Here is a 72089-nt window from a genome sequence, read left to right as displayed (position 1 = left end):
AAAAACAAGCTTAAGCTGGCATCTACACAAAAATATGTACTCATTCAGTGAAATGGACGAAACACTTAGTTCCACAACATATAGATAAACTTAAATGTTTTAAAAGATACAGGACTTATATATGCCTATATATGGGTGTGATAAAAGAGAACAGTTTTCATAAAAAAATTTACTGGAAATAATGAATGTCTCAAGCAAACGTACTCAGCTTCAAAACTTTTATTTCCTAAGCAGCAATTGTTTCCCCAAACATTTTCTGTGATTATCTTTATTTCTAAATATGTAAACTATATATATATATATATATTTCAATTCCCTGTTTACTAAAAAAAAATTAAAAAATATAAAAACAACAACTATTTAACCATTCTGTAAAAAATTGTACCTTTGTCCTTTTCTCTCTTACTTGATATAAAATATCTTTCGGATGGGATAATCCAGCTTTTATCCCTCTACGCAATCGTTTTATATCCGCAACGTCCTTTAGACAACACGTCGGACCGAGCAAGACTTGTTAAAAATAACAAATATTTAAGAAAAAAAGAAAGGATATTGATTTGTTACATATATGGCACAATTAAGAATATGACACATATTTGAGTAAATACATCACGTATACATTAAGCAACGGTAAAGAGTGAATATTTTCTATTTGAAGAAGACATTTATGTCTTGCAGCATATTTACTAGTATTGAATAAAACAAATTTGCACATTTCAATCTCCTAATTCAGAGACTTATTTATTATAAGATAAAAACAATTTGCTCTATTATCTATTTTAGAAAGCACCAAGGAAAATACGTAATTTTTTAAGAGTTGTCTCCCATTGCAATACAAAAAAGTGTCAGTTAATAAGCGACCTAGGCCAATAATAAGCACAATACAGACAATCCTGAAATACTATTTACCTTCTGATGGTATTAAATGGATTTTCTCCCAAACTAGAGAATGCATATATATTTTTTTTTAATTACTTTCTTTTGATGGGCTGAATATTTTTTTCTACAGAAAACATTTTAAATCAATTCTTATACAGAGTAACTTAAAATTTTAAATCTTAGGACCTATAGAAAAGAAGATGTGGTATGATCGCCAATGAGACAACTATCCACAACAGACCAAAATGACACAAACATTATCAACTATAGGTCACCGTTCGGCCTTCAACAATGAGCAAAGCTCATACTACATAGTCAGCTAAAAATGGCATCGATAAGACAATGTAAAACAATTCAAACGAGAAAACTAACGGCCTAAGCTTTTAATTGAAAAATGTATGTGTTGTGTAAAAACTGAACATTTGTCTAGCATAGATAGGGATTTGTGCAGATGTGTATTGTGACAGTCGACCAATTTTTAAGATGATTGCATTCTCAAACTGAAAATATGAATTGCAATAAATGATTAATATTTAAAATCGAGGTAAATCAATTCATTCGTATTCACAAATGTGTTTTGTGTTGAATTAATGTTCATGCAAATTGACTGTAACTTATACAATTTCATTTAATTACAAATTAAATTTCCGTTCATTAAACAGTGCGGTTTATTAAAATTATGTGGAATCAATTTGTCATTCTTCCGAAACATTTTCAAATGAAAAGATGATACTTGTTTGTCAAGAAAATTAAATGAATAAGCAAAATATTTCTCGTATTATAAAGGTTATAAACGTTCTTGGCAACAATGCCTGGATACATTGTTATTAAGTTTGGGTTCCTATTGTAGGCGATATAATTATACACATGGCCATTATTCATGAGGTTATTTATCTGGTTTAGATGAAAAATATGTCTCTATATCTACAGCCAATTTCGAAGTTAATACATTTTCCAAAATGCCTGTGCAATTAAAGCATTTTATGAATTGTCTTTTTTTTGTCATGCCGTCTTAGAAATGACTGACAAAAATGTAAAATTTTTAATAAAACGCATAAAAGTATAAAACAGAATGAAATGTTCATAAAATTAGTACAATTTCAATGGATTTGATATACCATTTTAAGAAAGTAAATGCTACTTTAAGGATTTACTTAGATGAGGTTAGGTGAAAATTGATAAATTAAGAACTTAAAGTTGATACTTTAAGCTGGAAGGGCATCAATTAAGGATAGAAATAAGGTAAATATATTCATAGATCATGGAACTCCTTTTCGAGATATTTGAGATTTAAAATATGGCTAGAGAGCTGACTCGGACTTTTACCTTAATTTATCCTTGGTATTATTTGGGTATCAAAACAAAAGAAAGAAAAATAAGAATCTTCTAAAATTTTGGTAAATGACCTTTCATAAGCTAGTAAGACTCATATGAAAAAATAAATGGGTGTTACGGGGCAAAATATTTTACCTGGTATTGTATGGAAAACACCAAGGAGTTCGAACATTTGACACAAATTCCAAAACCTCACCTAAGTACATCCTTAAGGTTTTTGAGTGATTGACCTCTTTTTGCACTGTTACCATTGGAAGGACCATTTTAGAAATTATAATGTCAAATGCCACATCTACAAATGCAATCGTTTCTGTGAAGTTTCATTAAATTGGAATCATTTTCATATTTCTGAAAAATTTGGTGAAGTCTCGATGGCAACATAGTAGTTCCAACGGTTGTCTAAATCAGCCAACTCAAAAACTCAAAAACAAATTTTACACCTTTTTTTACAGATACCATTATGATGGCAGCCATTTTTTTTAGTTCCAAAGTAAAGCCAAAGAAATGTGTAAAACATGTTATTAATAAAGATGAGGAGAAATGTAGCTTAACGACGGAGCACATGGAAAATCTGTCATTATTATTCAACTAAATGAATGGCTGGTGTTATGCAACTTTGAAAAACAGAAATCATTATTTACCCAAATATTGAGTGTTCAAACTTTCATTTGTTTTTTTCTTTATTTAACGACAAAAATACCTCTTAAAGTACCATTAAGAATTGAATCAACACAGAATAATGTGATTGAAACGAAAACACAAGTGTAAAGAAACACCGTAATGTTCTGCATAAACATAAACACATATATATATATATATATAGGAAGATGTGGTATGAGTGCCTATGAAGGTACGGCCTTCAACACGAAACATTGGCTAACACCAAACAGGAAGCTATAAAGAGCCCCATAAATTACTTGTGTAAAACCATCTAAACGGGAAAACCAACGGTCTAATCTTTATAAAAACGAAAAGCGAGAAACACTTATGAACCACATAAACACACGACAACCACTAAACTGTTTCGAAATAATTTCGAAAAATTGTAGCTATTTTTGAATATACCACGGAAGTGTTGGATAATTGTAGAATTGCGGATAAAACATGTTGAGAAACTGGACGCTGAAATAATTTCCGATGTTTTACATGTATAACATGAATAAAGTACACTAAATAAAGAACCCAAGTAATCTAGTCCCTTTTCGTTTAAACAAATATCGTTCTAAAATGGTTAATATATCATATGTATCAAAGTTACATTTTGTAGACTTTCATTTACTATTTAATTTTTAATTTCTTCCACCATACGAGAATGCAATAAGTTTGATATAACAGTTTGCATTATCGATTCGAGAATTTTTAAGACCGAATTGCAAATAGCTACGATGTATTTACATGAGAAACACGACGAGTGCCATATTTGAAGTAGAATCGTTTTACGTGACGGCGGACCCGATACACACTCGAATATTTCGGGTGTTAATCAGTCTTTGTATTTCGTATATTTTTTGGGGTCTTTTATTTATTCAAAATAATGTTTTATTTATTATAACTTAATTGCGATGTTTCGCTTCATTTTTAAACAATGACATTTTCCAAGCATCTACTATACACTTTACTAGATTCTTCTTGTCAGTATAAACACAGAACTTCTTTTATGCAAGGAGGATAAGATAGCTATAAAAGAAGCTTTAACAAACTATTTTTCTTCTTTGGCTTCCACTTTTTTTAAATCAACCTTGAAGTTCGGTATTTTTTATCATACAAAATAAACAGATATTGAGGGATGTTATAATTTCTTTTCGTTTGTCGAACATAATACATGTGGAGTAACTACTTTTCTGTTAATTTACTATTTATGATATGTTTAATTCTTCTAAATACGAAAGCTGTTTCTTTCCTAAGTCATACAGATTGTTTATATTTGCTGACATCCATTTCATTTTAAACTCTAGTGGATAGATGTCTTGTTGGCAATCATACCATTTCATCTTATTTTCATATAAATAGCCGCAGCTGTAAGTGGCAAAGCTATTCGGATTTGAATGCTATTTACTTTCTTTTGTAATTGGAAGTTCAACTGGTTTGATTCTGACAAAAAATTCAAAACCAATGCACCTCGGGATTAACAAGTTATGTATTAAAGGACTCATATATACATTATTAAACTGTACAATAATTCCTCTCTCTCTCTCTCTCTCTCTCTCTCTCTCTCTCTCTCTCTCTCTCTCTCTCTCTCTCTCACACCCACCCACACACACACACAAACACACACACACTTTTAATCACTATCACTGGAGTCATCATCGTCATCAGTGTCAATATAATATGTAGATAATTGGTTATACTCCGAGCCCTCTTTTTCTGCCATTGCATCTTCTATACTGATCAAATTGAGAACTGCCGCATAAACTTCGTCAAAGACTTCACTATTGACTAGTCTGTGTATGTGATTCTGAAATATCAGTATTATAAAGCATGAATTAACAATTTTTTATATTGCATGAAATTCTTTTCCATTAAAAGTTACTTACACGATTTTCTAGTCACAAAATATCACAGTTTTTATTTTCAATATTGTTTCCTATTTTATTTTGTCAAACAACTGTTATTGTTCTTCAGTCAAATATCTGACAAATTGTAAACAGTTTAAAGCGAAGGAACATTTTGATTTTTTCTGCTATAGAAATGACTGCATATTATATTTTGTATCTTAAATTTAATTTTTTTTTTAAGTTCATTTTATATTTATGTCACCCGATCGACATTGTCGGTGACATATTGCTTTTCCTCTGTTTCTCTGTTATTTTTTTGAGCCAATGGAACCAATCTTAATGATAGTTCACTATAATGAGGAACTCAAAATTTTGAGTACCATGGAAACGGAACAAATGTAAAAAAATTTTGGTTTTGGTGAACTTTTTGGATATGCTTAACCTTAGAATATTTATATTTTGATACAGGTGCCCACTATATACTGGTGTTGGATGATTTTGGCAATCATTAGAAGTAATATGTTGCCATGGAACAACACCAAAACTATCAAAGATATCAAAATGCTCCAAACTTAATGAAACTTCACAGTAACCATGAGCAACATTGTAAGACGTGGCATTTGGAGAATTTCTAAAATGGATGATGTTACCATGGATACAATGCTAAAAGGTCAAAATGCTCCAAACACTTTAGGGTTTGGTGAATAATTTTGGCATGTTTTAACTTGTTTTTTATACAATATAGTTGTCCACCATAGTTTGGTTTTTATTGGTTTTAACAATCATTGGAACTAATATGTTACCATGGATACAGTAGTAAAAAATTCAAAAAATTTCAGAATTCTTCAAACTTTATGAAACTTCACAATAATGTTGACTGTCATGTGTGGAAGCGGCAATTAGTTTGGGAACTTCCAAAATGGCTGCCGTTACCATGGTAACAAGGATAAAAATGAAAATTATGCGCAAAATTGTTAATCCGCTTAATGTTCTAAAAATTACAAAAAGAATTGTGTGGCAATGGGTAAAAGGTGACATCAACTATTGCTTGCCATGGAAATCTAGTTTTTTTTTTATGATACGAAGTAGTTTTCACAACGGAGTAGCCACAAGTAATGGTCATGCTCTTTGTATCAGATACTTAAAAATCATTTGCATTAATATTTGATTTCATAATTAATATAAAGTGCTCAAGATGACAAATAAAACAAAAAAAAGTAATTCTTCAGATATTTTTCTTATGAATATAATTTGTGTATTTATCAGTGCATATCTCTTTGTCATGATAGATATACCTTCTTAAGCGAGCATCTAAAGAAAATCTCTCGAATTCAAATGAATATTTAAGGTAGTGGCACTACAAATGATCAACTTTTTATTTACAACAACATCTTTCTGAATTTCTATAGATATGCTTTGGTTTCATTTAGTGTGACCTAAGTTATGAATAAACAAAACAGAAACAATCTAAAAGAGTCCATTTAGAAAACAAGAATATAGACAGAAGCAAACGTACTTTGGACAATCATGTGAATACTTGTTGAGATTAAAAGTGTTTAAAAATTTCTCAATGATGTCAGGATAACGTTTTTGAATCGTAAACATTTGACGATCGTAAACACAAATGATAATAAACAGCTGCAATGTCACTGTTACCACCATATGTCATATAACATGTAAATACCTTTAATAAGTCGATGTCCTTTCTGTTTTTCTGTACAGTTCTCATAATGTCGGAAGTTATTTCACATGCTCTACTGGTTTGAAGTGCTTTTATAATTTGCCTAAAACCAATATTTAAAAAAAAAATATTTGTGTGATTCGAAAAATTTAATGTAGCATTTTTCATTTCTCTGTCATTCTTTCAATGAAAATTTTTATCGACACTTTCAATCTATTAACTCTGTTATCTTTTTTAAACTTAGGATGCTAACATTTGTTTTGTGGTCTATCAGAAATAGAAATAAGTTTCTTGTCAACTACAAGCGTTGTCCTTCGCATATGAGTATTTATGTTTTTACACTTTTATATAACATTTTAGTGATATTTTTTTCCAAATGAAGCTATTAGGACAAGACTGTACTTAAGAGATAAAGTTCAATTGCTTTTCCTCAAGTTATCAAATGACAATCAGTTAACTTCATTGATAAAAATATCTCACCATTGAAAGAAATTAGACTTTTTCTCTAACTCTGCTTTATTTGCCTGGGAAAGTGTTCTTCCTATCATATGAAAGCAAAGATAATATTAACATGTTTAACAACGTGCGTAGATCAGTTTAGTACACATACATACCACATACATACATATGGTACAACGATGTTCCTTGCATAATAAGAACATCCTCATTCCACATAACTTCAAAAACAAGGATAAGTAGTACAGCTTTTAACAAATTTTTACAGCCCATATCATAAATATTACACTATAAACCATATATAAGTGGTCTAATAAAAAAAACAATTTTTAACATAAATACAACCTATTTATGAAGAGTCATTTTTATCTAAGGTGGTACCTAACACTACAGGGAGAGAACTCTGTAAAAATCAGCTAAACGTTCTTTAAATCACATTGTTTTGTTTCGGAAATATTAAGCTTCTCAATGATTAAAATTGGTGTTTGTCAAAATGATAGGCAACCAATGATTTTAACTAACTAAATGGTTGGGTTTGAATTTTTTGAAATTTTTATACATTTTTGTCAAAGGGTCCAGCTTAACAGTTTGTAAAAAAAAATTATGAAAATCAAACGAGCCAAATTAATATAATTCAAGATGTTGGGTACCACAGTACAAAAACAAACAAAGGAAAAATACTCCATGGTTGAATGCTTTTTCTCGAGTGTATCATCAACTAAGAAGTAAGTGATTCGGTACGAAGATTCCAGAAATGTAGTCAAAATGTGGACATTTTTTATCTATCTCCTAGTCATTTAGCTCCTCAATTATTTATACATCTTAAAATTTCAAAAATCTTGTTTGAAGTTCGTGGTGAGGGTAATTTCAGAAAAGCGAGTCTGACGTACAATTTTCATGAAGAACTATCTTAATAATAATATGAGACAGGAATTACATTTAAAATGGGATGAGGTCTGTATGCATTTTTGTTCAATTCAAACAATATTTTAACTTCAAAATCTGTTAAGAAAGAAACGTAACATCCCTTCCTATATTTTACTGGACTGATAAATATATTTTACTGGACTGATAAATATATTTTACTGGACTGATAAATATATTTTACTCTAAGTCTCATGACAAAGGAGAAGGAAGTAGATATATGCGGAAATGCGAGGAAATTTGGAAAGTCTGATTTTGAGCTTATTATTAGAATGTTTTTTTGGAGATATGTTTTTTTTAAATTAGATTTTTTTTTTTATTATTATTATTTTTAATTTTTTTTTCAAATTTTCTACCGTATCGGTCCACTATTAACACTACTAGTACTGATATTACCAAGAAACGCACGACTTCAACTAAACTTAAAGATTATCATCAACTCTAAAAACTTACGTAATACAGTTATTCCACCACTTTTACGCGAGTAATTTTCATTTTCTGTTGAATAGAATTTAAAAACCACATCATTTGTTTTTAGTTGATATAATATTTGCATTGATAATTTTTTCGGATAATCAAACTCTGAAGGTCAAACACATGAAACAAATGGAAACCAACTGTCATATTCCTGACTTTGTACAGGCATGTCCTTATGTAGAAAATGGTGAACTTAACCTTAATTAAACTTGAAAAAAGTTTCAGAGTATTGTAAAAAGAAAGCGTGATATCTGTTTCAGAAGTAGTCATTGTATAGATTTCTGACTTATGAATTCATTTTTTTAAAACATGTATTATTGTTTTTTTACTATACAGATTTAATTTGCAGATGTGTCCTCCTCACATAATAACGGGTGCATTTTATGTAAATTGACTACAAAAGTTTCATAGACACCATTATGATTTGTTTATCCGATGTCTTTGTCTAAACTAACTACCATCATGTTTTAGCAGTCTTAGAATTTTTTATACTGGAGTTGTAGTCTAGTCTGTAGTCATAAAGTTTGTCTTCTATTACAGATTAAAACATTTTGATACAGTATAGATTAACATGGATGTAGATTCGTGCATAGCAAGATACGATTACGCTATCGTCTCGTTTTGTTTGAAATTTATGCGATTTCCTTACTTTTTGCTAATTACATTGGTTTGTTTTTAATCGTCTATGAGATTTGAATATAGATAAATTAAGACAACAGTAGTATACCGCTGTATACAAGTCATAAATCGAGTGAGAAAAAAACAGGGTTACACACTCAAACTTAGCGAAACACATCAACGATATATATAAAAAGAAAACAACAGAACAGAAACACTAAATGCATAGGTGCAACAAAACAAAGGCCAATTCAACATACTTAGAAATGAACTATTTGATAACAACTGCCATATTCCTTTCTTGGTACAGGACATTTTAAAAAAACGACTAATGAGTTAACACTAGTTTAATGGCTAGCCAAACCAGCTTATTTGTCAACGATAAAAATACGATTACCTGACAATATAACGTGACAGGCATACAGTACAAATATCAGCAATAACACACAGGACAGAAAAATACATTAAAAAAACTAACGCGTAAAATACTGGTGTGCTAACTCGGACTGTCTAAATTCATTTTCAGAATTTAACATAGTTGATGGGATGGTGGAATGTTAGAACAGTTTTTTAAATGTGTGGCACTCAGGATTAAGATGTCGTTTAATTCTTTTACACAGACAAATTTTGTTCACATGAATTTCCCGTGAAAATATCATTTTTAAATTAGAATAAGATTTTCATTGGAACATATGATACTTGTAATACAAAGTATGAGCGGTAAACAAAAGTTTTAAGTTAAGACTAATTTATTTCAACTTGAACCATTAATATTATGTCGCGTGAAATTCATGTGAAATGAGATTCACGGGTGTTTCACATGAGCAAAATTTAGCTGTGTAAGACAGAAAATGTCATTAGAGACTTAGGAACAGTTCAGCCTGAGGGTCACACAAACCAGCTGTTGACTACAAATCCATTCAACAACTGTTCCATTTCACGGCATACCAATAATTTATTACAAATTGTCTTTGAATGACAACTGTTTATGCATATTATGAAAATTACTTAGTTGTACTATTATTACCTTGATCATCGTCGGTTAATATCGCTTCCCGAGCCGTTTCAAGTTCATTTGTTAGTTGTAAACAATTCAGTTGATACTCATGAATCATACTTTTAAGTTTTCTTATATCTATTTGTAGTTCTTCTTCGCTTTTTTCTTTAGCATTTTCAAGTTCTCTTAAAGAATCTAAAAAAGATTGATTGATAAACATTAGTTCTTAAACATTTAATGTTATGATTTCCAGATGTAGCAATCGTTTGTCAGAAATCAAGGTTCGCTTAAAATATCATGCGCGTTTCTGTTTTTATCCTAATCAGTTACGCTTAAGGCCGAATATTTGACAGCTAAGGATATTTGAGAATCAAAATAGGTGTAGAGCTATATGGCATATGAATTGCTGAAAATTCCAATAAAAGTAAATTTTACCTTTTTCGAGTTGAAACCTGACTTAATATGAATTGTGAAGTTGGAATATTTTCAGCTTTTAGCTGTCAATAATACAAAAGTAAGTAAATTCCCTTTATTCAATTTTAAGGAAGAGTTTAAAAATGTGAAAAATTAAATAATTACCAGTATGATATGAAATATAATCTTCATATGCTATCTGATACCGTTCCAAATCTTTTTCAAGTTGTTTTTTAGTTTGCAGAAGTTTTGTAACAGCAACATCTTTATCTAAACTAGGCATATGTTCGGTCTCTTTGAAATCTGAAATGTAAGTTAAAATAACTTCAATTTATTTATTAAGTTTTATAATTGATGAATATATAACAGCTAATATAAAGAACAATCTTCGGAAAGATAAAACGGAAGACAGAGATATATTTTTCAATTGTTAGACACTTACCTTGTCGATCAATGTCGAGTTCATTCAATTCTTTCCAGGCTTTTTTTATTCTTATTTTTTATATCACATATAGATTTATACGTTTAAAATGATAGTTTACCTAAAGTTATATACTAGTATTATGGATATGTTAATTTCGATACTCTGATGTTGGTAAACAGTAAAATCACAAAAATACTGAACTCCGTGGAAAATTCAAAAAGGAAAAACTTAATCAAATGGCTAAATCAGTAACAGTAAAAAGAGTTGTTCTTTTTGCTATTTGCATAGGTCATACAATAAAGTTTTTTTTATTCCTGATGAACCAAAAAACATAAAAGCGCTTCGGACGCACTTAATTTAGAAAGTCATCATATATCTTGATGTTATCTCTATTGAATGAAAATGAAGAGATTATTAAATCTATCTATAAAACACAAGATACAAGTTCTTTTAAAAAAAAATACAGAAAATTTAAACATGTAGTTTTTCTAGCTTACCTATACAATCAATGAGCTGTGTATCAACTTTGAATCTATCTACACCACATGAATATAATCTTCCTTTGTCAGCTTCTGATATCGTTAGTAAGTATTCAATGCAAAACTCTGGAATCATGAACGTTATGTGAATACTACTGGTAGGTTCTATTCCATCAATGATAATGTGTCTAGGTGGACAACAAAGTAAATTTGACAAACTATTTCGGAGCTCTTCTAGATCTTGGAGACGAAAGTCTTTGGTACCCCGGATGTGAAAATCGACATGGATGTAACCATTTGCTGTTCGGAATATAAATTAAATCAATCAACTTTGGGAAGGAAATTAAATTATGTTATACATATCACACATTATTATAAAAATAAGTTTTTGAAATCTCTGATTGATTGTGTTGATGATAGTCAAACGTTATATCACTTTCCACATAATAACAAAGGATATTAATTGTTTGGCCCCCAATATTAAAGGTATGATTTTCATATGAAAAGTGTTATAAGATGATGAATACACATGTTACAGTAGGAAAAATTAACATTGAATTAATTTGACTTTTTTTATAAGGTCCCTTTTGGTAATTTTTCCCACATTTTTATACTTGCATTGTTTATTTGCTGTTTATTTCTTTAGTTAAATATTGAAACATATCTAGATGTTCCTTTTTTATATTGGAATGATATACAAATACGTTGTTGAACTTTATTAAAACATCACAGCTGCTGATTAGAGAGTGTAAACAGATGAGGCGCGGATAAATATTATACTCCTTACTTTGAAAGTTATTTGCGACTTTTTTTAATATTTTGATTGATTAGAAATGTAAAATAATTGTAGGTATGTGAATAATAGAATATTTTCGTTTTATTATACTTCCCGTTAAAATGCCATCTTTTGATTGGCTAAGACGAGGGTGTCAATTTACTCTATCACATGGCTGAGCGGGTGACAATTTTTTTGAATGTTACCCTCTCGTCTAGACCAATCAGAAATCGATAAATCAAAGAACAATGAATTGAATTTACACCAAAGAATTAAATACAAAAATGCTGTAAGTTCTACGTTTTGACTCAGATTTTATTATCGACTGTCAAAATAAATAAAATAAAACATGAAAACATCTTACTTGACTTTTGTTTTGTTTTTTCTAATGCCCGTAACGTTGTTATGAACGTGACGTCATAGAAAATACTTTTAAAATAAAAGTAATCTGTAAGAGCCAATAATGATAGGACATTCAGTATAATAAATTAAATAACACATAGCTGAGAGGGTGATAGAGCAGATTGGAACCCCTCGAAAAGGCATTGTCAACCTTGGCTTCGCCGCGGTTGACAATGTTTTCTCAGGGTACCAATCTGCTCTATCACCCTCTCAGCTATGTGTTATTTATATAATAATCCCTATTTGTTCAAGGGTCAAAATGACATTTCACCCATTTTCACCATTTTCCCGACAAAATTTGGGTTTTAACATAAAATATATTTTTTTCCTTATCAATGACCTATTTTATTTTTTTTTACTCATTCTTTGAAGCTATATTTTAGCTTTTTATATAACAGTTTTGGGCCATGGGTCATAGAACGTTTTTTTGATTTTCCGATAAAAATATGTCAACACCTCTATTTTCCCTATTATTTCATTGAAAAATGGTCCCTTTTACATACCTGTTTAAAAGTAAAATTTTGAGCTTAAATGGTCTGTGACCCCCTATTTTTTTCGACCAATTTGATTCAATTTCTGTAAGGAATAAAATAACAAAAATACGGCATTTCTGATAGAAACTTTTAATAGGCACCGAGCCACCTGAATTGTACACATCTTTCAATCTAGGATTTGTAAAGTAAGTCTTACTTTACCATGTAAGTCTTACTTTACCATTTTTGTGTGCCACGCGTTTGCATATTTTGTCAACATTTTGAGAAATAAACAATGAAAATGTATCCTTGTTACTTGTATTTTAAAATTAATTATCAGGATTCTTATCAATATTCTTGATTTTCTTTAACAAAATATGTTTTTTTCTAGTGTTGAAATATTTACCTGGTTTATCTGATGATGCAAAGAAATGCAATATATCTTCTCGATTTTTACAAAATTCTACAAACTGTCTATACAAATCTTTTCTACCTAGGTGCCATATCATAGCTTGGAATGTTGCAAGATTTTCATTTGTCAACATATTTAATTCCTTCATGTGTCTGAAGAGGCTAATACAATCCTCTATTTTTTCTAAGATTCCTTTTGCCATGCCATTTTTTCCTGGTGAAATATAATGAAGAAAAGTAATTATTTTTACAGTTAAGATATGCAAATAGTGGGAAGTATTCTTCTTTAAAGATCTCCCCCCCCCCCCCCTTGACCCTGGTTATCATGAAATTGGAGGAATTCTAAGAATAACATGTTGTCAATATAGCTCTTGATAACCTATAAACTTAACCAGACGGTAACATCCCTATCATTATATGATAGTTGAAGTACTGTAGAATGTTTACAAATATCGATAACTCCAAACCTTAGTTGGAGTATAGACATGTATATAGAAAAAAAAAATAAAAAAAAAAAAAATATCGAATTCCAAAAAGAAAGTCCATAAGCATATATCAAAATCAAAAGGTAAAACAGATCAAACGATTGGTAAACAACTGTCATATTCCTGACTTTGTACATTCATTTTCTTATGTATATAAGATATGTCTAACATCCTACATAATGCACCTTTAAAAATGAGAATTACCGTATAATGCATGATAGAGGGTAACACTTAATTGTGGAAGACGGGTAGATAATGAAACATGGGATTGACTTTGGGTGTCAGCCATTTTTCGTATCAACTATTTTGTCCAAGTTGATATGGAAGAGAAGCTAGGTATGCAAAATAACATCTATTATTTAAACATACGTACCTGAACAATAAAACTTTATTTCGTTAAACTCCTCATCTGTTATTTGCTTTGCAATTTGCATTAAAAATACATTAAGTTGATAATCATCTGATGGATTAAGTCTAATGCCATCTAATGTTTTACTTTTAGTTTTATCAGGCTCCATTTCTTTTCATAACTGAAAAATATCATCCGAAATAAGAAGATGTGATATGAGTGCCAAGGAGACAACTGTACATCCAAGTCACAATGTGTAAAAAATAAAACAATTAAAGTTCAAAGTACGGTCCTCAACTTGATGCCTTAACTCACTACAAAAAAGCACGCTTTAAAAGGCTCGAAAATATTTTAATAATGCAAATAGGAAAATCAATGGTCTAATCTATAAAAAGAAAATCCGTTCATTAAATATTCTTCAGTATTTTTCGACATAATAACCCAAACATAATAGAGATACAATGTATCAGAGAAAAACCTCGTGTTAAAATTATAATGTTGCAAGACAGAAAATGTAATTGAATAAATATGCATTGATATGTACAAAAACATAACATTACCTGATTTTCTGGCAAATGGAACTTCATTATCTACACTTCGTCCTCCATGTAAACAACCGACATTACCGTAATCAATATAAATTTAAATAGAACTTTACAGACAAATAGATTTTACAGGTTATTGATATTCTATACCGAAAACACATGTCATACAAATTTATTATTTTCACTGGCAGAATTCCAAATACAGGTCATTCTTGATATAAAATATTTTTAAAGTAAGAAACTGCCGATAACCCATGATGTTGTTTGTTTGTCAAAGTACTATAAAATAGATAAAACTCTGACATGGCTACCTATTTTGGCACACACAAAGAAGGGTTGATAGGAATATTGAATTTGCTCAAATTTTCTTAAAAGATGTATTTTGTACCAAAACTAAAACTTCTGTCCTACTGTTTTTGATACTTTGTATGCAGTACTGGTAGATTATTTGTATATCATGTATTCTGGCACTTCAACTTAATATATATTCATATAGAGTGAACTACAAAATATTTATCCTAGGGATTTTATTGTGGTATACATGTTGCATTACTCTAAGATGAAATGATTCAAAAACTTAAAGGTTGCATTTTGTAAACACATCTGTTTCTCAAACCTCGCCACTTTTGGATAGATATAAGATATTCATAGATAATAAACTTTGTTTACGTACTGGTTACCAGATATGATGTTTTTGTTTCATCACGTAGAAACGTAAAGTGGGAATTAGCCAGTAAAAATACATATGCATACCGGTCAAATTGAAATCTATACAAGTAAAAATGGAAAATATGCCGCACAGCCCTTTTTTTGAAAAAAATAGTAGTACATATGAACTTTCCATCCTAGGATATAATATTTTACATAACTGCATAGTAAAAGTGGTACAGTTTTGTCCGAAACAAGAAATTGCATTGTAGTTATTTACAGATTGCAACCTGTAAAATCAACAAATATTTGAATGCATTTGCACAATATATATTTCTATTATAATCTCACATTTAATTGCAAGTTCCAAGATGTACAAATGTCAAATTGTTTAATATCTTTCTATAAGAAGATTCGACGGAACCGCTCGAAATAGTAAAATTTTCAACAATAGATTTTAGTTAGTAAGTTTTTATATTTAGAGACCCTTTCTTTCAATTGTTATGGTTATCACTCTAATGTGACGTCATTTTTCATTTTTTGATGATCTGTTTTACAAATTCAAATGACGTAATTTTTTCGTCATTTTTTACAGTTTCAAATATGACGTCACTTGGCGTTGAGGTTTAAACTTATTCGGATGTGCCTACTTTTGTGTTTCAAATGTCTGGTTATGTAATATATTTCAGTTGTTTCCTGTAATTAGTTAATACTTCAGTTTTATCATGTACATCTTTTGTATAGTCATTTTATGAAATTTACTGTTTGCAAAAGTATAAATTATTCTAAATAAAAGGGATGTTCTGGTAACTAACAGAAAACCCTTGCCGTTTTTGGCACAACTTTTTTGATCTTTTGGTCATCGATGCTGTTCAATTTTGTACTTGTTTCGGCTTTCAAACTTTTGTATCTGGGCGTCATTAGTAGGTCTTGTGTGAACAAAATGCACATCTGGCGTATTAAAATTTTGTACTTGTTGCCTTTTGTTGGCTGTTGTTCGTGTGATTCCTTGTCAATTGTGTTCTCCAATTTATTTATATTGTAGTCCTGTGGTGTTGTGTTGTCATTTTGATGTTATATTTCACATGGCCATATCAGTGCGAGGTTTGACATGTACCATGTCAGAAATATGGCCATTGTTATATTATAGTTCGTTTCTGTGTGTATTACATTTTAACGTTATGTCGTTTGTTTTCTCTTATTTTTGAGTGTAAATTCACATTGCGATAAGACGTGTCACGGTACTTGTCTATCCCAAATTCATGTATTTGATTTTGATGTTATATTTGTTATTCTCGTGAGATTTTGTCTGATGCTCGGTCCGTTTCTGTGTGTGTTACATGTTAGTGTTATGTCGTTGTTCTCCTCTTATATTTAATTTGTTTCCATTGGTTTTAATTTGTTACCCCGATTTTGTTTTTTGTCCATGGGTTTCTGAGTTTTGAACAGCGGTATACTACTGTAGCCTTTATTTGGTATTGGTCTCATTTTATTAAATGTACGAAAAATGTCTAATTCAACTTTATATGTGTTAGGTAAAGTTAACGTATAGTCAATAATTTAATTTGATACGCCAGACGCGCGTTTCGTCTACATGAGACTCATCAGTGACGCTCAGATAAAAAAAAGTTATATAGCCAAACAAGTTCAAAGTTGAAGAGCATTGATGACCAAAAATTCAAAAACGTTGTGCCAAATACGACTAAGGTAGTCTATTGCCGGGATAAGAAGAATTGTGTAAACAGGAATTTTATAAAAACAACCATATAATTTTATATTTATGTCAGCACCAAAGTGCTGACTACGAGCCTGATGATACCATCAGGAACGTCCACCAGCAGTGGCATTGATCCAACGATGTAAATTGTTATCAAAGGTACCAGGTATAGTTAACTGACGTTGTGAGAGGTTTAGCTAGCTATAAACCCAGGTTCAATCCACCAATTTCTATATAAAACATTCTGTTTCGAACTTTCCTGAGAGTTTTGTTATTTTACTTTTTTACATCTGCTCCTTTTCCTCGGTCGATAAGGGAAAAGGGAAGGGGAAAACTCACACCAACTTTAACTGGTAATATTTTTCTTGTAAAATTGTATGCAGTCAGCGTTTTGCACATATAATATGTTAAATGCCTATTTTGTCTGTTAATATATCTTTATTTAACACTTTATAACACGTTAAAGTATCAGATATATTAGATGTAAACCTTGCTCATATTTTTAATGTGCCTACGACGAAGGTCTTAAAATATTCAAAGCAACATTTTGCTGACTTATCAGATCATTAAAAGTTGTGTAATGTATACTGCTGTTTGTCTCTATGCAATATGTTTTTTATTGATATATACCCCGCCTTCCTCTCATCCAACATGTTGGCCTTTGCATGGGATCCATCTGTGCCTTCTTTTTTTTTGTAATCATTTGTTTACAAATCCGAGCTCTCACGTCTGGCGATCATTTAGTAATTGGAGAATATCTTATCATTAAATCCAAAATTAATGGCCAATGTAAGTACACAGTACAGACAAGTGGAGGGAAAATATATTAATTTTTTATACAAAAAAAAATTTACGTAGATGCATTTTACAATGTGATTCAAGTCCTCAAAATATTATTGTTCAAGTAAAATTATTACAAAAACATGTGTTGGAATATCAAAATTATGACAAGTAGTTAACAAAAACTATTATTTTAAATAAGATCCAACATTGCTTACAGTGAAAATATGTTTTCGCCATTCCAAGATTACTTTGTTTGTAATAGCACGAGTAACACAACGGGTGTCACATGAGGAGCATGATCTGCTACCCTCCCAGAGTACTTGAGATCGTCCCCAGTTTTTAGTTTAACGGTTGCTTAATCTGTAGGGTTCAATGTTGTGTCTTGTGTGCTATTATTTGTTTGTTTGTCTTTTTCTTTTTTAGTCAAGGCGTTCTTAGTTTATTTTCGATCTTTGAGTTTGAATGTCCCTCTGGTATCTTTCGCCTCTCTCTTTTTGTATCTTTAAAAATAAAGAGAGATTTTGTTTTATCATTCTTTATTTTGTCATGCTTTCCCTCTTTCAATAGGCATATGAAATATTTCTATTAAGTGGGATATCATTCATGATGAATAATAACGACCTGTCAGTGTTAATGCAATATGATAAAAATTAAACTCGTATATGATCAACATGCATGGTATGAATAAAAATGATTATTATTGAAGCAACATAGATGTATTTTTTTTCTGTAGAAAACAGTACCAGAGAGATTTTTTTCCTATAGATCATTAGAAAAGAACGCTATAATTGGTTTTCAATATTTGTGTCAAGGAAGACCATTTGTTTGAATGAGAATTTGACGAGACTGTTATTAAAGAGAGATGGTAAGCGCTATAGAATCAGGTTTAATCCACCATTTTCTATCTTTGAAAATGCCTGTACCAAGTCAGGAATATGACAGTTCTTGTCTTTTCGTTTTTTATGCGTTTTGTTATTTGATTTTGCCATGTGATTATGGACTTTCCGTATTGATTTTCCTCTGAGTTCAGTATTTTTGTGATTTTACTTTTTTTTGTATGATTTAAACGACGCAATCATTATGTAACCTCGGCTTACACGCATTATGTTGGCCGCTTCCTCCCTGGACATGCATAAAAAACGTGATATTTAGTTGGTCATTTCACTGTTAATCGAATAATGTAATTAAATTAAACTAAGATTGCAATTGTCTAGGGCGTCGCCGACTTTAAAAACTAATAGAAGATTTGAACTTTTTATTTGGGCAATTTTCGTTAAAAATCTTTTTTGGTTTCATACATATCTTATTTTCTTCTGATGTCTAATGGCGCATTCCAGTTTAGGTTTTTCTAGTTCTGAATAATTGACTTATATCTTATACGTGTTATGAAGAGAATTTTAACTATCTGATAGTTCATGCCCTTAACATATTCCATCCATTATTTGACTGCAAATGTTCACAGAAAGTTTCGCCAACATAACATATCTTTATATTCAACAGTAAAACAATTATTTTGATTACTTTAAATAAAATTGTTAAGGTGGAGCAAGTCACAATTGCTCAGTTTGTTGTTATGGCATGTACATTTTATATTTCCAGGTCTGATGAACAAGTTGAAGATGTGTTTCGATGCCTTTTCTTTACTAAAATAACATCTTCGATTTTCTTTAACCGTTGAACAACTGCATAAACCTTGTCAAAAACATTAACATCCACTAGATTTTGGATATTTTCCTAAAAAAGAAAAACAAAATATTGATGTGAACCCTTTATAATATTAAGTCTAATAAAACTGATTTAAAAGTAACGTTAATCTCAATAAAAGTGTAAGTGGTTTTGAATTAGGCGTCAGTAACTGCGAGTACTCTCAGATCTGTACTTCGAGTGTTTTTTTGTTGGGGTATACAAGTATCCGGCCTATCCACTCTGTGCAGTATTTCTATTTTGTATCTATCTGATGAATTGAACCTTTTTCAACTGATTGTTGTAGTATTTACCTTTGTTGTACTTTTATGTAACTGTTCCAGGTTAGGGTGGTCACACTTACAGGTTTAACCCAGCCACATTATGGATGTTTTTGATTGTCTCAAGTCAGAATCCTGTAGTTCAGTGGTTGTCGTTTGTTTATGTTTAAAAACTTTGTTTTTCACTCATTATTTGTACATATACTAGACCGTTAGTGTTCTTGTTTGAATTCTTTTACATTTGTCATTTTGGGGTCCTATAGAGCTGACTATGCGGTATTGTCTTTGTTCATTGTCGAAGGCCGTACAGTGATATATTATTGTTAATTTGTGTGTCATTGGGCCTTCATAGAGATCGATTTATCTCATTGGAAGCAACTGTTTACAATTTTGATAAAATCGATAAAAACATACAAATCATGAAAGACCTGCAATTTCTCATTTTATAAATACATTTGTAAATACAGTCATCAAAACTGTCTCTAAAATTTACCTTTAGTTTTTCTAGATTTTTTCTCTCTGTTTGTACGCTTTGCACTATATCTGATGTTATTTCACAGGCGCGACTAGTTTGTAAGATTTCTATAATTTGCCTAAAAATAATGAAAATACAGATATTATTAAAAGGTACACTTTTGTATTTTTAAATAATAATTAACCAAATAATTTAATGAGTTCAAACAAGTTCAATCAGCAAATGAAGTATTTATCAATGTAGATTTTATAAAAGGCTATCCAAATAGACCTCAATCACACAAAATATATTAAATTCAAGAAATTTCGATTGCATCGGTGTACAGTTTGATATGAAAAAAATCCATAATGCATCATTGATGAGTTATTATTTATCCTTTAATTTAATTGATATGCTTTTTTCGCCAAAAGTTCCAGATTTCAAAATGCATGCCTCTTAAAGAAAATAAAAATTGTTTGTTTTTTTTGTATTTAAGATTTTTGTTATGCGCTGCATCATTTTAAAATATCTGATCATTTAATTCTGCACCGACAACTTTTAACACAATTATTAAATCCCAAATGCTAAAATACAAAATCGAGTATTTTTTTTCATAATTACTTACGACTGAATATCACACGATTCGTCCTCCAATTCATCTATTCCCAACTTATCAAGCCGAGACAAAGATCTTAGTACTATAAAATATATATACATGTATACCACAATAACATATTGTCATCATATTTGCTAATATTTCCTTTCACAAGGATAATTGTTATAAAAGGTACCAGGGATATAATTAAGTACGCCAGACGCGCGTTTCGTCTACATAAGACTCATCAGTGACGCTCATATCAAAATATTAATAAACCCAAACAATATCAAAATATTGAAGAGCATTGAGGATCCAAAGTTCCAAAAGGTTGTGCCAAATACGGGTACGGTAATTTATGACTGGGATAAGAAAAGGTTTTTCGAAAAATTCAAAGTTTTGTAAACAGGAAATGTTGACTACTGGGCTGATGATACCCTCGGTGACAAAACGTCCTTCAGCAGTGGCATCGACCCAGTGGTGTAAATAGTTATCAAAGATACAAGGATTATAAGTCATTCTTTTGACGTGCTTGATCTTTTTATTTTGCCATTTGAAAAATAACTTTTTGCATTGAATTTTTCTTGGAGTTCGGTTTTTTTATGATAGAGCAAGTAATCACGATAGTTTCAGTATTTTTTTTATAATTATTAAAATGCAGTGCATTGATTTGATATGTTGATATGGAAAACTTACAATTATCATCTTCTCCTAAATACAATAGCGTTTCTGCAAAATAAAACAAAGACATGAATACAAAGCCCATATATCTGTCTATAACTTACAAATAAAAGAAACAGTAGTATACCTTTGGTCGAAATTCATAAATCGATTGAGAGAAAAAAAAATCCGGTGCAATTACATATTCAAATATTCTGTTGAAAATCTTTAGAACTTTTATGTAGTGTTTTGTAGATAGATATAATATTCTCTTTATTTTCATAAAATAGAAATAATATAAAAGGCAATAGCAGTTTACCGCTGTCCAAAAGTAATTAATTGTTTGAGAGAAACTGAATCTGGGTTACAAACTAAAATTGAGGAAAACACATCCAATATAAGAGGAAAACTACTACATATCAGAAACACAACATTGAAATGTAACACACACAAAAACAAACTATAATATAACAATGGCCATTTTCCTGACTTAGTACAGGACATTTTAAGAAAGACAAAATTGGTGGGTTGAACCTTGTTTTGTGGCATGTCAAACCTCCCAACAGGAATATGACTTGTTTTTTGATGGTTTGATGTGTTTTTTTCTAGTGATTTTGCCATTTGATAAGGGATTTTTTTCATTTGAAATTTCGTTAGAGTTCGGTCTTTTTGAGTGTTTACTTTATACTAAAAAGAATTCAAAACAGAGATGCCATTTTACCTAATATGTTCAGTAAAGCAGTTCTTAATTTGAAATAATAAATTTGAGAATGGAAATAGGACAAAGGAGTAGGTTCGGTAAGGGCCGGTTTTGGCCTCAAATTTCAAGTTCATCTGACGAAAGATTTCGGACACTTTTTAAACAGTTAAATGTCTGATTCAGTTATTTTTTGTGAAAGATTTTAACTGATTCAGTCGTTAAAAACGCTCTGATTATAGCTAGAATATGAAAAAATTATCAAATATGCCAAAAAATGTAACTTTTCTTATGGTTTTTGCCAAAAGTGAAAGTGGCCGCATCCGTGTTCATCCTCGACCATTAAATATGTTATGTATTATCTTAAAACACAACTTACATTTCAATATCAAGAATGCACACGAATGCTGCCACTTTCATTTAAGACGGAAACTGTCTAGAATTTAGCTAAAATGCTGAAATTGGGAAGATTGCATGACTTGATGATGCAAGTACCCGATATATGTGCATTGTAATGCCAAAAACAGCCCATATTTATGTAGTAGAGGCATCATAATTCCAAAAAATAAATAAAAGTTTACATTTAAACAATTTTGTAAAACTGCAAAATTTTTGGGCCGAAAAGGGGTCTCACTGAACCTTCTCCTTTTAAAGGAAATACAACACCCGACCAGAGAGCAGACACGAGTATTTTATCAATTATATTATATGATATGATGAAACAAAATTCGAAAATGATTTGGCACTTATATCAATGAAATTATCTCAATAATTATATTTCTTTTTTTTACTTTCTTATGATTACCTGTACACCCATATTCTGAAATTCTGTTTTTAGTTTCTCCACAATTACGTTCATCAACAATGTTTTGAAGTTTACAAATAATTTCTTCTCTTTCAATTTCACATTTTGCAACGGTGTCTCTAAGGTCCATTAAATCATCTGAAAAATAAATACTCTTATATACGTCATTCAATATATACATAGATGTAAGTATAGTCTTTCAAGTACTCTCAGAATGCTATTGGTGAACCGTTAGTCCTACACAAAAGAGACCGTTCTTCTTTTCAATTTTTCAAGATTTTCAATCTTACAATTTTACTATTTCCTTTGTTTATCGAATACAAGTTCCGTCAAATGATTGTCATATTTGAACTGTAACTTTTATAAAATTAAGGAATAACAACATGTTTTAAAATATAAATACTTAAGAAATGCACGTTATTCAGGAATTCGTTTGAAACCAAAAGTTAGGGAAGTCAAAGTATAAGGCCGTGTTCACACCAAACGCCGTGTAGAGTAAACATGTTTACAATTAGTTCAGTGTAGTGTACACTGGTTTCACATTAAATTTGTTCACATCTATACACCTTGTTTAGCTTCCTGTACATAAGATTTGTTCACACTTGTAAACTATATGTCATTTAAATGTTCATTACGTAGAACTGAATTCCAAATTTTTAGACAATTTTTCTTGCGGTAAGGGAACAACCATTTGACTCAAAAGGGGGGATGGGGGATGGAAATGGAAATATCCACAATTTGATGAAAAAAAAATGGTCATACAGATGATAAAAAAAATATTCTGAATCAAGAGTTTCCCCATACATTATAGTGTTAAATATTGAAAAAAAAGTATTTGATCACCAGCATCGAAAAAAAAGGAATAAAAACGTTCGCGTGTAAAAAAAATCTGACTCAGATAAAAAAACAAAACAAAAAAAAAAACCTTTTTTTAAGTTAAGTGGTTGCTACTTTATGAAAGCCATTTTTATAATTTGCAGTAGTTTGAATATACTAGAGATGTCTCGATTACGCATTAGATAACGTTAGCTGCAGCATCGTGCTTACAGCCGAATAAAAAAGATTGAGATATTAGGGATCACTACATTTTTATCTTTTCTGTTTGTTTCAAATGGTATTTCTTCTCCAAGGAGTATTTGGTAAAGGAATAGGGTAACGTTTTTTTATTTATTTTAAGTGTTATTCAACGGATCTGAGATACTAGACAAACGTATCATTTACCTCACACTTTTTTTAGTCATACATTTATGCGTGAATCGTTGTTTGAGTAAAGACCAGTGGCGAATATTTATGTGTACGTCAAGCCGATTCGGGAAGACCTTTTCAAAATGAATTAGGCAGCAACTATTTACTTTATTTTTTGAAAAGATGGAGGGGGAGCGGGGGGAGGGGGCGTAGGCTATTGATTTTTTTCAGGACAAATTTTGGTAACAAGTCGAAATCAATTTTAGGATTATATATAGTGGCAGCTGAGGGTGAAACAAACAAACTTTTTTCAGGGCCAAAAACTGGAAACATTTTTTGTTTCCAAAACAAAATCCATAGCTCACCACCCCGACCCTCTTGCCTTTATGTTTTATACTCAACTATAATAGCCCCCCCCCCCCCCGAAAATCAATTGATTGCTGTTTTATGGGTTCGGCAATGATGCTGCTTTGAGTCTTGATCAGGGGTTAATAAAGTACGTTTATTTTTTTTAACCCAAAAAAAATCTGTAAAATTTTATAGACAACAATTTCTGTATTGAACTATACTTATAATTATCAAAAATATCAATTTATTCAAAAATAGTTTCCTCCTTAAATATATACAAGGTAAAACTAATGTCCTAAATGTCTAGTTTTGTGTACACTTAACCTACACAAGGCCTACATTGACTATCGACTGTGTGTAGCTAAAACATGATTTAAACTACATGTAAATATTGAGTTTTATCAATGGGAACGCAATTGTGTTTAGTTTACGTGTGAGTAACACTAACACAACACCGAATTTAGGTCAATGTGAACACGGCCTGAGATATATGAGAATTTTAAAATCAGTTCAACAGTTTAAACAGTTAAATTAAACCAATTTATAGTGGCTGAGTTATGATACGTAGGTCTTAAATATTTAAAATAATTTTCAAGCTGGAAATTAAATCAAAAGGAAGTCAAACAAATATAGATCTAAACAAAATAGGGAAATCTATTCAGACCAAATTCAACCATGACAATTACGATTATTGTTTTAGTGCAATTGCACAATTCAAAATATAAATACATATCGTTTGCAAGACGAGTTCATTTCGATGTTATAATTTAATAGTTGATGCCATATATACCTAGACTATAGATTGCTTTAAAATTCTTCTGATATAAAGCATAGTGATATGTAATAATCTTTTATAAACAATACCTTTGCAGAAATTTTCCGTTGTTACAATATCCGCATTTTCAATGACCTTGTTTAATTCAAAACATCTCTCATCGTATTCATCAATAATATTCTGAAGTTTTCGAGTAATTTCATCTTTTTCTTCTTCACATAATTCCACTGCATACCTTAACTCTAGTAGGGCATCTGATAGTAAAAGATCGTACTGACATGAACTGATCAAAATTCAAAATGTTCAATTTCCTTTTCTCGGTAGTTGTGTAAATATAAAAAGACGTGTCTATTGTTGAATATATTATGGAGCACAACACATTTTCATTACGTGGTATATAATTGCTTATATCCACTTCATGTGGACTTTGCTTGATAATTGTCTCTTGACATGCAATCATACCACATCTTTTTTTTTTGTTATATATAGTGTACTTTGGGCTTGTTTCTAACAACAGAGCAGACTAAAACGTAAGTGTTTTCATGAAGCCGGATTTCGATCTGCAATGATAATTTCGATTCCATAATGTTTTTGTTGTTGTTGTAAGCTCGTCAATACATCACATAAATTTAAAAAAAAAGACTATTCAAAACGGCAGTCTTGTTTCAAATATATTGTTATCAATAAATGTGCATATTCGCCTTAAGTAAGTAAGACAAACGATGACTGCATCGTAGCCCGAGTAGCCACATTTAATATAATTCTCGTTGTGTAAGTAGTCAATTCTACACTGTTAACTATGTAAGAGACAGGAGTGTATAATCAAACTCTGACAATCAATTTGAAAACAAAACTCGTCAGGGCGGTAGATAATGTAAAATTATCGATACAAATAATAAGATACTAGTATTAAAAATACCAATATCAAAGGCCTTGCAGTTAATGAAATAAACTTTGGAAGTTATGCTCCGTTTTGAAGGACTTACTTGACCTATAATTTTAAACCTTTCAACCATTGTAAATAGATCACATCTTTTTATATTTTTACTCGCATAAAATCTTTGCAAACTTTTAACAATGAAAAGACTTTTTATTACTTTCCAGAATACAGTTGAACAGATTAAAATTCAAATCATTAAAAACAAACAAATACATATATATGTAGAATTGTATACCGATACCTGTCATATTGGATATATATTCTTTGGTGTTTTGCCTCTCTTGTTCAAAAGCGAGTTGATAGTTCTCAACATCCCTCTGTAGATCTCTGTTTTGTTGTAGAATTTTCTGAACAGCTGCATCTTTATCAAGAGTTGGTTTTTCCTCATTTTCTTTAAAATCTGAAAGTATTGAGATAATTCGCGTTATCCCAATATTGATATCAACTGAATGAAAATTTTCTTAATTTTTACAGTAAAGATTTTAATAGTGGGGCAATTATCACAGTATTGACTTTATAAACGCGTAGATGCCATAGAGAAATATAGTTCAGTCAATATAAATTCAAGAAGATGTGGTATCATTGCCAATGAGACAATCTCCACAAGAAAACAAATGACACAGAAAATGACAAGAATTTTAAGGCCTACAACAACGAATAAAGCTCATATCTCAATATGCCGTTTTAATGATATGCATTTTTGAACAAGGAACATTTCAAATTGCTTTAAAAGAGAGACGAAAGATACCAAAGGGACAGTCAAACTCATAAATCTCAAACAAACTGACAACGCCATGGCTAAAAATGAAAAAGACAAACAGAAAAACAATAGTACACAAGACACAACATAGAAAACTAAAGAATAAACAACACGAAACCCAATTATTAGAGATTTTTTCTCAGCATTTTAAATAACATTGATTACTAGTATGTAAATTCAGAAAACGTAACTAAATGATAATAATTTTTTTTATCAAATTGTAGCAATGATTACCTTTGCAGTCTATAAGTTGTTCGTCTACTTTAAATCTATCTACTCCATGCAAACATAGTCTTTTCTTCTCCTGCTCTCCTAAGTTTAAGAGAATTTCAATGCACACTTCTGGTATCATAAAAGTAATATGAATACTGCCTGTTGGTTCTATACCATCAATAATGATATGATGCATTGGACAACGTAGTAAAACTGACATGGCTCCTTTCAATGATTCCAAGTCATCTGAACTAAATAGATCAGTTCCTCTGATATGAAAATCCACATGCTTGTAACCATTAACTATCATTAACACAGAGAGAGAAAATTACAAATGAGTGATTGAATTGGTGTGTAAACTTGGATATGTTCAAGTAATTATAAATGATTAATGGAAAAATATGACTTGTTCTCTATTGATTAAGAATTCCATGGTTGAACAATTGAGCTAGATAATTGCATTTTTGAGCTATTGATGAGCATGGCAATGCTCCCTTATATTTGTTGAAGGCGTCGTTATTTGAATTATTGTATTATATTTTAGGTTTTTTTTTAAATAAACCGTTTTTTGGTTACAAAAAATTTTGAATCCAAGTTTGCGTACAATTTTTCACAAGCTGATATGTACGAAAAACCTCGTGTTTTGACAATTTGAAGCATAGAATGTTCGCTTATGAAGATATTTGTTTAATCTAGTAGTAGGGCTTTTGAAATAGATCCAAGTTATTACAACTTTTGAATTCATGTTCATATTTTAAATTACGTGAATATTGTCCGGTACCACTCTACAAGCAATACGTAATTCCAATATATCTAAGAATTGTTGCCATCTAGGTTGAAACAAGTGGTAGCATTTTTTTCGAAAAATGTTTTTTAGTTTTACACATTGTCAATATCGTGTTCTTAACATGTATATTATCGCACATATTATCCTTCTTTGTGTGAAACTTTAAAAAATGATGCGGAAGCTTGTACATTTATCATGAATATCCTCATGTAACTTTTTTTCTTACCTGGATGTTCCGAAGGAACAAAGAAATGAAGAGTTTTATCCTGTGAATTGCAATATTCCAGGAAATCATTATACAAATCCTTCCTTCCCAAATGCCATATCATTGCTTGTAATGATGCAAGGTTGTATTTAGACAGAATCCTTCGTTCTTTCAAATGAGTAAAAAGACTCATGTAATCTGTTATCTTTTCTAAAACATTTTTCGTCAAACCACCCTCTCCTAAAATATAACAATATACATACTGAAGCAACTCGATCGATTTCTGCCAATGATGGATACATTAAAAATATTTGAGCAATATCTTTTATATACGTGAATGGCTACCATAAAAAAAAACGCGTTCACACATATTGTCTTAAAAAGAATTTTTGATTTTAACATACCTTTTAACAATTGTAAAATAACAGTAACGAACTATATCTAAATAGAATCCTCTATAACTGAAATTGATCTGCAATTCCCCGTTTTGACTATCCCAAAGATTCTTCAAACTGGTGCTAAGCGTCGGCTGAATTGGTTGAGGACCTTATCAAAACAACATATCCAGGAAGAAGTTGTCTGCTGTTTGACGTTTGATGAAGCTTTTATTTTTATCAATGGTATACCAAGTCAGAAAAATGATATTTGTTATGAATTCATTTAATGTGTTGAAGCTTTTGATACTGTCATTTGCTTTTGGACTTTACCTATAAAATGTTCGTCGGAATTCGGTATTTTTGGTTTTTTTTACTTTTAATCGAGAACTCAGTTAATGATCACAATTTGCAATAAAAACACTAGCAACTTACTATCGTCATCAACAGAAGGTTCAGACAAAGACATTTTACTGAACTTGTAGAAAATAGAAAGAATCATATGAACAACTTTCATATATGTTATTTAAATTTTATCATTATGCATTACACGTTTAACTGATTTTACTTGATAAAATTCCATGGTTTATTTAAGCCATTTATTGTCCCACCAACGGCGAATAAAACATTGTATGACTCCATAAACATCCTCAAACATCAATTATATGGTTATTGGTGACCATAACTATGGTTTTATGGTAAAAAACAAATCACAAATGTTATATGTGATATTTTTGATCTGTCAATTATAGTGAAACAACCTACATGCTATATGCAAGGTTATGGACCATCACTTGTAGATGTTATTCTTTCAAATAAAACAAATATATGTTTCAAAACATTGAATTGTTATACTGTTGTTAGTGATTGTCATCATATGATATCTACTTTTATAAAAGGTCATACACCTAATTGTAAAACACAATATAGAAGTTTTAAACGTTTTTGCTGTTGAAAAGTATATTAATGTTATTAATCATAATAGTTTTAAACATGATTCAAATGAATGTATAGATGACATAAACGTAGTATATAGTGTTTCTTAAAACTAAAGTGTCTAAGATGATAAATTGTCATGCACCACTGAAGTACAGATACCTTCATAAAACCTCAGTACTATATATAAAACAGAGAATGTGCAAGAGCTGTTTTTCACAAACAAATATTGACATCAAAATTTTAAAAATACAAAACAACAAAAGAAATATGGTAAAAAAAATCAAAAAATGATGAATATTTGTTTTCAACAAAGATTTGCTGGAGGAAAAAATATCAAAACACTTTTATTGTACAATGAAGCCATTTATCTCTAAAACGTTTCCATACAGCCAACAAACAATGTATTTTTGGACGATAACAAAATTCTAAACAACACCAAAGATGTTTGTGACAACTTTTATACTGTCTTTGTTAATGTTGCCAATGACATAGGCAAAGTTACTATTTTTAGTTAAGAAAACACACCATCGTATTTTGAAAATTAAAGCCAACTTATCAATGACATATCTCATGAAAACACAAAATTGTGAAGTCACCAACCTCATAATTTAGTATGTCAAACGAGTTTTGCAATTGTATAAGACTAATCATTGGCGCTCAAATCTAACTATTTAGGAGGCCCAGTCAAAATGGGAATTTCAAGAGAATTGGAATCCTAAATACTAAAAAAAAAAATATACCATTAACGGCTCACGTAATTCATACATGACGATAGAAACGATTAGATTAGAATAACTCAACAATTGATAAGCCATGCATCATTAGAAAATTAACGTATCAATGATATTTCAACACAAAAGGTACTGTCATTTGAGCTGGTTATACCATTGGGAACTAATTTCTACCAGTGTGGTATCAATATTGTGATTATTGGCGGGGGGTAACCCAATTTCAACTATCTTCCATCGACAATTAAATGCATCAAAGTATAATATATGTTGATCCTCTTGGTGACTCTAATAAAAACTGTCAGTAAACAGTTTTAAAAACATAAGAGGGAAATACGTCATTCAATATGGTTGCTCTTATTTTTCAGTGAAAATTTTTTCTAAACTTTTTGTAAATATTATAGACTCTGGAGTGCAATATAATATTATTTCAATCCTGAAACCACGGAAATTACACTTAGATTCTAATGATCGCTGAAAACATCTACAAATACGATCAACAAAAGAAATGTTTGGAAAAGACTCAGAGAAGTATCAAAATCACATGACCAAACACACCTGTCAAGTCCATAGAAACATAAAAAGGACGACCAGTATATGATTAGATCTCATTAATACTGTCAAACATTGTAACATTTGAAGTATATTTACGTAATTGTCCTTGTCAATACTAATTTTAACAGGTAAATAAACTGGTATATCACACATATCGCGTAGTCAATTGTTATGACAAATGGTTCTGCAGAGAAGTAAATATATTCTCCAGTTCCCGTAGACCTTCACAAGAGTGTCTTATCTTGTGGGTCTGTAGATTTTCACTTGAGTATCTCATCTTGTGGGTCTACCCGAAACACCGACTACGACAACAACACAATGGCTAATAATGCACAACTTGCACATATTATACCAATTGCAGTCATGCTCCTAGTAGCTATCGGCTACATCCTCTGTCTTACTATTACACCGAGAATAGCTCACCATGATCAGCTTACGACTTCAGAATTTAAGCATACATTTTATCTTAACATCAAATCTTGGAATAGTTTAACACCAAGTTTAGGTCTCTGTATGCAGAAAATAAAAATTACATACTTAAATAAGTATACTAAACCAACTAAGTTATTCCTGCTGCTTACGCTAATACTTGCAGATGTCATATATGCTAATCCAGGTCCAACACGCAATCCGTGTGGTATATGTAAAAAAACCTGTGGCCATAAACCATAGATCAATACAATGTGATGAATGCAACTTTTGGGTACACATTAAATGTGGCGGTATTACACCGAAAATGTATAACTCATTCATGAACAAAAAAGTATTCTCATGGGAATGTCCATCTTGTTCCACAATAAATCTGTCAGATACATCAGGGCAAATAGAAGATGATCTTGTACAACAAAATTCTTTTAACGAACTGGGAAATATATCTGAATCAGAAATACAAAGTCAAATTGAAACATCACTTGACTCAGCAGAAGTACATGACTCATCAACAAGGCGAAGAAATAACATCCGAATCATGACAGTCAATTGTAGAAGCTTGAGAAGTCAGCAAAAAAGAAACGAATTTACCACACTTATAGATACACATGAACCCCATATAATACATGCAACTGAAACACACCTTGATAAAACCATCTCAAATGCAGAACTCATTGATACAAATATTTATGAAGTATACAGAAAAGATCGTATATTTGGAATAGGGCATGAAGGTGGAGGGGTATTAAACTTGGTAAGAAAAGACCTATTATCTACAGCTGAAATCACACTAGACACCGATTGTGAAATATGCTGGAATAAGATTGAGATAAAAGGAAGTAAACTACTTTATACAGGCTGCTATTACCGACCACCAGACAATAATATAGCATCCATTGAAAGCTTAAATACATCGTTAACCAGGCTAACACATTCAAATAATCTACCAAGCCTAGTACTAACTGGTGATTTCAACATGCCAGACATAAAATGGGAAATAGACGAAGATAACAACTTTCAAATAAAGAAACCAAACAACTATAGTATGGAAACCAATAACAAGTTTATAGAAACACTTGAAGAAAACTGTCTAACACAAATAGTAAAAGAACCAACACGTCAAGATAACATATTAGACCTTGTACTAACAACAAATCCAACAAGCATTGAAAGTATATCAGTCCAAGACGGAATGAGTGACCATAGCATAGTCATCACTGACATAAATTTAAAAGCAAAAACAAAAAAGCAAGTACCAAGGAAAGTATATATTTACAAAAAGGGCAACATGAACGGAATAAATGAACAACTAGATAAAGAGCTGAATAATTTTATACAAAAAGCAAATACAAGTACCATACAAGAATGCTGGAATGATTTTAAAGATATATTGTCCCAGGCTATAATATCAAATATCCCAACTAAAATATTGTCAACCAGATGGAATGTACCTTGGATCAATAGAGAGATCAAAACAATGATCAGAAAAAAACAAAGGGTTTACAACAAGGCAAAGCGTACCAATAATGAAAAACACTGGGAAGAATTTAAGCTCCTAAGAAAAACAGTAAAAACTAAACTAGAAGAAGCACATCAAAACTACATATCTAAACTATTGGAAGTAGACGAAGAAGGTGAGAGAATAACACCTGTTGTTGGAAAAAAGTTTTGGCAATATGTTAAATCAAAGAAAAGAGACTCATGTGGAGTAGCACCACTTATTTCAAACGGAAAACTTATGGAAGACAGGAAAGGGAAAGCAGAAGCACTTAACCATCAATTTGTATCTGTTTTTACTGATGAAAATACATCAAGTCAACCAAAATTAAATAACAGCCCATTGCCTGATATAGACCATCTAGAGATAACAGTAGAAGGAGTAAGAAAGCTACTTAGTAATGTCAATCCGAAAAAAGCAAATGGACCAGATAACATACCGAACAGAGTCCTAAAGGAATGTGCTACAAGTATATCCCCATACATAACAACATTATTCAAGAAAACATATGATGAAGGGGCTGTCCCAAACGATTGGATTACAGCTATCATCACAGCACTTTTTAAAAAGGGAGACAAAAGCTTGCCAGTAAATTATAGACATGTTACATTGACGTCAGTTTCTTGCAAAATCATGGAACACATCATTTTCAAACACATTATGCAACATCTTGAAAAATATGATATATTAGTCGATTACCAACACGGCTTCAGACAGAAAAGATCATGCGAATCTCAATTAGTAACAACAATTGAAGATATCGCAAAACATCTAGATAAAAAAGAGCAAGTGGATATGCTAATATTAGATTTCAGCAAAGCATTTGATGTAGTGCCTCACATACGGCTTCTGCGGAAACTAGAGCACTATGGAATAAATGGCAAAATCTTAGAGTGGGTAAAGGCCTGGCTCACACAAAGACAGCAGTGTGTAGCAGTTGAAGGCGAAACATCTACAAATGCCTTTGTAAAATCAGGAGTACCCCAAGGTACAGTCTTAGGTCCATTGATGTTTCTTTTGTACATCAATGATATTGCAGATGACATCAAGTCAAAGTTGCGTCTCTTTGCAGATGACAGCCTATTATACATAGCAATAGACTGCAAAGATGACTGTAACCAACTACAAAAAGATCTAGATAAATTGATTGACTGGGCATCTAAATGGCAGATGAAATTTAATGCTTCAAAATGTTATGTACTAAGAATAACCAACAAGAAAAAACCTATATTACATGACTATCATATGCATGGCCAAGTTTTAGAAAATGTAAGCCAAAACCCATATTTAGGAGTTCAGTTTACCAACAACCTGAAATGGGATATACACATCAATAACATCACGGCAAAAGCAAATAAATCACTAGGCTTTCTGAGGAGAAACATCGGCAAATTCCCAGAAGAAATTAAGAAAAGAGCATATCAAGCCATTGTCAGACCAAATTATGACAAATGGTTCTGCAGAGAAGTAAATATATTCTCCAGTTCCCGTAGACCTTCACAAGAGTGTCTTATCTTGTGGGTCTGTAGATTTTCACTTGAGTATCTCATCTTGTGGGTCTACCCGAAACACCGACTACGACAACAACACAATGGCTAATAATGCACAACTTGCACATATTATACCAATTGCAGTCATGCTCCTAGTAGCTATCGGCTACATCCTCTGTCTTACTATTACACCGAGAATAGCTCACCATGATCAGCTTACGACTTCAGAATTTAAGCATACATTTTATCTTAACATCAAATCTTGGAATAGTTTAACACCAAGTTTAGGTCTCTGTATGCAGAAAATAAAAATTACATACTTAAATAAGTATACTAAACCAACTAAGTTATTCCTGCTGCTTACGCTAATACTTGCAGATGTCATATATGCTAATCCAGGTCCAACACGCAATCCGTGTGGTATATGTAAAAAACCTGTGGCCATAAACCATAGATCAATACAATGTGATGAATGCAACTTTTGGGTACACATTAAATGTGGCGGTATTACACCGAAAATGTATAACTCATTCATGAACAAAAAAGTATTCTCATGGGAATGTCCATCTTGTTCCACAATAAATCTGTCAGATACATCAGGGCAAATAGAAGATGATCTTGTACAACAAAATTCTTTTAACGAACTGGGAAATATATCTGAATCAGAAATACAAAGTCAAATTGAAACATCACTTGACTCAGCAGAAGTACATGACTCATCAACAAGGCGAAGAAATAACATCCGAATCATGACAGTCAATTGTAGAAGCTTGAGAAGTCAGCAAAAAAGAAACGAATTTACCACACTTATAGATACACATGAACCCCATATAATACATGCAACTGAAACACACCTTGATAAAACCATCTCAAATGCAGAACTCATTGATACAAATATTTATGAAGTATACAGAAAAGATCGTATATTTGGAATAGGGCATGAAGGTGGAGGGGTATTAAACTTGGTAAGAAAAGACCTATTATCTACAGCTGAAATCACACTAGACACCGATTGTGAAATATGCTGGAATAAGATTGAGATAAAAGGAAGTAAACTACTTTATACAGGCTGCTATTACCGACCACCAGACAATAATATAGCATCCATTGAAAGCTTAAATACATCGTTAACCAGGCTAACACATTCAAATAATCTACCAAGCCTAGTACTAACTGGTGATTTCAACATGCCAGACATAAAATGGGAAATAGACGAAGATAACAACTTTCAAATAAAGAAACCAAACAACTATAGTATGGAAACCAATAACAAGTTTATAGAAACACTTGAAGAAAACTGTCTAACACAAATAGTAAAAGAACCAACACGTCAAGATAACATATTAGACCTTGTACTAACAACAAATCCAACAAGCATTGAAAGTATATCAGTCCAAGACGGAATGAGTGACCATAGCATAGTCATCACTGACATAAATTTAAAAGCAAAAACAAAAAAGCAAGTACCAAGGAAAGTATATATTTACAAAAAGGGCAACATGAACGGAATAAATGAACAACTAGATAAAGAGCTGAATAATTTTATACAAAAAGCAAATACAAGTACCATACAAGAATGCTGGAATGATTTTAAAGATATATTGTCCCAGGCTATAATATCAAATATCCCAACTAAAATATTGTCAACCAGATGGAATGTACCTTGGATCAATAGAGAGATCAAAACAATGATCAGAAAAAAACAAAGGGTTTACAACAAGGCAAAGCGTACCAATAATGAAAAACACTGGGAAGAATTTAAGCTCCTAAGAAAAACAGTAAAAACTAAACTAGAAGAAGCACATCAAAACTACATATCTAAACTATTGGAAGTAGACGAAGAAGGTGAGAGAATAACACCTGTTGTTGGAAAAAAGTTTTGGCAATATGTTAAATCAAAGAAAAGAGACTCATGTGGAGTAGCACCACTTATTTCAAACGGAAAACTTATGGAAGACAGGAAAGGGAAAGCAGAAGCACTTAACCATCAATTTGTATCTGTTTTTACTGATGAAAATACATCAAGTCAACCAAAATTAAATAACAGCCCATTGCCTGATATAGACCATCTAGAGATAACAGTAGAAGGAGTAAGAAAGCTACTTAGTAATGTCAATCCGAAAAAAGCAAATGGACCAGATAACATACCGAACAGAGTCCTAAAGGAATGTGCTACAAGTATATCCCCATACATAACAACATTATTCAAGAAAACATATGATGAAGGGGCTGTCCCAAACGATTGGATTACAGCTATCATCACAGCACTTTTTAAAAAGGGAGACAAAAGCTTGCCAGTAAATTATAGACATGTTACATTGACGTCAGTTTCTTGCAAAATCATGGAACACATCATTTTCAAACACATTATGCAACATCTTGAAAAATATGATATATTAGTCGATTACCAACACGGCTTCAGACAGAAAAGATCATGCGAATCTCAATTAGTAACAACAATTAAAGATATCGCAAAACATCTAGATAAAAAAGAGCAAGTGGATATGCTAATATTAGATTTCAGCAAAGCATTTGATGTAGTGCCTCACATACGGCTTCTGCGGACACTAGAGCACTATGGAATAAATGGCAAAATCATAGAGTGGGTAAAGGCCTGGCTCACACAAAGACAGCAGTGTGTAGCAGTTGAAGGCGAAACATCTACAAATGCCTTTGTAAAATCAGGAGTACCCCAAGGTACAGTCTTAGGTCCATTGATGTTTCTTTTGTACATCAATGATATTGCAGATGACATCAAGTCAAAGTTGCGTCTCTTTGCAGATGACAGCCTATTATACATAGCAATAGACTGCAAAGATGACTGTAACCAACTACAAAAAGATCTAGATAAATTGATTGACTGGGCATCTAAATGGCAGATGAAATTTAATGCTTCAAAATGTTATGTACTAAGAATAACCAACAAGAAAAAACCTATATTACATGACTATCATATGCATGGCCAAGTTTTAGAAAATGTAAGCCAAAACCCATATTTAGGAGTTCAGTTTACCAACAACCTGAAATGGGATATACACATCAATAACATCACGGCAAAAGCAAATAAATCACTAGGCTTTCTGAGGAGAAACATCGGCAAATTCCCAGAAGAAATTAAGAAAAGAGCATATCAAGCCATTGTCAGACCAAATGTCGAATATGCAAGCAGTTCATGGGATCCATATCAAGAAAACCACATCAAACAGATAGAAATGGTGCAAAGAAGATCAGCACGTTTCATCAAACATCAATACAGCAGAGAACCTGGGTCAGTTACGAGTCTTAGGAGCTTAAACTACCATCATTAGAAATAAGACGGAAAATAAAAAGGCTTTGCTTATTTCACAAAGCTTTACATAAAAAGATAGCCATAAATATACCAGATTATGTAGAACAACAAGGCAGGACAACACGGCAATACCACCGAAGCAAATTGAGAAACCTTCAAACCTCAACAAACACCTACAAATACAGCTTCTTTTCACGTACCATCAAAGACTGGAATACTCTACCAATAAGACTGTTAAATATAGAAGATGCAGAGGCATTCAAGAACAGCCTCACAACTTATTTAACAGAGTAGTCAACGCAACAAACATTTGATTTTAATTTCACATGTAAATACGTTTTTAATGAACACCATATTGAATGACCAAATTAGTACTTGCGTGATGGGTCTTAGACCCTTTGCATTTCAACGACATATATGTAGATGTAGATATGATTCAGAAGAAACAATTACTGAAAACTAACGAAAAAGACTTTGTATGTTGATTAACTTTCTTTCATGGTGTTTAAACTTTTTCTATGTTTGTAAAAAGAAAAACTCTATAAATCTTCGTCTTACTAAACTATGTATAACAGTTAATACCTGCACAGCAGAATTTAAGTTTTTGAAAGTCTTCCTCTGTAAGCTGATCACCAATTTTGAGTAGAAACGTGTGAAGTGGATAATCATCCGATGGAATAATCCGTATATCATCCAATTTAAGTCTGGTTGGTTCCATTTCCTGTGAATTCTATTTAATTTGTTTGAATATTACGGGAAAAAAGATTGCATGAAAGTTGAGTTGAGTAAAATTATCTTCGTACACATCGTTGAAAAATCAAAGAATCATCATTGGCTGCCATGGAAAGTGTACAAAGTATTAAACATCCATACAATACTAATATGCCAATATCATAGGTAAGAAGTATCTGCAAAATTCAATAACAATAACATTAGAGCTATTCCTTTATCTAATATAATAAATATTGACCTAATTCTTGCAGCAAATATCTATTTTCATGTAAACTGCCGACAAAACTAATCAATATAAAATTTAAAAGGACCTGAACATAAAATATTATGGTTGAAATATCACATGCTTGTAAACTCGAATGATATAATGCACTGAATAATAATACTACCTTTGTTATCTTTTCAAATAAGTATTAGTTTAAAATTACTCAATTTGTTCATATTTTTTTTAAAGCAACAACAAAACAATTATAAAGTTAAATGTGTAAGTGTACCTTGAAAAAGCAGTATACATATAAGTTGACTTTTAGTCAAAGAATCAGACATATTTCTGGAAAACAAAGCAAATAATTGTTTGTGTTTGAGCTTTTAATTTTGCCATATGACTTTCCGTTTTGAATTTTCATCGCAGTTCGGTACTTCTTGAAGTTTTACATATTAGTAAGCATACTATATAGTTATTTTGTTAGGAATTGTTTCATTAACTTATCCGATGTATGCGCTTCCATCTAAATGATTCAAATAAAGTAAGAAAAGGGTGTTCACTTAATGTAGAGTATGATAATGAGATAGTTTGTTGTTCGTGTTCATGTTCTAATTAGTGCTCTTGGTTTATCTTTCAGTTTTATAATTACGATGAAATGTTACAATGTATGTAACAATGCACAACACTATGTTTACAACAAATTTTAACATACTAGTAGAACAGTTAACGAAACATGAAAGATTCTAACAACCTTATGTCAGAGATGTTTTACTTGTAGCAGTCTTGATTGTCATCTGTCTCCCTGTTTTCGTTTCACATCCCACCAAATTATTGTTGATAGAATGTATGTGTACCGATGATATACTAAATTGATTGAGAAAGGTCTCAGGGTTAGACAAGAGACATTCATCAATTCTATAGTTATATGACTCGTAATCATAGAAAATGAGTCATCAATGGATGTTAACACAGCGGAAGTCACAAATTGAAAATGAACTGCCAACCCTTTCGGAACGGCTGACGTCATCCACGATTTTTTTTAACGAAGTCAATTTGTCGAATTGTCGAATGCTGTAAACCAACTTATTTCCGCGTAAGAACAAAAAAAAATAACGCAAATGTGTAAAACTTTGATAACTACAACATATTAATTTGATAATCTCGAAATTAAATCGCCGGTAGTGTTTGATTGGCTAAACGAAATAAATAGCGGCCAAGAAAATACGTTGGTTTACAGTATATTTAGAACTCGCTGTCTGTTAGTTGCTTTCTGTCATAATTGTTTTAGGTTATATAAATCCGTTGACTATTGACTAAATTGAAAGCTTATAGAAGCTGATTTTTTTGTCTGTGTTGTTTATTTATCTCTGAATTTTATCACACAACACAATATATCTGCATAGTGCATTGAACCCTTGTGATTTTGATCTGTGATTTCTGTATTCCAAGATAATGGCTATTCATGATATTTATCTACCAAAGAATATAATCAGCCGATTTAAAATACAAATTATACTCTAACAAAAAAACGAAACCCCCATCCCCTTTTTGAATTTAGTTGGTTGTTCCCTTAAATTTTACTAAGAAACTCCTTTGTGAAGTCGACCTCATATGAAGAAAGGAATAAAATCGGAAAAAAAGAGGTGCACATTTGGTTCCAATAGAAATGGCACTTGTTTGTAGAAAACAAGTCCTCCAAATATGTTGTCAATCGAGAAATCAAGCATTTAGATAATGTGAGTTTCAGAGAATTTTGTGTGTGAATGAGAGAGATTATTTTACAAAGTACGAGTTGTCCCTCCATATGACAAGATACTTGTACATTGTATTTTTTGTTCTTTTTACATAAAATAAAGCAGCACCAACACTTTTTTCGTTTAGTTTTGAACGGGGGCTCTTGTATTAAGATAGGAAAAGTCAAATCTTTTAATACTATTGCAAGATGAAAGAGTCTTAGCTTGTATGCACTCTAACATATTCTTGGATTTTTTTTAGTAAATACATCTGCTTCAGGTTGCCTCTAAAATAAAAAGTCCATACTTAGTTTGAAGCCCGGCTTTGATTGCTGATAAATATAGATGTAAAAGGTTTCGTGTAGCACTTTGAAGACCCACCAATAAAACGTTATTTTTAAACCGCTAGATAAATTAATCCGATTTTAAACATTCGCTTGGAAACTCAGTGTATACCCCCACGATACTTACCATGGAGTAGTTCCCGATTAGTCATTTGTCTGCTATATGTTCGTTTTGGATTTTCAACCACAGGAGAACAACTGAATATTCTGTCTCTATATTGAATACCTTAATTACATAAGTGTCTTTATATAATGGGATTAATAATCCACGCGCGCGTTCAAGTTGATGGATTTCGACTAAAGATATGTTGGGCATTTGAATAACATATTTCGCAGAGAATTGTTATTGACAATGTTTATATATATAGTTAAATAAAGAAAACTGTAGCATACTACTGTTCATTAGTCACAAATCAGTAAATCGAAAACAAATCTACCTCACAAACCAAAACCGAGGGAAACACATCAACTATAAGAGGAAACAACGAAATTAACACTGAAATGCTACACAAAAACAAAATCCAACATACATAGAAACGGACTTTTTGACAACAACTGCCATATTCCTGACTTGGTACAAAGTAATATCACTAAAAGCAAAGTCCCTTATCAAATGGAAAAATCAAAAGCTCAAACACAGCAAACGAATGAATAACAACAGGACATTTTAACATGACTAAGAAAATATGTGGTCAGTCGAATTAAATATGAATCATGTGAATGGGGAGCAGTCTTACAATATAATATAATCCTGCAAGTCCTATCTGTAACTGAAATCTAGATGTGATTAGTTTTGTATAGGTACAAGAAATGAAATATACAGACTGATAGTTGATTTGTGGGGTAATATGGAGTTAACTAGTTTATGGTGAAAAAGTTGATGGCATATATCACTGGTATCAACACTTGTATGATACCATCTCTTACCATCTATCTTCACATCAACAATAGTACTAACATATGTATAATACCATACTAGTATACTTTTGTAGCTACAAATGATATTATGCTTGCATTGATTACGCTGATTCTGGATATTACTAGTACTTAATGCAAGTGGTATAATATCGTGCTAATACCACCGATTAAGAGTAAAAAAGTTGGATGAAGATCTAGATGATATTATACTTGTGTCGATACCATTGAACGTGTGCAGATAGTTGATTACAAATGAGATCATATACGTTTTGATACCACTGATTAAGTGTATTCACTGGTTACATGTGTAACTCCATATTTGTCGATACCACTGATATTTCGTTGCCGATGGTATTATGTAATTGACAATACCAATATTAATGCGTAGATAGTTTGGCTAAAGAGGGCATCATCTACGTGTGTAGATAGTTAGGCTAAGATGACAACATTCACGCATGAGTATCAATAGGTTACAGATGTCATCATACATGTGTCAATACAACTTATGTTTTTTTAAGATAGTTGGTTACAGATGATATCAAACAAGTAACAATCATTTTATACCACTAAATAAATGGTGTGTTGTTTATAGTTGATTACTGATGTAGAAATAAGAAGTGGTATGATTGCACTCTAAAAGAGATACAATGACACAGAAATTGACCAACTATAGGTCACCGTATGGCCTTGAACCATGAGCAAAATCCATACCGCATGGCAGCTATAAAATGTTCCAAAATGACAAATGTAAAACAATTTAAATGAAAAAAACTGAGATGGTATTATGCATGTGACAATTCCACTTGGTATGTGTAGATAGTTGGTTACATAATGGTATGATACACGTCATGTCGATAACACGATTTGTGTCTCGATAGATGGTTACTGATGGTACCATAAATGTATAGTTACCACTGTGGTTGTGTATTGATAGATAGTATCACGTGCCAATACCACTGTTTGTGTCTTGATAGAGTTTTTGATATACCATACATGTGTCAACAGCACTGTTTGTGCCTAGAAAGATGGTGTCAAATTCTACCATACATGTGTAAATACCACGGTTTGCGTCTCGATATATGGTTACAGATAGGACCATATATTTGTAGATACCAAAGTTTGTGTCTCGATATATGGTTACATATATGACCAAATATTTGTAGATACCAAAGTTTGTGTCTCGATATATGGTTACAGATAGTACCATACATTTGTAGATACCAAAGTTTGTGTCTCGATATATGGCTACAGATAGTACCATACATATGTCGATACCACTGTTTCTGTCGTGTCTCAATATATGGTTACTGATAGTACCATACATGTTTTGATGCCACTGTTTCTGTCGTATTTTGATATTTGGTTACTGATAGTACCATACATATGTCGATACCACTGTTTCTGTCGTGTCTTGATATATGGTTACTGATAGTACCATACATATGTCGATACCACTGTTTCTGACGTGTCTTGATATATGGTTACTGATAGTACCATACATGTTTTGATACCACTGTTTCTGACGTGTCTTGATATATGGTTACTGATAGTACCATACATGTGTTGATGCCACTGTTTCTGTCGTGTCTTGATATATGGTTACTGATAGTACCATACATGTTTTGATACCACTGTTTGTGTCTAGATATTTTGTTACTGATAGTACCATACATGTTTTGATACCACTGTTTGTGTCTAGATATTTTGTTACTGATAGTGCCATACACGAGTTGAACCACTGTTTGAGTAAAATTGTTTTTATATTAACAGATTGTTACTGATGGTACCATACATGCGTTGATACCACTATTTGTGTTTCGATATACAACATGTTCATGGATTTCGTTGTATTGCTATTTGCATTCATAGACTTGTCTCATTGGCAATCTTACCACATCTTCTTATTTTTATATTTTTAAATCCACGAGATCAAATATCCATGAAAATGCATTTTATCGACAATCCACAATGTGATTCACAAACGTTTATTACTGGTAATCCCATACATGTTTTTGAGTACATAGCTGAATACAGATGATACAATACAGGTGTCCGATATAGTTGATTATAGATGTGGCGTTATTGATTGTGTCTACATCATGTTAGATGGTTTTATACATATTATTGCAATACCACTTATTGTGAGTAGATAGTTAGTTACAGATGGTATCATGCGTGTGTCGATGCCACTGTTTATGTCTCTATAGAGGGTTACTGATTGTACAATGTATGTGGATGCCACTGTTTATGTCTCTATAGAGGGTTACTGATTGTACAATGTATATGGATGCCACTGTTTATGTCTCTATAGAGGGTTACTGATTGTACAATGTATATGGATGCCACTGTTTATGTCTCTATAGAGGGTTACTGATTGTACAATGTATGTGGATGCCACTGTTTATGTCTCTATAGAGGGTTACTGATTGTACAATGTATATGGATGCCACTGTTTATGTCTCTATAGAGGGTTACTGATTGTACAATGTATATGGATGCCACTGTTTATGTCTCTATAGAGGGTTACTGATTGTACAATGTATGTGGATACCACTGTTTGTGTTTCAATAGTTTATTAATAATTGTCCCATACGGTGATTCCAAATTGTGTTTAGCCAGCTGATTACCGATTTTATCATTCATGTGTGTTGCTTTTTCACTGAATTAGTACACATCATTATTTAGGGGCCAGCTAAAGACTGTATGCCTCTATGGGCTTGATTTTCCAACTGTGATGGAGACCCATTGATGGATTTCAGCTGGGTTTTTTTTAACTCTTTGGTCAGATTAATTTTTTGTCTCTTTGACACATTACCCATTATCCATTTCCATTCTCATTCTTATTTACTTATCATTGAAAATACAATATATGTATATTTGATGTGATATATTAATGGATATTCAACATCTATTTGCAATTAAATGCTACTACTTTGGACAAGAATTTGGCAATGTGCTATGCATATAATCTAGCTTTGTCTAGAACCATACACTGGGCCAGATTTTTAGTGTGCAAGTTAACATGGTCAGCAGAAAGACATGTTATCATACCAATACAAATGATTCTGAAACCAAACCCAACCATCTTTTATCTTATCCATAAATGCTGCATTCAGTAAGGAAGAGCAAATACCAATTTTCAAGTCTCGTTTGACCTGGCAACAGTAAGACACTCATCATGACCAGTGGCGGATCCAGGGGGGAGGGGGGTTCTGGGGGTTGGAACCACCTTTTTTTTTGCTGATCAATGCATAGAATGGGGAAATATAGTTGGAACCCCCCTTTGTCCTGACTTGGGAACCCACCCTTTTTAAAATGGCTGGATCCGCCACTGATGTCCTTCCACACTCCACACTACCAGAAGACAAAAGAGACAGTAAATTTGATTTGCTGTTAGGATAAGTTCAAAGAGAGCAATAATAAAAACAATTATTTTCACTTTTATATTAACTTCATCAAACAAAACACAACAAAGATCTTGTAAACATAAATAACATACCAGGAATAATCGTTTTTAGCTTTCATCTCATATTTGACTGTCATCTCATATTTGCATATTTGACAAAAAAAATCTTTTTGGTCCACATTGTTTTATCTTTAACCAAAATGGACAGAAACTTTTTCAAACTTTCTGTACTTTTATTTGATAATTATTTTGATGAATTCCACCCCCACCATCACAGACTTTTACCAAAAAAATAATGAATGTAAATATGTCTTCAAAATGTGCTAGCTTCATCAGACTAGCTCTTATATTTCATTTATTGCAAATGTAACTCAAAGTCAAATCAAATAAAAGAAAATTTGACTTCAACACTGAAAAACAAAATTGGAAGACAAAACAATTTATGGTCAAATTAAATAAATGTATAGTTATAATTATAGAGATTACAATGTCCTATAAATCAATACATGTAGAATCTAAACTTGCTTATACAAAATGGAACCAAAATTGATTTATTTCATAACAATAATATTTATGAGTATTTTATATTACATTGTGCACTGCTAACTAAAATGATTTGACATTTCATAAATTCAATCCTTTCTCCTAGCACTGTAAAATTTGATAAAAAAAACCAACTATTTTAATTACAAACACAATAAAAATTTAAACAAAAACATGTAAAATAAACAAATGGTGAATGTCATAGGATATAATATACAAAGGCATAGGCAGATAAAAGCACTTCTTAATTCATCATTCACATTTCAGCACATTTTTTCACCATATTGCCTATAATAGCCATTTTAAATACATGGACATTAATTATTATCTAAATATTAACTTTCTATTACCAATAATTGCATTATTCACAATAATTTTTAAAGATTGACTGCATTAAACCTTTTCACATGAAAAATTACCAGAAAGTGCAAAAAAACAAGTGAAATTATCTCCCTTTGATTAAAATTGAACTTTTCAAAAATTAGACATCTTAGGATATCACAGTGATATTTTTCTATATTTAAACACTTTTTTAGTTTGGCATTTTCTCAGAATACCATGGACCTTTCATGATCAATGCATGAACTATTTAACTTATGCTTTATCATCTTAGAAACAAATTATTTCAAAGAACCAACAGAAAAAAGATAAAAGCTTTCAAACATTTTATCATACCTTATAATTCAAATTACAGAAATAAAAGGCTGAACAGTTTTTATTGGAGTTTTTTAAGTAAATTAAATGTGTCAGTCATTGTTAAATGCTCTTCCATCTTATGGCCAGTTAATTCTAACTCTGAAATAATCTTTGAAGGTAAATTTATGTATTTTCTATTTTAGCCGTTATCAAACTTATTGGTCAGGCCCCAAAAAAGTGTGTTTCCTGTTTCCCTTTTTACTCTAAATTTGCATACCTACTTTAAATATTTGATGGACAATTTGATTACAATTTAAACAAGGCTGAGTAGAGACGTTTTTTAGTTTAGCACCATTAAAGTCTAGAACAATGCCCAATACAGTTTAGGAACAAAACATGTGTATTTATATTTGTTTGGTCTAAGGTGCTAAGATCAAGAGACAGCAAAATTGAACATGTTAGATATAACATTTTTTTTTTTTTTTTTTTGCAATTTTAAAAATGTTTGGTACAGAAAAATTGTATATTTAGTACAAAAAATGAAATCGGGCAGGAATAAAAGACCAGATAATATCAGTCTCGTCTTAGTGAGAGATTGCATTAATGTTCCTCTATCTTCAATGTGGATATGTAAAAATAATTATCTTAGTTCTCACCCATCTTCTGGCTGAAATATATGTGCAGTTTATAACTATAACTATATAAAGTTCAGTTTATCCTAATGCAAAAATTAAAATAAAAGATAAAATGTAAGCATTTCCCTACATGTAGTATATACATTTTGTAAACAACAAATATGACAGTACTAAGTAGAAAACTAAGGACTAACAAATACATTACATGTGTACATGCATGACATGTCTAGTGTTTTATCTAAGGCAATTAAGCATGGTGTGACACCATGCCCTTTTTTCGGACACCATGCCCTCTTTCTTTTGAAAAATTTGATGTCTATTGTAGTATGGTACATATAGATTCCACAACTGCAACAAGTGTGTTACGATATTTCTCCACCTGAGACAGTTAAATTTTAATATTTAAAGCCTGAGGCTTTGCCGAGCTTTTTAAATAGTTAAAATTTAACTGTCGAGAGTGGAGAAATATCATAATATGCGAGTTATAGTGGTGGAATCTGTTTCTCTAATGATTTTTTTCCCCTTCTTTTTCAAAGATTTGAAGAAAGTTGTTTACTTTTTATGTGACGTCATCAGTCATGGTCGCCTTTTTTCATGACATCACAATAGGAAAATTCAGAAGAAACAAAGAAAATTTAAAGTCACAATAAAATTTTGACCAATCATTTGCTAAGAACAAATTTTTCACTAGAGATAAGAAATATTTTTCTCACACCATTGACATGATTGAGGAAAAGTGAAAATAAAATGAAAATTAGAGAAAAATTTATATTTATATATATAGTATACATGTATATGTAGTTCACTAGTTGAAGTATACTATTATGCATCTTTTCAAGTATAAAAATAATAAACTACATGTATTTCTACATTCACAACATTTCAGTATATTTTTTAAATTTTTTTTAGCTGGTGAGATTTTTTTTCATGACATTATCATGATTATGCACATAAGACAAGCAGGTCATAGTCCTTATCAATTCTCTGAGCACAAGAATAACTCTAATCCACATTTCTGTACTTCTGATTTAGGGGAGGAGGATAAAAAATTTGAACTAATGAATTGAAACATCTACATGTAATACATTAAGGAATTCTTTAGTACCTTAATTCATTCTTCAGTACCTAATCGCACTGAGCAACTGGAACATGTACTTAAATTCTTTCATTTAAATTATCAATGTATGTTCCCATTTACCAAAAGCTATATGTATATAATATGCATGTACAAGAAATCAAAAGAAAAAAAGGTTTCTTTACCAAAACTTCAATTCATATTTTCATTTCATAACAAAATATCTCTGGACTATATAAAGACATATATTATAAGGAGTTGTATACTTGACAATGCCTAGTGGCTTTCAAAAATTTATTACAATTATTGTAAAGTTTAAATTGTATTAATGATTACCATGATTATGCAGTATCATGATTATGTTGACCCTGATGGTCCAAAATCATTAAAATCATATAATATGCCCCTTTTTTAACAACATGAACAACCTTCAAAACAATCCTGTGATATATACATGAACATGTACAAATGAAAAGCATTTTATTCGAAAAAAATTCTCAAAATTAAGCAGATGGGCAATTAACATAATTATTAACAAGGAGAAGGTCTTACACTGTCACATCAAACATTCCAATCGAAAAAATATTTTAAAAACCTCTCTCAATTCCATAAGTTTGACATGTCAATGTACAGTACATTGCAGTATACATGTTATAGCTAAAAATGTAGAAATGTATAGAAATATATATTAAAGAGTTTTTAAATATTTGGTGCATTCTTCTGCCTTTTTTAACCCTATTTATCATGTTTATATATACGTACATGTATAGGGCAACTATTTTTTTTTACATTCATACATGTACACTAAATGATTTAATATGTAGCAAAGATTTTATGTATCAAAAGTATTCTCAACTTATTTTGTTCTTAAACAATTTGAAGCTAGAGACACAAATCTACAGTACTGCTAATCTTTTAAACTTATTTAATATTAATGTTATTTACACCTCATTCTAAACTATCTATATCACGTTCAGCTTCTACATAGAAATTTTTCACATAACCTGTGTCAAAGAAAACTACAATTATAGTAATATCATCACGATAGCTTCTGGCAACATCATCATGCAATGACAACATAGTGGACAGTCTTCCATGTTCTGGACCAAGAGCATTTCTCATCAAGTGTGTGGCAACATTGTCATCAGTAGGCACATTAGACAGATGAGTTTTTCTTTGTTTGAGACGTTCATTAATTTCATTCATCTTGAGGCCCTTAATATCAAAATTAGGGGCCACCAGTACTTGTTTTCCTTCCATGTGTCCTGCAACCAGTTTGACAACTTTTTCAGGTGGAATCATGTCAAAAAGACCATCTGATGCAATAACTAAAAATTTGTCTTTGGGAGTTAATTTACGGTGAATTATTTCTGGTTCTGCTGTCAGATAAGGTGGTGTTATGTAATGTTCATGCATCAAAACTTCACTGTATACATTAAAATTAGGGTGCTGCTTGAAAAGTTTTAGAAGTTGATTACGTTCCTTAACAGACCACTTATACATCATGTCTCCAAATGCCCTTAATGGTGCTAAACTGCCAAAGAGACGACCCCCTTTGATCACATGGGAGGATTCATTGGGATGACTTTTTAAAACTCTTCTTACTTCTTTGGAGTTGTAACTTGTGTGTGCATGTGACATTTCTACTGTATTGCAATGGTCTTTATCAACTTCAACTCCTAAAACTGCTTTACAGTCACCCGTGTTAGCAACATACAAATCTATATCATCAACCAAAGCAATGCACGCACAAGATCCGGACAAACCATTCTCTAAAGCTTGGTCATTTATGCTCAAGTCATGACCTACTGGCAAGCATTCTGACATGATGTCATGATCAAGACGGAGAAAAGCGTGCCGCAAATGCTCTTCTACTGAGCATTCTTCAAAGTTTGCCAATGTTTCTTTGGCAAATTTAGCCAAATTATCCTTGTATATTTGATCAAGTTCATGATTGAAGTACTGTGACTGGTAAGGGTACCAGTCTACAAGTTTGTCATGTCCCTCGTTATCACATGCAATGTCTTTCAAAACATCTTGCGTTGACATTGAGACTGAAATATAGTTAAATAACCGTTCACTGAGAGCTTGAGAACATGAACTACCACCATGTCCATCATAAACACCGAAAATGTACTTGTTTTTATCTCCATGAGTCAACTTTGCTACTGTGTCACGATCTTCAATTGGTTTATTTGCTGGTAATTTATTCACTTCAAAGTTTTTAATAGGACCATCTGCATCCACTGATACTTCATTTATTTTCAATATCGATGAGACTTGTTTTCGAGTCAACAGTGCGACGTCCGAGTTACTTAAATACCCATGCCTCTGTTTAAATTTTAAGAAAAATCTTCTAACGTTTTCAATTTGTCCTTTCGTATGAACTTCTTCAAAATGTTGTGGGAAAACTTTTTTCTTCAAACCTATATCAATCCTCTTCAGAGGAAAAGTTCTGAACATTCTGTTTTGCACGAAACATAAGTCCCCTTGATCTTGTCCTTTTCGGTTTCGACTGCTTTGATTGTCAAGATCTTACTCGGGTTACTCTCCCTTTATCAGGGGAATGCAGTAGTTTTAAAATCACTAATCAGAACTCAAATAAATCTCACTAAATACCGAAAAGAAAGTACACTGGAAGTAGACCAACACGCCCCACTGTAATATTCGCCTACTTTTTCAACCCCACTTTATAAAAAATCGCCCTCTCTGGCACCAACTCGACCAAATTGAGCTGCACTGGCATACCAAATCGTCTCACTTATAAAAAACGGTTAAGATGGTATGTTGGATTGGATTGTAAAAATCAGATAACCTCTAAGGTCCAGATTTTCAATCATGTTAGCAAAATTTGATGCAGGAATGTAGATTACGAATGTTAATTTTCATGTAAAAGAACAAATGTATAAGAGACTTATTTATAGATATTAATATTTTCACAAGTTTAGATTATTTTTAATTGATTTTTCAAAATGTTTTGAATTGGAATTTTAAGGGGAGGTAACTCTGAAATAGTGCATTTTCTGAAGGATACATTGAATTTTCCTATTTAGTATTCTAGATAATAATGTTTTCCCTGTATACATAATCAGGGACTTTCTATAATCCCTGGCATAATTCATATAAAATGTGTCTCCTGTAGCTAATCCTAGCTAGAGAAAATGCGCGGTGACCTATCAGTTTTATCCTAAATTTTTTTAACATTTATCAATATGTGCTACGTTCTGGCAAGGAATGAACAAATTATATCATTCTTATTTAAGACTCTCATGCCCGTTAGATATACACCTGCCAATTCGCCGCACATACGAAAATGTATAAAATCCCAATAATAGGTCTACCAACTCGCCCCACTTATGGCAAACTTATTTACTGTGTGCCATATTTGTGTATTTATGTTGTTGTTTTTGATACTGTCATTTCATTTAGTACTTCGTTTAGTGTTATCATTAATGCAAGTGCTTGTCATAATTGACTTATTGTGCACCTGAGAATACAATTATGTAAACACCCATGATTCTGGACTTATCTTGAACTGAGACTACCATTTCAGAGGTTTTCATAAGATGATTCATTTAATTCATAAGTGGAGCGAGTTTGCATGACTAAATACATCGTGACATTTCTATTTCAGTTTCATCAGTGGGTCAGATCTATTTTCAATTGGAGTTTATCCTTTTTCATAAGTGGGGCGAGTTGGTAAACAAGAGTGGGGCGATTTTGTTGAAAGTGTGGTGAGTTGGTGAAAAGTAGGCTGATTGTGGGGCGATTTGTCGCGGTTACACTAATGTCCTGACAGATATGAAAATGCTATAATTATTTTTTTTATTAAAAGAAGTTCCTGTAAAATTTGGAACTAAGCAAGATGACATCATTTAAATAAATACAAGAACAAAAAATTTTAATAAAAATATTTTTACGAAATTTTTAGAAAACTTGACCTGACCAACTTCGACTTTGTACTGACTTATGTCCTAACCGATATGTAACCCTTTTTCCTTTTCTATCTTTAAAAGAATTGATTTTAAATCTGAAATTTGGAACCAAGCAATATGACAACATTTTTTTTTTAATAAATACAAGAAAAATTCAAAAAAATATTTTTAGGAGTTCGAACTTTCTTTTTTTCTTTTTACTTTCTCTCCTCTTTGTTCACCTATGAACGCTAGTATTAAATTGTATAAACTGTTTGTTTTATATACATGTCAATTGTATTATACTAGTATTGTCACTTTATATTGTATTATGGAGAAGACTTCGTAAGTATGATTTACTTGTGTCTAATCCATTTTGCTTTAATTCAGCAAATAAAATATGTTACATGCTTGTTTTTCGTTCATTTTTTACATAAATTAGGCCGTTAGTTTTCTCGTTTGAATTATTTTACATTATCTTATCGGGGCCTTTTATAACTGACTATGCGGTCTGGGCTTTGCTCATTGTTGAAGGCCGTACGATGACCTATAGTTGTTAATGTTTGTGTCATTTTGGTCTTTTGTGGATATTTGTCTCATTGGCAATCATACCACATCTTCTTTTTTATATTTAAGGTGGTACCCAACACCTTCACTAAAATTAATTTGGCTCGTTTAATTTTTACAAAATTTTGACAAAGTATTTACTTTGACCCTTTGACAAAAATATATAAAATTTGAAAAATTTGAACCAACCGTCTTATCAGAAAAAATACACTTGTTATATAGCAGTTTGACAAACACTAATTTTGATCATTGAGAAGCTTAATATTCCCTTATTAACACAACGTAATTAAAACGTTTAGCTGATTTTACAGAGTTATCTCCCTGTAGTGTTAGGTACCACCTTAACTAAACTAGGAGTTCGACTTTGCCTGACCAATTTTGACTCTTGATGGCGAAGTCCTTATCGCCATGATATCAAACTGCTAACAACTGTTTTATTATTGGAAGTATTGATTTCAAATTTAAAACCAACCAACATAATAACTAGTATAATAAATAATAATTCGAAAATAATGTTAGCCGTATTTTAAGTCAGTTTGCAAAGATAAATCTATTTAGTGTACATACTGAAGTCGTCATTATTGACAGCCAATAAGATAAGATAAGATAATTTTATTAACCAATCATGCTTCCCAAAATTTGAGGTATACAATCAAATGAATTACAAAATATAGAACAGAAAATGATTAGAATGATTAAAGTACATTTAAACAAAATACCACATGAATACACATTTACACTTATTAACCTGATATAAACCAAGTTATTGACAAAACATGATTGTTAGTGGTGCTACTGTGACCTGCAGAAATTACATAATTCTTTATAGTCAAAATATATCATAAGAATATTTCAAAGTGAATTCGATTGTCTTTCGATGGATCGCTGGTATAAGTCATGATTAGTAACAAATAACAATACAGAAACAGGTTCGCAACCAGTGGTGCACTGTTAGTCCCCGTTGGAACTCCGATAACTTTACGATATATACGGAATCTCCTTAGCGAACAAAAATGGTATCTAGTACAATTTCAAGGGTAAAAATAGCACCAAAGCAGGTCCAATTGCCATTGTTCTTTTGTTTGTTAATGAAAAACACAAAAGAGTTTGAACATATATATGTATTCGCATTCAGTTGACTTTTTAAATGCCTATCATCAAGTTAATCAGGTGTGTACATTTTTTTTTTTATAAGATTAAGACGCAAAGTGGTTTATAGGGTAGAAAATTCAAATTTTTAAACTGTTTTGAAATCACCAATACAAGCATGCAATTTACCAAGTACCTCCAACGAAATTTTTTGACACTCCAAAAGAAATAATTAAAGTATATTCAAAGGCCTTATTTGAACAATTTATTACCACGTTTTTTATTGTACCAAGTGTATAAAAAGTAGAATATATTGTTTATTAGTGAACAATGGCTTGAAGATTTCAGTTTAAGATTGTAATTTTGTCACGGTCCCTTCATGGGATAAAAACAAGGGATAAACACAAGGGCTGACTTAAAAAACTGATTATCAGAAACAAATATAAATGGTAAAAAATTAATATGATGATTATATGAACTGGAAAAAATGCATTTTCTGTAATACAAATGTATATAGATTGCAAATATATAATAAGACTCAGTGAGTTCAAGTTGGTCCACCAAACACAATGCCTGAGACTGATGCTTTACTATTATAGTTTTTACTTATGAGTTATGTACTAGTTCTATGTATAATGATCTGGTAATAAAATAACACATGTGTTATAGAAGTCTCAATAATAAATTATCAAACATTATTATCTTGAACATGAAGCAATTCTGTACGTTTTTAAACATTCATGTTGGTATTTGTATATTTGGTAATTAGATTTTGTTTGAGTGGTTCCAACTAGAGATTATTCTACTGTAGATCATTGACTGCATAGTACTATAATTATGTAAAGCAAATTTCGACAGAAGAAAATAAATATAAAATGGCACGACTTTTCAGAAATTTTCGCTTTGTATTACAAGTTGTGAACAGTACATCTCAGTCAACTAAGAGATATTTGCAGGCGAATGTGACTGACAATGCTGCGAAAGTTGGAGTTGCAGGTATACAGCCATTACAGGTGTCAAAAAGACATTGAAAGATACACACACGTTGTTTCATAATGTTCATCTGTTCATGGAACTATTAAAATCAAGATATTTAAAAAAAAACATCAATTTACACAGAGTTAGTAGACTGATAATCATATAGATGTTGATAAAGAACAAAATAAGGCTGTTAGTTCTCTCGTTTGAATACACGTAATCGTAATCGCTATTTATTCCATTCCGGCTAAGTTCTAAAATTACACAACATTTTCATCCAGTTCAAGCTATCTGGGACCCTGTTTAAACAATTCACCATGCATAATACTTTTTAATGAGACCTGTTTAAACTACCATAAATACTTCAAACAAAATATTTTTTTACTTCAATTTTAATTTCGAAAAAAGTGGATCATACTATATCAAAGTTTCTTGATGATCACTTTCTAAAGTTTTTTCTCCCTCAGCTCACTACTGATGACCTCCATTTTTCGGCTGGTGACCTTATGAAGTTACATAAATGATATTTTTTCATGGAATGGACTAAATTGCGATAAGGTGTATTGTATAACCTTGTCTTATCAGGGCCTATTATAGCTGACTATGCCGTATGTGCTTTGCTCATTGTTGAAGGCTGTACAGTGACATATAGTTCTTAATGTCTTTGTTATTTTGGTCTCTTGTGGACAGTTTTCTCATTGCAGAGATGCAACTAATCGTCAGCCCTGTCAGACCTGAGGGGCAGAATTTCTGCAGGTCAGGCAAAACTTGTTGCTGTGCAGGACCTGATGGCTGGCAATATTCTAGTCTTCTTGGGTCCCCCAAAACTTAATTCCCTGTCTGTCCTGGTAGTGTATTCTGTTAATAAATTTGTGATCATCTCAAATAAAGGTAAATTTCCTGTTCCCTCGCTTTTTCTAACTTCAAGAACCAGTATTTCTGCCCAGTGATAGTCTTTTCATACCATGTCCATCACGCCCCAAATCCTTCTGCATATTTCCTTCATGTTTCTGGTTTTAGAAATTCACTCTTCAGGAAGGAGGTCTATTAAGCATAGTTGATAAGTTCAGGAAATATGTCGTGGCTGAGAAAATTTGTAAGCGGGTCTCATTTGATTTTTGAGTGAAAATAGAGGTCCGGCAGAAATGTGATGGGTCTGGCAAAACTTGGTACCATGTAGGCCCCAATGTCTGACAGGGAAAAAAAAGTGTTTGCATCTCTGTCATTGGCCATCATACCACATCTTTTTTTTTATATTATATGCACATAGCAAATAATGCAATTGCAAAAGCAAACCATGTTCTGTTGAACATTCTTTTAACTAGTCGCCCTAATTCAAACTGCCTAAATTGGAAACTAAGGCCAGATCGATATCTGTTTTGAATGCCAATAGAATCTCAAATATAGTCTTGTAAGGAAAGTTTTCTTAAGGGCATACAATACAGTTTTGAACCTGTATTTACAAGTTGATGAAATAGCTCATATTTATCAAATGTTCATGAAAAGAGTAAAAAAACGAATTTTTTGCTGCATGTTTATCAAAATTAAAAAAATTCCGCTATTTACAGTTTTATTAAATTTGGGTCGCATAATCTCCTTGCAAAATGAAACAAATTGCCGTTTTAAAAAATAGGGGTCCATGGACTCGTTTTTGAATTAAAATCAGTTTGAATGATAAAAATCAGTCGAAAAATGCATCTTTTCCCATTGTGTCATAGTTTGACGTCGCGAAAATAAAATTTTACTTTAGCAACGTTATTATGTCCCCTGTAACTGTATTGTATGCCCTTAACTACCTCATCCTAATTGTGTGTCTTTGAGACTGAAGCACACAATGTCAATGCAGAAACAGTCTGCAGTTAACGCTTGAAGGAGTTCAGCAGGACTAAGTCCAACTTGGAGCTTTCCAAAGTAGCCAGACGGCAGTTGAAGGTGTAAATCCAAAGTTTTATGGTGGGGACAAGTGCCACTTATTGCTCTGACAAAAAAAAAATTAAAATATGATACAGACAAGTCATATTGCAAGGAAGACTTGTCTGTGATTAACAAGAATGTAAAACCGGTGTTGACCTTTAAAAGTATTTCACATAAATTCCAATCACTTATTGGTTGTCTTAAAAGTGACAAATTATATCATCCCTAATTTAAAGCATCTTATTTTTGTAATGATAATAAAAGATAAGTTCTGATAGTAGAGTCCCTTTGCCCATATTATACATGTATGTTCATTGTGGGTCCTTTCACCATTGTTCACCCTGAATTTGTTCACTAATAAAGCCTGTTTGCCCTAGGTTTGTCCTCCCTATTCTTTTTTGAAAAATGATATGAAGGGCATAAAAGTTTAATAAACTTACATTGTATAGATATTTATATGGTATATATTTATTCTTGAAATTTATGATAACACATGTGGAAATATTTAAAAGTTTATGGCTTTTTTTTAAGAATTAATTGTTCAATGACATAATAATTTTCACTGATTGTTGTGATATATGTCTTGGATGAATTAATGTGGTTATTTTTGTAATTAGATTTTTTTAACATTTTTTTTACCTAGTTAAGCATCCTGATACTTTTGAGACCAGGAAGGACATGCCACCAGAAGATATGAGACCACTGTATATGGATACCCAGTCAACCACACCATTGGTAATAACATTTTAAGAATAACTTGCAAGTTCTAACTTCTTTAAGGGCATGAACAATGCTTAACAAAATAAGGTACATAAATAATTGAATTTTGAAAAAGACCAAGTCTCAGAGTAAAGGTAATAAAGTAATGTACAACAACATATTATCTAAATGCCATGTATATTGAGCATTTGAGTATTTAGAATATTCTTGATATTGCTTTTAGTACATATGTTATTTTGTAGTATCATTGGTGAGAATTGTGATTCTGCTTGGAATATCAACAGTGAACTAGAGGATTCTGTCATTTGTTGACCTAATTGTTACAACTTCTACAAACAAAACCCTTTTTATTTTTCAGGATCCGCGAGTATTGGATGCAATGTTACCGTACTTTGTTGGTTCTTATGGTAATCCACATTCTAGAACTCATGCCTATGGTTGGGAAAGTGAAGCAGCTGTAGAAAAAGCCAGAAAAGTTAGTATCGTCTCTTACAGGTCAATTATTACTTTAATATAGGATTTTGTAAAAAAAAAAATAGCAGAAGTTTTCTTTCTTTGATCATGATGTTGATTATGCCCTCATCTTCGGGGGAAACAGTGCATCAAAGTTTAAAAAAGAAGCCTCTCCCTATGAATCTGAAGAAGTGTGAGCCCTGCTACTTCATCCACTATTATAGTCTACGAATGTATACAATATGAGAAAAATGATATGTACCGTAATTAAAAAAATATCCATCATATCCTGCATAACTAAATCTTGACTACTATTTATGTTTTAGCAAATAGCTGATCTTATAGGAGCTGATCCAAGGGAAGTAATTTTCACAAGTGGTGCAACAGAATCAAATAACATAGCTGTTAAAGGGACTGCCAGATTTTATAAGTCAAAGAAAAACCATGTTATAACAACACAAACTGTAAGTTAACATTAATAAATCGTAGCACATGTTTGGAGAATATCTCATAGCATATGATTGAGGAAGGCAAATATATTTAAATTTTACTGTAACAATAACTTAAGAGTTTTAAATATTCCTGTGAATATCAAGTTCATCTGTTCTTCTATGTGTCCACTTAATACAGATCCTATCAAAATATTTGTGTTACTAATTTTTTCTTTGCATCATTTAGTATGAAATATTTACTACTGTATGTTAGATAACCAACAGTTCATCTTTTTTGGTTTAATCATTAAAATTATTGATTGATTTTTTTTTTTATTATATATTGATCATGCATGTATTTTTGTGATTCTTTGCTGAAATGAAAATTATGGAAAATGATTTCTTGCATATTCAAAGTTTACTTCGAGATTCAATAATACAACCCTCTTCAAATGACAGGAATTCCAAAATATGGGGAGGTCAACATGGGACTTTGGGTACTAATGTGCAGCTGGGATTTTAGCAAAAGATGAAAATTACTGACCTAATGACAATTAACCATAACCAAATTGCAACCAATTGATATACATGTATTTGACATATCAAAAAATAGACTTATTCATCCACAGAATGGTATTGCTTAATATTGGAAGAGAAACCCACACCTGAACCCCTTGTGTTCCCAAATTTAACAAGTTTAACCTCAACTAAGAAACCCTAAATATAGAAGAAAAAAACCCATTTAATTTGTTTATTGATAATCAAGGCATTTTTCATGATTTTTGCAGTTTTATCCTTATAGAGAATATTAAAATTTTATAAAAGAGAAGTAAGATTTAAAATCCATAATTTTGTAGGAACATAAATGTGTATTGGATTCTTGTCGAGCTTTAGAAGCAGAAGGTTTCAGAGTTACCTATTTACCTGTACAACCTAATGGAATCGTTGACTTGAAGGTAAGTCTAGAGTTACATATTTACCTGTACAACCTAATGTTATTATTGATCTTAAGGTAAGTTTTCTATTATATAGTTTTTGACTCAGTGAAGATCACAGTATTGAGGATTAATTTTTGGGAAATTGAATACTCTTTTTTGCGAATTGTGTGGCTTTTAAGTTAAAATTTTCAAATAAGTATAGATTTTATCAAGGCGTGTACAAATTTATATTTCAACTTATTCACAACCATGAGATCAAATATAAACAAAGATGCAAGTTGATCCCTAAATAATAACCAATTATTATGGTACCTTTGAAAATAAATCAACAGTTTAACTTTTTTGTCTGAACATCCTATGGTCCGGATTACTCATATTAAAAATGCTATTGAATAAAAAAAGTTCTGTTTTCTCTTATCTGTTAGAAGTAGTGAAGAAACCATCAAGATTTTCATTTTTTTTTCAACTTTTGTGTTGTTCTGCACTACAAAAACAATGTACATAAAAAGTTGAATCTTGTAAATAAAAAAAACATCCAATTGGAATAAGGATGTTAAAGGATGTTTTTGGGATACGATTGCTGTCAAGCAATCTGTAGACTTTTACCATTGACCCTATGACACACTCCCTCACGTCATTCGTTTTATTCTAAACATTCGGCAACATCTCAGATTCTTATGATTGTCTTGCTTTAAAAGGTAAAAACAAGCAAAACAATTGAACATAAACAACTTTCCTGTAATGTTTTACTCATAATCTTCATGTATGATATTTTCCTTGACTTATATGCGTGTTTTTAACAATACGGAAAATCAGAATTAAACAGTATTTATATTTAGTGTTTTTATAAATTTAGAAACACGTCAGAGGGAATTCCCAAATTTTGATAACTTGCGAGAGTTCTCTGAAAGCCGATCGATAATTCTATTTCTGTCACAAGAACTGAAGTGGAGTATTTCTATATTTTACCCTTATGAAACTGATATTTGATACTGTACTCTCATAAAGAAATGGAGAACCATTCATCATATCATTTAATAAACGTTCTTGTTCCAAATCGCAAGTCGCGGTTTGTTTATGTATTAATGTCCATGCGTGGTCTCACTAATTAGAGACAAAAAGAATTGTAGAGACAAAAAGCGTCAAGAAGCGACAAGAAGAATAATATTAGCAACAAGAAACTATTTAGCGACAAGAAAACATTTTTTTATTTATATTACTTATTCGAAATAAATATTAAAAAAATATGCAAAAGAAAACAATTTCAACGACAGGAAAGTTAATTTTGATAGGGGGGGGAAATAAAACTTGTTGCTACATTTATTTACATGATATTTTATAAGGTATCACAGGAAGTATATTTTGTCTTTTTATTTGTTTTTAAAACCATTTTTGTACAATATATAATTAACTTGCAAAATGCATTATTTGTGCATAATTGTCCAGAAAATTCATACACAAATTGTGAAATACAAATTAAGAACTGAAATCAAACAAGAGGAAAACATAATTAAAATGTGAATATTTTTCATCATTTTATTTAGTGTATTGTCTCATTTAACGATATTTATCATGTTTATGCATATAGATTGAAGATTAAAGGAAACTGATGACAATCTTGAGTTTTCAACAGGTGTTCACTATGCGGTACAATAGTTTTATATTCTGGTTCGTGTAATTGATGAAGGTGTTAATGGATGTTATTGTTGCAATAAAACAAAGGACATGCACCTAGTTAATCTCATTTGTTGCTCTTAATTGTGTATTACCTTAGAGTGAAGCCACAGCTAATGTTGGTCCTATCAGGAAAAATTAATTGTACAGTTAGGAAGGAAATAATATTTCATGTTTTTGTTTTATTAAATCCTTCAAAAGGAAGGTGACAAATCTTTGTTTTTATTTTCATTTTATAGCGTTTACATTTCCTTTGCTCTTACACATGTTTAATTTCTACATCTTTCAATATGATAATAAAAAGTACACAATCTCTTCATCGATTTTTTTTTTATTTCTTCATCTTTCAATATAATCCTAAAAAATATTTTAATGTATGTGATAACAAAATGTATTCTTGTCGCTAAATAGCTTCTTGTTGCTTTTTGTCACTTATTATTTTTCTTCTTGTCGCTTCTTGACGCTTTTGGTCGCTAATTAGTGAGAACCCACATGCGTGTAGTTTTCCTGATTTCAAGGGGTATCAGATTGAGTGATTCCCCGCTTCATTGATTAATTTGAAACTCATGGGATTCTTTCGATGTCTGTCTGCATATGGAGGGCTATTGTTGTTGCATAATTTTAAATCACATGCATAATTTAAATTAAAATAAATGTTTCATCGTAAAAATTACCTATAACACCCCTTCAGCAGAAATGGAATCTTCCATGTTATCGTTTCGAGTTGTCTCCCTTTTCGAAGTATTCGTCAAGAAGAATTAACTCGTTAATGCCGATAAACGTCGTATTATATTAAGAAAGATCTCAATGTAAACAGAGGAGTGTGTACAGAAAGGAGTCATGCCCTCTGACCCAAAGGAACTTCAATAATTAAAGAGTAAGAAATGGGGTTCCTCCTAAACTGGTCCGCCGTTCTATATATAGCTTCGCACCGAAGGTCAGTGTAGCGATAAGTGAACACAATATGATAGGGGTCCAGTTTAGGGTTCCTCCTAGAATTACGGTGATAAGATACGGAAGCAAGTTAACTCGTACCACGGCATTGGAACCAAAAAAGTTAACTTGTACTACTGGGAAGTCGTAACATTCAGAAAAATATATAAAAAATATGATGTTTTATGGGTTTCTGTTTGTAAACTTAATAGAAATAAAGTTGAATTTACTTGAATTTTACACAGGAGTTAAATGAAAACTTAGACAAAAATAAAGAATGTGTTAAAGCATTAATGTTTTAACTGATCTTTCAAACTAGAACATAGGCGGATCCAGCCCCCCCCCCCCTTTTTTTGTAGAAAAAATTTGGTTGATAATAAAGGGAATCATTGAAGCATGACTGGAGCGGGCCCCCTCTTAGGTCAGTAAGCGGGCTCCCCCTTAGGAAAAGTTCTGGATCCGCCACTGTAGATCTTAATCCAGAGGAAAGTTAAAACATTGCTTTAACTGTACCTTATTAAAATTGAACATGTTGAATATGTATATATCCAATTTAAGTTAATTAAAGCTGTAATCCATGATCACAAATTGAATGCTATGTTTACAATTGTTGAAAGCCATGTGCTTTTTTTGCGGGGAAAATGCGGACCCCCTTAACAGGAATCAGTTAAATTTCATTGTTACATTCATTTATAGACAGTAAAAATAATTTTGGCAATCATTTTGACTTAACTGCTAAGATTTTATTATTCATGAAAAATTTTCTTCGGGTGAAACTGTATATACCTTAATTATTTACATCTGCCACAGTATTTTCTATCCAATATACAAGGAACATAAGCTACAAATTGGTCATTGTACTTTCAAATTATATACATTTTACAGACTTAAGAGGTATTGGGTGAAAGTAACGTATATCATGTATATTCATCATTTAACACTATTTGAATGCATTTAAATAAGTTGGTACGAGTTAGCAATGGTTCGAGTTTTTTTTTTTTTAATGGTACGAGTTTACAATGGTACAGGATAACTATAATTCGATAAAACACAATAAGTACATGGCTCATACACTTGTAACGGGGATTGGCTATTCTTTAAGTTGAGTGACTATTCAGATTGTTACATTTTGCATGTGCAGTTGAATTAGTTTAGAGAATAATACTATCCAGCTGTACCAGGGTTACCGGCCAAAAATGCTTGAGACTCGCGCATGTTCATGCTTTTTTTGCAACAGTATTCTTGGATCTATTTCTTTCCTCTTTGATCTTTTGAATTTTGGCCAAATCTCATGCATTTGTTTAATGAAAATTTGGCAGAACTGCTATACATGTGTCAATGAAAACTATGGCAATCGTATCCCTCAGAGCATTCTGCTCTTTGATTTACTCTCTGCATGTGAAAAGAACCCTTGTAATCACTGTAGTTGGCCAGTGGTAGGGCAAACTGTCAGTCCCTTTCTAATGTACCCTCTTTTTAGCTCACCTGGCCCGAAGGGCCAAGTGAGCTTTTCTCATCACTTTGCGTCCGGCGTCCGTCGTCGTCGTCCGTCGTCGTCCGGCGTCGTCCGTCGTTAACTTTTACAAAAATCTTCTCCTCTGAAACTACTGGGCCAAATTTAACCAAACTTGGCCACAATCATCATTGGGGTATCTAGTTTAAAAATTGTGTCCGGTGACCCCGCCAACTAACCAAGATGGCCGCCATGGCTATAAATAGAACATAGGGGTAAAATGCAGTTTTTGGCTTATAACTCAAAAACCAAAGCATTTAGGGCAAATCTGACATGGGGTAATATTGTTAATCAGGTGAAGATCTATCTGCCCCGAAATTTTCAGATGAATCTGACATTCTGTTGTTAGGTTGCTGCCCCTGAATTGGTAATTTTAAGGAAATTTTGTTGTTTTTGGTTATTATCTTGAATATTATTTCAGATAGAGATAAACTGTAAAAGGCAATAATGTTCAGCAAAGTAAGATCTACAAATACGTCAACATGACCAAAATGATCAGTTGACCACTTTAGGAGTTATTGCCCTTTATAGTCAATTTTTAACCATTTTTCGTAAATCTTAGTAATCTTTTAGAAAAATCTTCTCCTCTGAAACTGCTGGGCCAAATTATTTGAAACTTGGCCACAATCATCATTGGGGTATCTAGTTTAAAAATTGTGTCCGGTGACCCCGCCAACTAACCAAGATGACCGCCATGGCTATAAATAGAACATAGGGGTAAAATGCAGTTTTTGGCTTATAACTCAAAAATCAAAGCATTTAGAGCAAATCTGACATTGGGTAAAATTGTTAATCAGGTGAAGATCTATCTGCCCTGAAATTTTCAGATGAATTGGACAACCTGTTTTGGGGTTGCGGCCCCTGAATTGGTAATTTGAAGGAAATTTTGCTGTTTTTGGTTATTATATTGAATATTATTATAGATATAGGTAAACTGTAAACAGCAATAATGTTCAGCAAGGTCAGATTTGCAAATAAGTCAACATGACCAAAATGGTCAGTTGACCTCTTTAGGAGTTATTGCCCTTTAAAGTCAATTTTTAACCATTTTTTCGTAAATTTTATATATCTTTTACTTAAATCTTCTTCTCTGAAACTGCTGTGCCAAATTGATCCAAACTTGGCCACAATCATCTTTGGGGTTTCTTGTTTAAAAAATGTGTGGCGTGACCTGGCCATCAAACCAAGATGGCCGCCACGGCTAAAAATAGAACATAGGGGTAAAATGCAGTTTTTGGCTTATAACTCAAAAACCAAATAATTTAGAGAAAATCTGACATGAAGTAAAATTGTTAATCAGGTCAAGATCTATCTGCCCTGAAATTTTCAGATGAATTGGACAACCTGTTTTTTGGGTTGCGGCCCCTGAATTGGTAATTTTAAGGAAATTTTGCTGTTTTTGGTTATTATATTGAATATTATTATAGAAATAGGTAAACTGTAAACAGCAATAATGTTCAGCAAAGTAAGATCTACAAATAAGTCAACATGAACGAAATGGTCAATTGACCCCTGTAGGAGTTATTGACCTTTGTAGTCAATTTTCAATCTGCTTCCTTTGTTTAATATTCACATAGACCAAGGTGAGCGACACAGGCTCTTTAGAGCCTCTAGTTTGTAGTGTCAGTCCTCTGTTCCTGCTATTTGCTATTCATTCAAGTTGACACATTCTTGCAATTAATACAAATTTTCCATTGTTAAAATTTGTTCTCTGCCATTTTAAGAATGAAGCTAATAACGATAAATATAAATAGAACCTTACCTATGTAACATGAATTTTTATTTTCAGTTATTAGAAGAATCAATGACAGATGAAACAGTATTAGTCTCTATAATGACCGTCAACAATGAAATCGGGGTCAAACAACCAGTCAATGAAATAGGTAATTATGGTATTAAACATGTAAACTGTAATTATTGTTTATTAGAGGGGACTCAGGGGAGGCTTTGTAATACCTATGCAATTATAAGCATTATCAACCATATACCAACAGGACCAGTTTCTGTATGAGATTAGAAATTAACGTTGCCTTGTTAATTGACTAAATTATGATACCTTATTCTTCTCTGGTACATCTTATGAAGAACAATTCAAGGTGCCATTAACTGTCTTCAGTTTTAGTTGACTGAAGTGAAATTAGTTTCTTTGTTACCTTTAGGCATTTGGCTTATGAAGTTTTAACAAGTGGTTCTAGCTTGCTTTTTCAATAAAAAAAACAACTAATCAATAATATATCCAACAAAAACTGTAAAAACCTGTTTACTTATTGTTCTCATTTTGACATGCATAATTTTTTCTAACATTTTAGGTAAACTGTGCAGATCAAAGAAGATATTTTTCCACACAGATGCTGCTCAGGCCATAGGGAAAATTCCTATGAATGTTAGTGACATGAATATTGACCTTATGTCAATCAGTGGTCACAAAATATATGGCCCAAAAGGTATGTATAACATTGAAATACTCATATCCCCCAGGTATTAGAATTGCAGTCTAGTAATTTGAAACACCACTATTGTTAACCAGAGTTAACCTGGGTCCTTTTTAACTATATACATGTACATATATAATATTACTGAGCGTCACGGTTCTTCTTGTGTCAATTTTAAGGGTCATTGACAGTTAAACTACCCTAGGCAATCAAGGTAGCTGCGGAACTGTAGCTCATAGGTCCTTATGTTATTTTTTGACTATTTGCAGATTATAGAGCTACAGATTTTTTTCCTATTTCAAAATGTTAGGAATTGTGACCCAGGTTCAGGTCGCACTTATTTCACAATAAAATTTTCTTTATAATGTTTGCAAAGCTTGTCAATATATCTAGTTCTTTTTGTTAGATATTTTTGTAGGATATGACGTACCTATTTATGTTTGAATATTCATTTCCTTAACACTATTATCTAATTATTTCCATTTGTATACATTCTCCGCCTATTTTGTTCAACCATATTGAATCTCGTGGTGACTTCACGAAAATCAAGAAAAGATTGAATATGGAGTTATATTTTCTTTCTGTCTCAGGAGTAGGAGCTTTATATATTAGAAGACGTCCCAGAGTTCGAGTTGAGGCTCTACAGAGTGGCGGAGGACAGGAGAGGGGTATGAGGAGTGGTACTGTCCCCACCCCTCTCTGTGTAGGAATGGGATCAGCCTGTGCTGTGGCTATGGAAGAGATGGAGGTATATTCATTACTGATACAACAGAATTTTCATGTTTATAATTGAAACTATTCTTTAAAATCTGATTGCAGTACATTTCCTACATACATTCACAATGTCCATCACAGTCAAAGCGTTCTTTTTATGAAAACTAGCTGCAATTAATTATTGAAATATTTTAAGACCAAATTCAACTCTTATGCTAATTTGTTTATACTTCACTTATTTAGAATCAATTATCTTTGAACTCTTTTATTCTGAATTCCTATGTTTTAGGTAGTAAGATCTGTTCAGGCCCTTAGCCAGGAATTTTCAGGGGGGGAGGGTGGGTGGGTGGGGGGTGGGGGTATTTGGACTCACAAAGTCGACTTTAACAGTCAAAATTCAAAGAGAACATTGACTTTAACATTGCTTATTTGTTTTCAAGGGAAGGTTTGCCTGAACCCCCCTGGCTACTGGTATGATGTTTGACCAAACTTGTATTCAGATATATACATGCTTTCTAAAAATAATAAATGTTTATTGGAAAGAAGAAAAAATTCTATATAAGTTTATATACTTTAACAGCATTTGCAATGTGAATTGAAATGTTTACAATTGGATTGCGTTTTTTTTTGCTCTTTATTTTCCAGTATTACTCTATTTCTGCTCTTTATTTTCCAGTGTGACCATATTTCTGCTCTTTATTTTTCAGTGTGACCCTATTTCTGCTCTTTATTTTCCAGTATGACCATATTTCTGCTCTTTATTTTCTAGTATGACCATATTTCTGCTCTTTATTTTCCAGTATGACCATATTTCTGCTCTTTATTTTCCAGTATTACCATATTTCTGCTCTTTATTTTCCAGTATGACCATATTTCTGCTCTTTATTTTCCAGTATGACTATATTTCTACTCTTTATTTTCCAGTATGACCATATTTCTGCTCTTTATTTTCCAGTATGATCATAAGAGAACAGTAGAATTATCAAACAGACTATTACACAAGGTACAAGATGCTATCCCACAAGTCATTAGGAATGGGGATCCAGATATGACTTATCCAGGTTAGTGTAGTGTTTTTGTATTGCCTGCAATAAAAATGGCAGAGGGTAAAAAATGCGGAATAGAATTCTAATCTGCCAGCTTAAAAACTTTCTATTTCAGAAGCTTCATACCTTGTACATAGATGACTAAATATACAAAGTTTCAGTCTATCATATTTGCAATGTCTTTGACCTCTTTTATGGTTCAGCTAGTGATTGAAGAAACTTATTGTTATCTGAACTTTTCACTTATAATTTATGCCTATTTTAGAATTGTCGGCATTCTATACAAAATTTGAAGACAAAATATGTATTATGGTTATAAGAAAAAAATTCTATGGTTTACTGCTGACAGGGATAATATCACATGCTCAAATATCACCAAGAAGTTTTTGTCAACGTTGATTCTTCTAACTCATACCCTCAAATACTGATAGATGGACACAAACTGCTGATAGTGTATAAATAGAGTAGAGTAGAGTTAGGCTTTTACATGTACAAACAATAATCCAGAATTATAGCTTGCTGTTCCGTGTAAGCCAAGGTTTCATGTTATAAACCATACGTTGACCTATAATTGTTTACTTTTACAATTGTGACTTGGATGGAGGTTATGAGGAACCTGCTATTTTTGTATTCAGAAATCATTTCCCATTTGATTGAATATAGAAATTTTTTTTTGTGACAATCACCTTTTAAAATCATAAAGCTGATAATGTCATTTGCAAACAAATGTTTTTCCACAAAAAATGTTGTAATCATCTACATTTAAATTGTATTTTATTTTAATATGAGGATTATAATTTCAGGCTGCATAAATCTGTCCTTTGCTTATGTGGAAGGAGAAAGTTTGTTAATGGCACTTAAAGATATTGCTTTATCTTCTGGAAGGTAAAATATTCTTTACATATCATGATCAAATTGGCATAGTTTATAGAAGCTCATGCAGGGATGAATCAAGCCATTTTAAAATAGGGGGGTCTAACTATATGTCCCCATTCAAATGCATTGATTGTCCCAAAAAAAAGGGGGGTTCCAACCCCCGGAACCCTCACCCTGGATCCGCCACTGCCATGGTGAATAGAATAAAAAAAACAGTCAGCCAGGATTGTTGTACTTTTCAATATGTCAATCAACTGAGACTGTAAACTTATTGATCTAAAATTATAAACATAGTGAAAAATCTAAACTTTTAATGTAAGGATAATTATTTAAGCTCCTTTTAAAAAAAACACTGTTCATAAACATATTGGTTAAGATTTGAAAGCCAGGGATATATAAATACTTGAATACTTTAACACCCATATTGAGAAACATACAATGAATCAAATGTTTGATAGCATATCAATAATCAGACTTGTTTACAAAAACTTAAAAACAAATCAGAAAAAATAAGAAGACTGTACATATTGTGTGGAAATGAATGGCATTGCTTTACTAAAATTTCCATTGTTTTAATTGTGTCAAATGACACAGAGATGCCATGCAACATATATATATATTAATCTTATTGAAGTAAATTTCTATTGTTCAATTGCATCTTTATCATATAATATATGAATAACTATTGAGTGTCAGTTCCTGTATCCCATCTGATAGATATTTGTAAATCTCTGAATTACAATACATGTATGTTATTTGTAACATTTCTCCTGCATTCCTGTACATGTAAGTCAGTATGTTTATATGTTTTATCTTGCAGTGCCTGTACGTCAGCATCATTAGAACCTTCCTATGTCTTACGTGCCGTAGGAGCTGATGACGACCTGGCTCACTCCTCAATCAGGTAATTAACTTGTTATGTAAGAAAATATTACTCCTAATGAAAAATTTATTGAACAGTCCACACTAGCAATTGAGGATTCTTTATAAAATATCTCCCAACAATCATCCCGATAGGGATGGAAAAGGCCTCTACATGTTGTTTCAGAGAATTGTTGTTTAGAATTGACCTATGTAATAAAGGAAATTGCCTTTAGTCACTATCTATTTTGCCTTGATGTGGATAAAATGAAATTTCTATATGAAAGGTCTACAGTTCAATGTTTCTGACAAGTTTGATTTAAATCATCAATGTAATAGTAATGAATTGTAGAGATTTGGATGATTTAAGCAAAATACTTTCTGTTTTATGCCCCACCTACGATAGTAGAGGGGCATTATGTTTTCTGGTCTGTGCCTCCGTCTGTGCGTCCGTTCGCTTCAGGTTAAAGTTTTTGGTCAAGGTAGTTTTTGATGATGTTAAAGTTACATCAACTTGAAACTTAGTACACATGTTTCCTATGATATAATCTTTCTAATTATAATTCCATACTATAATTTTGACCCCAATTTCACGGTCCACTGAACATAGAAATGATAGTGCGAGTGGGGCATCCGTGGACTATGGACACATTCTTGTTTAAATTTCTTTTAATAGTTAGAGACATATTTTATTATGAAATTGTTTGTGTTTAGATTTGGTATTGGAAGATTTACAACTGAAGAAGAGATAGATTATACAGCTGATCTCACAGTCAAACATGTTACAAGACTCAGAGAAATGAGGTAGGACATAAAGTAAAAATTTCTATTTCAATGCTCCTGAAATTCAAATGTTTTTGTTAGATTACGTTCTATATTGGAAACACATCATAATTATAAAAAGGATAGCAGAGGGGGGCATTAAGTTTTACCCTTGCTTTTTAGTCCATCCCTCCATACCAACTTCCCAAGGTTGTTTTCTGTTCTCAGACTTAACCAAGTGTTATGAAACTTACACACAGTGCTTATCTCCACAAAACACAGATTAACTTTAAATTTGTGTGGCATAACTTTAACCATTCTGGAGTTGCGCTTTACAAATTGAAAAATTACTGAAGTTTTTGTTTCCTGCTTATTCTTAAGTTTGCATACAATTTAACGTTAAATTTATACTTTGTTAAACATTTAAATTTGCTGTTTATCTATACCAATAAAACTTTTTAAAATCGATACCCAAAGAATAATAATTTAATCAGTTAATGTTGAAAATTTAGTTATTGAATGCCTCCTTTTTATTTCAGTCCTTTATGGGAAATGGTACAAGAAGGTATTGACATCAAGCAAATCAAATGGTCACAACACTGAAGAGAAATCACATGATAAACATGTGATCACACCATGTGACTTTCTTAATCATGGCAACACTCTTCAATAGATCAAGACAAAATTCCACAATGTTTATACAGTGATACATAGCTACCATGTAAATAATAGTTAACAACTATAAATGGACAAATCTTATTATGCTGGTTTCATAAAATTTACTTGTGCTGTTATTGCAGTTTTGTTATATTATATAAAGAATAAAAATATAAGTAGTGTATCAATGTTCCAAGTTCATGTATTGGTTCTGATGTTATAATCAATATTATTTTGATTTTAGAAATAAGACATTTCATTTATCTGTATATGTTTTCCTGACCATTTCTGAAATTGAAAAAATATAAGATCTTTTGTCTTTGACCTACTAAAGTGAGGTTAAAGCTCAGATCTTTTGTCTTTGACCTACTAAAGTGAGGTTAAAGCTCAGATCTTTTGTCTTTGACCTACTAAAGTGAGGTTAACGCTCAGATCTTTTGTCTTTGACCTACTTTAGTGAGGTTAAAGCTCTCAAAGGTTTTTTTCTGGTTTTCCTTACTAAGAATCAAATGATAGTGTGTGACCAGGGCATTATTATTATTAAAGCTGTCGTATTAGAGTTACCGGTATCAATTTTCTTTATAATGATGGGAGTTTTTAACGACTTTACTGCCCTCTCAACGTCAGTAATTTTTTTGTTCAAACATTCTGCTTGAGAATATATATTTAATTTTCATTACAGCACCAAGGGAATGGAGGGAATTCTTTGTTGACTTTAATTACAGTGTAAAATTGTATTTGATTCTTCTTGATTTTTTCCTACCTCACACAATTATAAACTCAATAATTTATTGAAGATCAATGCAGAACTCTCCAATCCCCCAAAAGTCATCCAGGACCAAAGTTGGTTATTTCAGAGATTCTGGAATAGCCAGTTTAATGTATATCTGTATTAAACTAAAATGTAAATATTTTTAACATATAGTTTGTTGAAGTGTAACAGAATTAGCTTGAAGTATATTTACTGCATAATGCTATCCGTGCTTAAAATAAGAGTAAATATATTGTGATTGAAATACGTTTTATTATCATCTGTCATGGAATTGTTGTTTCCTTGTGTTATTAAAATTATGTGATACTATTTGGTGTGTTATCTTCTATATCAATTAGCCTTTACATTAATTGCTTTACATGCTATTGTGAAAACAAATGAGAGTTTTGTGGTTATATACTTTTATGTTAGTTGACAGGCATTTTTGCCTTTGCCTAGTAACATAAACTGAATCTTTTTTTAAGTATGATGAACTGCATATGGAAGAAATAATTGTGCCTATTTTTCGTAATCAATATAAAATTAGGAGATGTGGTATGAATTCCAATCACCAAAGTTCAAACGAAGTGGATGGAAGCAGTTATAGCCTTTTGTAGGCAACCTTGCTGACTTCAACAATGAGAAAAACCAAGCCCGATATGAAAAATATGGTACAATTCAATTGACAAGACTAGCCTAATTTATAACAATATTACACTATAATTTACAAAGTCTTATTACAATTGTTTACCCAGATCAATGAATTTTTAAAAAAATGAGAAGGAAATCATATAAATGCATGCATTTTTTGGCTTGATTTGTAAACATTATGTCATTGTTTGAAAATTTTAGCTTTCTTTTAAATGCAGTTACCCATTTATGCAAAAAAAGGCTTATTTCCAGGTATGCAATTGTCTGTTATCTGTAGAGCTCATTCATTACAATGATCATATTAGCAGTTAAGAGTCTTATGTTAACAAGAAACCAATGCAAGTGTGCAAAATGCTATGTATAGATATATGAATATGTGGTTTGAAGGCTGATGAGTAAACTCTCCATCATGTCACAATTTATGAAAATAAACCAATGTATGTAAAAGTATCTCTAAAGGTTAAAAATTCTGTTCAATGGTCAAAGTTCCACAGGATGCTTAGTCTTAAATAAGGATAACAGGAATCATAC

At 31.7% G+C, this 72089-nt stretch overlaps 4 protein-coding genes across 7 annotated transcripts; 1 reads left to right on the top strand and 3 right to left on the bottom strand.

Annotated features, from left to right (window-relative positions):
- Positions 1 to 4399: 4399 nt before the first annotated feature.
- Positions 4400 to 14743, bottom strand: LOC134723150 (uncharacterized). 2 transcript variants are annotated; one of them, XM_063586786.1, is made up of 10 exons: positions 14635 to 14743; positions 14099 to 14255; positions 13236 to 13454; positions 11198 to 11479; positions 10442 to 10579; positions 9893 to 10057; positions 8224 to 8268; positions 6871 to 6931; positions 6394 to 6493; positions 4401 to 4669 (listed from the first exon to the last, which is right to left on the bottom strand). In XM_063586786.1, exons 2-10 carry the CDS (start codon positions 14241 to 14243, stop codon positions 4496 to 4498), a joined length of 1329 nt encoding a protein of 442 aa, XP_063442856.1. In that variant the 5' UTR covers positions 14244 to 14255; positions 14635 to 14743; the 3' UTR covers positions 4401 to 4495. The 2 variants fall into 2 exon arrangements, with proteins under 2 accessions (XP_063442857.1, XP_063442856.1); XM_063586787.1 differs by lacking the exon at positions 8224 to 8268 and having other exon boundaries at positions 4400 to 4669.
- Positions 14744 to 17884: 3141 nt separating this feature from the next.
- On the bottom strand, positions 17885 to 38408 carry LOC134720629 (uncharacterized). Of its 2 annotated transcripts, XM_063582992.1 has the most exons (10): positions 38040 to 38408; positions 28177 to 28395; positions 27185 to 27466; positions 26432 to 26590; positions 25340 to 25504; positions 22943 to 23080; positions 21477 to 21509; positions 20811 to 20883; positions 20225 to 20324; positions 17885 to 19501 (listed from the first exon to the last, which is right to left on the bottom strand). In XM_063582992.1, exons 1-10 carry the CDS (start codon positions 38173 to 38175, stop codon positions 19355 to 19357), a joined length of 1452 nt encoding a protein of 483 aa, XP_063439062.1. In that variant the 5' UTR covers positions 38176 to 38408; the 3' UTR covers positions 17885 to 19354. The 2 variants fall into 2 exon arrangements, with proteins under 2 accessions (XP_063439062.1, XP_063439064.1); XM_063582994.1 differs by lacking the exons at positions 17885 to 19501; positions 20811 to 20883 and having other exon boundaries at positions 20229 to 20324.
- Positions 38409 to 44818: 6410 nt separating this feature from the next.
- Positions 44819 to 50232, bottom strand: LOC134720628 (pyruvate dehydrogenase [acetyl-transferring]-phosphatase 1, mitochondrial-like). The gene has a single exon (XM_063582991.1). It carries the CDS (start codon positions 50145 to 50147, stop codon positions 48633 to 48635), a length of 1515 nt encoding a protein of 504 aa, XP_063439061.1. The 5' UTR covers positions 50148 to 50232; the 3' UTR covers positions 44819 to 48632.
- Positions 50233 to 54064: 3832 nt separating this feature from the next.
- On the top strand, positions 54065 to 71237 carry LOC134720627 (cysteine desulfurase-like). Of its 2 annotated transcripts, none has more exons than XM_063582989.1 (13): positions 54065 to 54250; positions 56790 to 56881; positions 57225 to 57341; positions 57646 to 57783; positions 58608 to 58706; positions 64598 to 64691; positions 65118 to 65252; positions 65831 to 65988; positions 66910 to 67015; positions 67804 to 67885; positions 68697 to 68780; positions 69452 to 69541; positions 70039 to 71237. In XM_063582989.1, the coding sequence occupies exons 1-13, from the start codon at positions 54130 to 54132 to the stop codon at positions 70100 to 70102; spliced, it is 1380 nt and encodes a 459-aa protein (XP_063439059.1). In that variant the 5' UTR covers positions 54065 to 54129; the 3' UTR covers positions 70103 to 71237. The 2 variants fall into 2 exon arrangements, with proteins under 2 accessions (XP_063439059.1, XP_063439060.1); XM_063582990.1 differs by lacking the exon at positions 54065 to 54250 and adding an exon at positions 54816 to 54840.
- Positions 71238 to 72089: the final 852 nt, after the last annotated feature.

Source organism: Mytilus trossulus, chromosome 6 (genome assembly GCF_036588685.1).
Source record: "Mytilus trossulus isolate FHL-02 chromosome 6, PNRI_Mtr1.1.1.hap1, whole genome shotgun sequence".
Taxonomy (NCBI): domain Eukaryota; kingdom Metazoa; phylum Mollusca; class Bivalvia; order Mytilida; family Mytilidae; genus Mytilus; species Mytilus trossulus.
The sequence above is the reverse complement of the archived record's forward strand: the minus strand, read 5'-3'. Positions and strand labels throughout refer to the sequence as shown.

What these genes read in the sequence shown, in the direction of transcription:
- LOC134723150 (XM_063586786.1), bottom strand. Translation starts at nt 14,243, where the DNA reads ATGGAGCCTGATAAAACTAAAAGTAAAACATTAGATGGCATTAGACTT. An exon ending in AATAAAGTTTTATTGTTCAG is followed by an intron (nt 13,455 to 14,098) that starts GTACGTATGTTT and finishes ATATTTCACCAG; the next exon opens with GAAAAAATGGCATGGCAAAA. An exon ending in TTATATTTCATATCATACTG is followed by an intron (nt 10,058 to 10,441) that starts GTAATTATTTAA and finishes AATCTTTTTTAG; the next exon opens with ATTCTTTAAGAGAACTTGAA.
- LOC134720629 (XM_063582992.1), bottom strand. Translation starts at nt 38,175, where the DNA reads ATGGAACCAACCAGACTTAAATTGGATGATATACGGATTATTCCATCG. An exon ending in ATATATATCCAATATGACAG is followed by an intron (nt 25,505 to 26,431) that starts GTATCGGTATAC and finishes TTTTACTATCAG; the next exon opens with ATGCCCTACTAGAGTTAAGG. An exon ending in TTCAGAATATGGGTGTACAG is followed by an intron (nt 21,510 to 22,942) that starts GTAATCATAAGA and finishes TTTATTTTGCAG; the next exon opens with AAACGCTATTGTATTTAGGA.
- LOC134720628 (XM_063582991.1), bottom strand. Translation starts at nt 50,147, where the DNA reads ATGTTCAGAACTTTTCCTCTGAAGAGGATTGATATAGGTTTGAAGAAA.
- LOC134720627 (XM_063582989.1), top strand. Translation starts at nt 54,130, where the DNA reads ATGGCACGACTTTTCAGAAATTTTCGCTTTGTATTACAAGTTGTGAAC. An exon ending in CCCAGTCAACCACACCATTG is followed by an intron (nt 56,882 to 57,224) that starts GTAATAACATTT and finishes TTTATTTTTCAG; the next exon opens with GATCCGCGAGTATTGGATGC. An exon ending in ACAACCAGTCAATGAAATAG is followed by an intron (nt 64,692 to 65,117) that starts GTAATTATGGTA and finishes CTAACATTTTAG; the next exon opens with GTAAACTGTGCAGATCAAAG.